General features: G+C 42.3%; 3 protein-coding genes and 2 long non-coding RNA genes across 5 annotated transcripts; 3 read left to right on the top strand and 2 right to left on the bottom strand.

Moving 5' to 3' along the window:
* Nucleotides 1-17,471: 17,471 nt before the first annotated feature.
* On the top strand, nucleotides 17,472-20,318 carry LOC136485430 (uncharacterized). The gene is made up of 3 exons (XR_010766445.1): nucleotides 17,472-17,736; nucleotides 18,357-19,357; nucleotides 19,690-20,318. It is a non-coding gene; the product is annotated as an uncharacterized lncRNA (long non-coding RNA).
* A 7,583-nt stretch (nucleotides 20,319-27,901) lies between these two features.
* LOC136485431 (agmatine coumaroyltransferase-2-like) lies at nucleotides 27,902-29,401 on the top strand. The gene has a single exon (XM_066482313.1). The coding sequence runs from the start codon at nucleotides 27,902-27,904 to the stop codon at nucleotides 29,264-29,266; it is 1,365 nt and encodes a 454-aa protein (XP_066338410.1). The 3' UTR covers nucleotides 29,267-29,401.
* A 5,528-nt stretch (nucleotides 29,402-34,929) lies between these two features.
* On the bottom strand, nucleotides 34,930-37,687 carry LOC136485432 (uncharacterized). The gene is made up of 3 exons (XR_010766446.1): nucleotides 37,561-37,687; nucleotides 35,836-35,932; nucleotides 34,930-35,175 (listed from the first exon to the last, which is right to left on the bottom strand). It is a non-coding gene; the product is annotated as an uncharacterized lncRNA (long non-coding RNA).
* Nucleotides 37,688-55,739: 18,052 nt separating this feature from the next.
* LOC136485433 (agmatine coumaroyltransferase-2-like) lies at nucleotides 55,740-57,307 on the bottom strand. Its single transcript, XM_066482315.1, has one exon. The coding sequence runs from the start codon at nucleotides 57,237-57,239 to the stop codon at nucleotides 55,875-55,877; it is 1,365 nt and encodes a 454-aa protein (XP_066338412.1). The 5' UTR covers nucleotides 57,240-57,307; the 3' UTR covers nucleotides 55,740-55,874.
* A 29-nt stretch (nucleotides 57,308-57,336) lies between these two features.
* On the top strand, nucleotides 57,337-58,214 carry LOC136489360 (agmatine coumaroyltransferase-1-like). Its single transcript, XM_066486021.1, has 2 exons — nucleotides 57,337-57,366; nucleotides 57,564-58,214. Exons 1-2 carry the CDS (start codon nucleotides 57,337-57,339, stop codon nucleotides 58,212-58,214), a joined length of 681 nt encoding a protein of 226 aa, XP_066342118.1.
* The last annotated feature ends 13,875 nt before the right edge of the window (nucleotides 58,215-72,089 follow it).

Below are 72,089 nucleotides of genomic sequence, written 5' to 3' on the forward strand. Positions count from 1 at the left end.
GTTGAAGGCCCCACGAGGCCACGAGCACAGCCGCAGAACGCTGAACACCGCCCTCTACTTTTAATTTAATTTATTAACTAGGTAGCAAATCTTTTGTACTAAAAATATACAGATCGCACGATAAGATAACAATATTGTTAAATTAAATACCGACGTCAAAGTGACGTTTAATTCAAAAATCAAAGTTCGTGAAATTAACACAGTCATGGAGAGCGCGACGTCACAGGCTCACCAACTCTACTGTACAGACTTTTTCGTGATACGGCTAAGATAATATTTTATATCGGCAGAAAGAATTCTATGATATCCATTTCTTTCATGCGCCAATAAATTCATAAATAAGTTCCACTGCATCTCCATATAATCATGTACACACAGGTTCGAGTATATGTGTAAATAGGTTCGTACCCGTGCGTTGCCACGAGACAACTAAACTTTTGTACTAAAAACACACGGATCGCACGATAAGATAACAATACTATAAAAGTATATGACCGACGTTAAAGTGACATTTAATCCAAAAAGCTAAGTTCGTGAAATTTACAGTCACAGAGAGTGTGGCGTCGCAGACTCACTAACTCTAGTGTGTAGATCTTTCCGTAATGCGTCTAAGATCATTTTTTATACCGGCGGGAAGAGATTTTTTATATCCATTTCTTTCGTGCGCCAACAAATCCTCGAATAAGTTCCACCACATCTCCATACCATCCTGTACACGGCGCTGGCAAGCGAATTAGCCACAACTTATGTAATTAGTTTTATAATTAGCTCATGTTTAGTCCTCCTAATTGATATCTAAAAATTCAATGTGACAGGGACTAAAGTTTAGTCCTGGGATCCAAACACCCCCTGACTCTCGACTCCTGCTGGTTGCTCACTTGCACCAACATGCTTATGTGTCTGCACGTATATACTCTAATGCCAGAACGTCTAAGATGGTCTTTATTATCTACCCTTTGAAAATATCATAACTTTAAGGCTGTCATTTGTGTATGCTGTAGGATTGGAATGCTTTATACTGATCCATGAGGGTGTCCATGAGAGTCGAAATTTTTAATGCCATTATGATGTCTAAGCTTACCAATCAGACAGAGACGAACTTGATTGTTAAAATATTTTCAACATTGCTTTTATATACTCCCGCTGTCCCAAAATAGAATTCATTCTCGCTTCCCGAGAAGTCAACTTTTTTTTTTAACTTCGACCAATTATATATAAAAGAATATTAATATTTATAATACATAATTAGTATCATTACATAAACAATTGAATATATTTTCATAATAAACTTATTTGGAGATATAAATGTTGCACGTATTTTTTACAAACCTAGTCAAAGTTGAGAAAGTTTGACCTGCACATATCCCATAACGACTTATATTTTAAGGCAGAGGAAGTATATGCTAATGGGAGTACTCAACTGGAAGTCGTGATGAACACAAATAAGTTGAGAAAGCAGTTGCAGTCGCTTTCTGTTAGCACGGCATCATCGAGGGCCTCTTCGTAGTCGTCCGACGGCGGTCGGCGTCGACGGCATGGCTGTCGGATGAGGAGGGGGCGTTCCGGCGGCATCTGAGGGCCGGATTGGTGTCGTGGCGTCCGGCCGACGAGTGCCTGGCGTGCGGCGGCGGCGGAGCGTTGTGGTGTCCAGCGTCTTCTACGGAGTGGCGTGGATTCGCGAGAGCCACATGCCGCCCCTCCGTTGATTCGTTGAAGGCCCCACGAGGCCACCAGCACAGCCGCAGAACGCTGATCGCCGCCCTCTACTTTTAATTTAATTTATTAATATTCCTATCTGCAACCAGTGCATCGCCTCTTGGTTTCCTCTTCTTCTCTCAAAGCTGAGCTCCACATCTAAAAAAAAAATCAAAATCCAGATCTCAGCCCTCCATCTGCGGATCCGCCGTCCAAGTTTGAGCGACGTTAGCTTCCCACCTTGCCCACAGCGACCTCAGCCGAGTTGGCGCAAGCCGGACCGTACACCATCTTCAAAGTCTGAGGCACATCGATGCAGATGTCATCCACACCTGTCTGTGGGAGATGCAGCAAGCGCCCTGTTCGTTTGATCGTATCAGCCATGCTTATCAGTCATGATAGAGTATTTTTCTCTCACAACAAAACAGCATGAGCCGATTTATAAGCCACAGAAATGAAAGCCGACAGGGTGGTTGAGTGCTTGAATCTGACTAGTGGATTCGAGCTTGGAATCGGAAGGTCCATGCACGAGATCCAGGCATCACGTGTTGATCCAGTCCTGCGAGGCGTGTTGATCCAAACTCCGGTCTCCGGCTCTGTACCGTTTCTTCGATGCAGGCTCCAAACTCTGGCTCTAGTTCAGGGCTTCAGGCTCCATCGAGTTCGAATCCGCGGAGAAGTAGAGGTATGCATGGTCCTACTTACCTCTCCGGGCACAGAATTGTTGTGGCCACCGCCGGTGAGCTTCGTCGTGCAGGTGCCCCTGCTTCCGTTCGCCGCGCAAGAGCCGAGACAGACACCGCCCGCATTGCCTCAGTCGCTCGTCCGTGAGAGGCTTGCCGCCATCACCAGTCCCATGAGTCTGCCGCAGCCGCCCGTCATGTCCCCCTCCGCCGTCTGCAACTGAGTCGGAGAAAAAAGAGAAAGCGGCGGGAGAAGTAACAGAGACGAACACGGAAAGAAAAAGGATACCGACACAACATCGGTGATTAAGTTGGACAAAAATTTAAGGGTGAGCAAAATAAAAAAAGGTAACTCTTATCCTTTTCTATTTGATTATTAAGGGTTCTATTTAGAGTACTCAGGATCTGACGAATCTATTTAGATTATGATTCATACTCTATATTTGTCTAGACGCAAGCTAACTCGTATGAAAATAAAAAAACGGAGTATCCTTTTCTATTTGATTATTAAGAGTTCTATTTGTAGTACTCAGATCTGAGGAATCTATTTATATTAAGATTCTTACTCCTTATTTGTCTAGACACGAGTTATTCTAACTCATATGTGCACGGGTTATATATATAAGTCCGGATAAAAGAAACTCTCCATTATAAGGTAGTTAGGGGAGACGGACAAAAAGAATGGATGGACGAAAAAAAAAAATAGCCGAAAATTTTATCTTTTTATTATTAGGCATAGAGGTATAGATATAGATATAGATATAGATACAAAAGACGCGGCAGCCCTGATAATTACATTCAATCAACCCCTCGGGCCTCAAGCAAGGTGGACAGATGCCGTGATGCCTACACATGCGATGCATTGTCAGTAAAGAAAGATTGGCCGGCTAAATAAATATTCTAAGAATGTCAAAAAACATAGCGCGACTAAAATTAGGGCAGCGTACACGATTGGCAGGTCGCGAGTTTGAAGAAAAGATAACAAGAAGAAAGAACGAATAGGCCATCAAGTACACAATCCTTCACATGCCGACGCGTGCCATGCGAAGATAATATTTCTACCTTTTCCTTTTTGCGAGGCGGAGGTGGTGAGGATTATTTTTGTCAGATGTAGGTGCTTTAATAGAACACCTCATCAGGAACGTGTGTCATCTGTGTCCAACATTGCACTCGTACCACGATATCTGTATCTACTAGTACAACGCCGCGCGGCCACGCGCACGTCGGTGGAACGGCAAAAAAGTTATCTTGTAGTGCATAATATGTCATGAAATAGGTTAAATTTGTCTACTGACTACCATCTGTTCATAAACATACACCACTGTTAAGTCTTTTAGAAGCTATCGACCATTAGCCTGTTCGGGAGGCCGTAAACGATCGTGGACTGCTGGCTGGTTTGGTGTGAGAGAAAAACACTGTTTCTGACTGGAAATTTATGATCATTTACGAGCAAGCGAACAGGTTGTATGGTAGGTAATGTAATACATGTAGGACTTTATTAGTAGTCCCTGGACTTTAGGCTGGAGCTATCATTGATACATTGCTCTTTTTCGACATTGTTAAGAAATTGAGCACCAAAAGCGATCACAAGGTGTGGACAAATGACTATAGAAACGGGTTTTTTTATGGATACCGTTACAATTTTTCAAGCACGGAGAAGTAGCATTACTCTTCACCTATTCTGAATCTCAACATTACAATTCTTCCTTTGTTTCAAATATGGTATGGTATACGCCCGGAGAGGTCTTGGACCCACCTGCAAGCGTACACGGTGTCATCGTATTTTGGTATGGACAAAGCTAACCCTCCACCTTTCTCTCTCTATGACACTGACGTGTGGACCCCACTAAACATCTTCTTCCTCCTCCCTTCCCTACTGCTTCACTTCTCCATGGCCATGGAGTCCACCATGTCCGCCTCCTCGCAGGCGCCGAGGGATTCGACGGCGGCCGCAGTCGAGGCCACTGCATCATTGGCGGCAGTGGCGTCCACCACACGACCAGGAGCCAGCGGCTAGGAGCTCCTCGATGGCGTCCACTTCAGTGATGATGGGGAGGAAGTCCAGCGCCGGGCCACTGCTGTCGCGGTCCGCAGCCGTGCCGTTGGTGTCGATGCTGCTGGGTCGAGGAAGACTAGGGCGAGGCCTCGAATTGGAGCACCGTTGCCATACGTCGGCCCGAGCAGGAGCGGCGGCAAGCGAGTAGCCGCGGGCCATGGCTTCCGACATCGGGTCGTGCTCGCGCCGCGCTGCCTCACCCCGCTCGTGGCCTCACCTGGATGCGACTTGCTGCGCTGCCACAACCCGCGTCTTGCTGCCCTATTACATGCCTCACGGGTGTCCGGCCACATCGTGCCACCCCGCCTAGCTTGCAGCCTCGCCCAAACGCACCTTGCTGCGCTGGCTCCATCCGGCCGTGGACTGAGGTCGTGGTCCAGGCGGCGCTCCACCTCGACGTGCTCCTCCACACGCCACGCCTCCTTGGCCATCTTCACCAGGACCTCCCGCGCCGGTGACAATGGCGGGGCGGAGCTCCCGCGTGGACATGGCGAGGTGGAGCTCCCACGGGGACATGGCGGGGCGGACCCTAGGAGCATGCGCTCGCCATCGCGCGCTTGGCCCTGCTCACTCCTCCCAGTGCCAGCGATGTTGCCGGCGTGGGCTGCGTCGGCGGCGGTGCCTACGATGGAGAGGTGGATTGGTGGCCATCGTGTGCGGAGAGAAAGAGGGAAAAGAGAAGATGACATGTGGGCCAGCAAGGCGGTGTCTTAGGGGCATTTTGGCCTATACGAAATTACTAAAGCCTTTTTGTGGGTCCAACGTCGTTGGATTCGTAGAATATGACATGGTTCAGGCAACACATGAGTTTTAATGGTATGGTTTCAAATAGATGAATGGTAAAGGTAGTTCTCAAAGGTTGCAAAATTATAATAGTATCAATAAAAAATCTAAAAACAAAGGGCATGATGGTACATACATTGGGAGATCTGCATAGACATAGGCTCTGTTTAGTATAGCTCAGCTTTATTAGTGAAGTCATTTGTTTGGATTTTAGCTTCAAAGCAGCTTTTTTTATGAAGCTGAGTTGTTTTGGTTATCCCGGCAAAGCAACTTCAAATGACGGACAAAAGAATAAAATGACCATACTACCTTTTTTTCTCCTTTTTTTTTGGTCAAATCTTCCTGACGGGCCCTTTCTTCCTCCTCGTTGCTTCGTCCCGATGGCCGCTCGACGCTCTTCCCGGAGAACCCCCGCGGCCGCGAGCCCCGGAGGCCGTGTGCCATAGCGGCTGGCGGCAGCGCCCGACGACCGCGCCCCAGCGGCAGAGCAAGCCCGTTGCGGCCGGGCATGCCCTTCCCGGCGGTGGCTGCGCCCTGGCTCCCCGCCCTCAGCATCGGCGCGGCCCTGCACACTGGCTCCGCACTGGGCATATGCGCTGCGCCTGGCCACCGGTGCTCCACGGTGGCCCCCTCGCGCCTCTCGGCGGCCGTGGCCGAGCCCGCACGCCGAACATCACAACCCGATCGACCTTTTCATCAATGGCATTGAACAAGATGATGTTCAAGAAGTTGATGATGAAGTGACAGAAAATGCAATTGCGACTTCGAGCAGAACCAATGCTGGAGCTGAAGGTGATGCTCAGGCAGTTGGTGAGGAGGCTACAGCTAGAGCAGCGGTTCAGTGTGAGATTACTGAAGCTGAATGTTGATCCAATTAGGCCGGGGGCTTAGCTCTACAAGGCATGGAAATCACTACTACTTTGTTGCTTGAAATTCTGCTTGTGGTCAACACCATTTTCTTTACGGTTTCCATATACTACACTCTGACAGTTTCTGTACACAGTTGTTGTACGAGGAATGATCAGTCGTCTCATCTCTGGACTGGAGGCAGCTCAATTGCCGAAGGGAGATGAGAGAACAAAGAGTTACAGCTTGGCAATCCACACCACAGGATGGTACATCGCTCCTCGCGTACGTCCCGTGACACGCTGTCGACCACAGCTTGTATCTGTATCTCAGGTCAGAATGTCTGATGATGTGCTCCCCCTTGTTGTTTGTCAAGTTACATGTAAATAAGACTGTTGTCATGTAGTAGCGTATTTGGTTGCTCCGTGTGTACTCTGTGACATTTTCGCTGCTGTTTGAGGAATCGTCGGGCAACTCACGGTCATCGGGGCCGTGGGCGATGCGCTTGACGGGGACGCCCTGCGCTTGATGCCGTGATCCTTGGAGTTGTCCGTGGACGGTGGCGACCACGGCGAGGTCATCTTGAACGGCGAATCCGACGGGCCTCGTGGCGGCGGAGGGAGTGGATCAGGTGGAACGGTCATGGACTCATGGTGATGGTCCGCGGCGGCGCAGGGGGAGGGGATGGGTCTGCAAGTGTGGGCCTTGAATTTTTTTTTTTTTTTCGATTGCGACGGGGGAGTGTTGAAACTGATTGTTAAGCCCGCCTGTTGGGCCTAGCGGTGGACTGGTGGTCTTGTTGGGCTTGCTTTTGAGTTGGGAACTTTCTCGAGGAGGCCCAAGGTTAATTTTCTAATTGCGTTGATCTAGCTCTAGCGTACACGTCGATTTGCTCAAACTCAAAAAAAAAAAAAAAGCTCTAGCACACGTCGTAGCGCCTAATCTGCTTAAAATTCAAGCTGAACAAACTTTTTTCATGTACTCTCTCCGTTCCAGAACTTTTAAGCACCTTAAGTTTGACCAATTATAGATAAAAAACTATCGATACTTATAATACCAAATAAATACCATTAGAATGATTACGAAATGTATTTTTACAATAAATTAATTTACAGCCATAAATGTGAAATATCATTGACTTGAAACTTGGTCAAACGTGAACCAAGCTACGTCTACGTGGCACGCAGCAGATAAGTTACATTCTTTTTGGGACGGTGATAGTACTCTTCTTGAGGAGAAGTGGACTTATCATCGTGAGGAGCAGACAATAGTGACGTGACAGCTGCTAGAGTCAAGGACTACGTAGTTTTTTTTTACTTCAAATAGATAGCATTTCATTTTTGGTAATGGTCAATAATCTAAAACCTATATAAGTCAAAACATTTTTTGTGTGCTTGTAATATTTGCAAACTGATGCTTCTCCCTTGCAAAAGAATATATCAAGCCAAAACTTTTCCGTTATCTCTTAGTCAATTCTCCATTACTCCCTTCGTCCCTGAATTAATCAATTCCTAGAGTTATTTTTAAGTTAAGATTTTTTATATTTGACTAAATTCATATAAAGGGTAATTATTTTCTACTCCTAGGGAGTAGTTACTCCCATGTGTATATTTCTATATTTAGGACGTATATGACCCGATGAAGTGTACGTAGACGGAGTATATCATCATACTAGACAATCTAGGGTACTTTGTATATCAAATATGCAAGTATACTTAGAGTATATGGTCATACTTATTTTGTATACTACTATAATAGCAGTATAATAATATATTAAAAATATGGGCTCTTTTGAAAAAAAATTGCGAAGTAAGATTTGGAGTATCTTAAAATGAGTATATAAACATACTCAAACTGATAAATGAGTATGTACACATACATAATATGGTTTATTAAAGACGGGAGTAACTGCTCTCGGGAGTAGGAAAAATGCACCATTCATATAAAAATATACAAATATTCACACACTAAATGGGCATATTATGAAAATATATTTATGGTTTATATGATGACACTAATTTGGTGTCATACATCTTAGCACTCTTTTATATAAATCTGTTAAACTTTAAAATGTTTGACTTAATCTAAAACTTAATTTATTCATGGACAAAGGGAGTAACATTTAGTAGTATATGTTATTTGTGAGGTGACTATGTGGGCTTTGATTTTGTCATGGGCACCCCTCGTCCACAGTACAGGCCTGTTGGGCCGTGGACGCGCCAACGCCAAGACCTCACAAAAAATTGAGAGCAATGGTCGAATCGTCTAGTTTTGGCGCCAGCAGAGCGCTGAAGCCTACAAGAAAACATCTGGTTTGTTTAAGTGGAGGAGGAAAGACCTTTATTTTTCATTTCTTTGGGATTATCTGGGATGATGGGTTATATTAGTAGTAGGGAACAGCAGTTACGTCCTTATATTAGCCATCAAATCAAATTAATAGTAGTGCACCAGCTGAGATAAAACCGAATGGAATTCGCGGCCACTCCAACTGAAGTGTGTATCTAGTACCACCTAAAAAACCTCAGAGGGTTACATAAGAAAGAGAGTTGCTTCTTAATTGTTCATGGAGAGACTATCCAAAGGCCTTCAAGGTCTGCCATGGCAATTGTGGCGTTAACTAAGAATTATAAAGCAACAATGAAGAACGGATCAAAACTACGTCAGGGTTGGAAGAAACCACCGGAAGGAAAGGTTATGGTCAATGTTGATGCAGCTTTCAATGAAGATGGGGAATGTGGCAGTGTGGGTGCTATTATTAGAGACTGCTCGGGAGGGGCGTTAGCAGCTGCTCACAGTTTCGTGCCTCATCTGATAGATGCACCTATGGTGGAGGCGTATGCCTTGAAGGAAGGTTTGATGCTTGCACAACAGATTAGATGTGATCGATTGATCGTCCAATCAGTGTATGGAGGTGGTAAAAACGATGAACAACGGAGGATTCTCAGCGACGTCGGCAGCTGCACTATATGACGAATGTAATATTATATGGGGCGGATTTCAAGATATATCAATTGAGCATTGCATTAGGGAGGTAAATCAGGTAGCTCATAACTTAGCAAAAAGAGCTATGCAACTTAAGCAAACTTGTACTTGGGTCGATGAACCCCCTAGCTTTATTCTAGATCTCCTGACAAATGATATAACAATCCTAAATGAATAAAGTCTACCAGTTTGATTTAAAAAAAAAGAGAGTTGCTTCTTCTTCTTCTTCCATCATGCATGTCCGTTTGTGTTGCATGTATCTGTTATTGGGAATAGAATATCTCTTTATTTGTCAACAGATTTTGAAAATGGTAAAATCCGTCGAATTTTATGATGTTGCACATGTTATTCTCCGATGTTGTATATGACTGAAACAATGCAATACTATGCAACATGCATGAGCAATTCTTGAAACATGATAAAATATCATCTGCTACATCTTATACAACTTGTCATATTTCCTCCTCGAACTTTGAACATGATGTGAGCCAGGACAGCAGGACATCAAAGAACAACATTCGCAACATCAAAAAATTCGACCTGTTATTATATATTCTGTGAATTTTTATTTTTTTTCCTCGAATACGCAAAAGATTTGTGTATCATTGTAATTAAGAACCAGGAGAGTTTAACCATACATACGACACGCTTCTAATGAGCGCCCTAGGAGATCTTACAGTTGTGACTGGACCATCCTAGTACGTTTCAAACTTCGATATTACATAAAAGTAACAACCGAACTACGAGCAGCGCAGTAACCTATGGAGCTGGGCGTCTCTGTTAGTGACCGCGCGACTCTGCTCCGCCATCCGAGAAGAGTCTTGTACCAGTCGTAGCATTGCTCGCCGGGAACAGCGCGTCCAGTGCTTCCACTTCGGTCGATGTCCAGTTCCTTGCGAAAAACTCGTCGTAAGCTCCCTTGGACGCGGATAAGATTGGACCTGTCGGCGGTGCAAAGCCCATCCTCCGCATGAGGAACACCTCGCCCCCCTTGGAGATCAGAATGTGCGCCAGCGGCATGGGCGGCAATCCGTCTGCTCCGTTTTGGCATGAGTTGCCTCATGGTCGCCACCTTCTGCCTGGGTGGGCTGGCGATTAATGGCGGCATTCGCTCGAGCTGCACCTTATGTGAATTTTTGTTGAAGCAGTATAATGCGTATGGACGATAGTGTGTATGTGTAGCTAGTTTGAAGGTTATTGTCGCGTCGTGATCGGGCACATATAGATGAAGTCGTAGTATTCGCAATGGCAATGTTCCACCTAACAGTTTTGCATTGTCAGGCACGCAGGGGCTCATGAGTGCTCCAATGACATGAAGGAATATTAGTACTTGTACTATCAGTTTTGTGGCATGTATGTGTATATATATATATACACGAGTGGAACCCCTCCGTCTTGTGTCGTTGTCGTCGGGCCTCACCCATCAGCTCGTCGTGGTGTGGTGAGTGGCGGCGTCGTGGGCTGGTGGGGCGTACGTCCCGGTCGTGACGAAAGCACACAGCCAAACCACCGGGTGGAAATGGCCGTCGCATCGCATCGCATGTCTGACTATCTCTCGCCAGCGACCCGACTGGCGGGCCGGGCATGGGAGCACAGCGCTGCTACCTACACCTACTCCTTCCGTTCCAAATTATGAGTACAAAAAAATTAAAATGACTTATAATTTAGAACAGATGGAGTAGTTAATTAGTCTATATTCTGCATTGCACGCCTGAACCTGAGGACGTGGTTGTCGTTTCATTAGTGTATCGATTATTCGATTCGATTCCTCGCTATAGTTCCATGGCTTGGATCAATTCAATGCATCGTCATGCATGCATGATGCCCTGATCAGGCGCGTCCCGGCAAAATATGAGGCCCGGTTCAAAACAATAAGTGGAGAGGCCTAATATCTAATGCCAATAGAAGAAAATGATTGCAAATATCAATATATTACTTAAATTGCTAAGTATAGCCGTGTAGACCAAGGATTATACCTGTTGTATAACAATCATTTGAAAAGCGATATTCTTTTAGCATCCTATGAAATGAAATCTTAAATGATATATTCATAATCAATCTTCTCTAGCATGCCACTCTTAAAGGGCTATTAACGCCAATGCATTAAGTCTTTCTTGTACTCCAGCAGACCACGTTTATGGGCCAAAGAAGACAGTTGTGGCTGATTAACTAATTAAAACAAAGCCCAAAATTATTATATATTCTTAGGATACTTAGTAAATCTTGGGGCCCATGATTTTTGGGGGGCCTGTTCGGTCGAACAGCCTGCACGGCCCCAGGGACGCCCCTGCCCTGATCGACCTTTCTTCTCCTCAGGTTGAAATATCGTCACCAAATAAGTCTTAGGTACATCATGAAATATATTTTTACACTGTTTCTATTTAAAACCATAATTGTTTATACTATTTCTGTAAATTTTGTAAAAAAATACAGAATACTTTGACATTAATTAATCAAATTTAAATGTGCACTCTTTTGAAAACAAAACAGAGGGCGTAGCATGCAGCGTTACATTTTCTGGCCTAGTCCGCTGGCACGCGCTCCTGAATCCTGATGGTGGTGGTCTCACCTGAATACTTGTTCGGTTCGGTCGGTCGAGATGCATGACAACGAGTTGACGACTAAGCTAGAAATTAAACTCGGTGATGCCGCCGCCCAGTGGCTAGATACACCTGAACCACCGTGTCGGTGATGGAGTCTCTAATATCTATCTTATTATTCGCTAACCGTGTCCGTGATGTCACGGACACGCCCTCGGCGCGCTGCCTCGAGCTCCACCGCGGCGCCGGCGCCCCGGAGAGGCACCCCGGCGCGCGACGACGCGGCCAACATGCGGAACTCCTCAGCACCCCATGGCAGGACGCTCCTGCCCGGGTCCGCCAGGCGGGCGCCATAATAGCGCCGGCCCATGAAGCGGAGCTCGGCCTCGAGCGGCGCGGCGAGCTCCACCCACATTGTCCAGTTGTGGTTGCGTTGGATGGTGACGGAGAGGTTATAGGTGACGGCCACGCACGGGGCATCGACTGCGGTGCCGGTGTCGTTGCTGGTGACGACGAGATCGAGGCTAGCCAACAAGGCGTTGGTGACGGTGCCGCAGACGGGAAGCGCGACACCGAAGGCGGCGACCGCCAGCGCGATGAAGAAGGGGTAGCAACAGCGGAGGTCGTCGTCGCCAGTGACGGATCTAGGATAAAAGTTCAGAGGGGCTCAAAGTTCATCTTCAACCTCATGCCTCTCCTCTATGGGATCAACGACAGTAGGGGGACCCCCCCGCTGGATCCACCCATGGTCGTCGTCCATGGGCATTGGCCGGTCCCCTCTCCCACCCCTACCGATCGCGCCCGCGCCCACGCCCATAAGAATGGATGTCCATGGTTCTTCGTTCTTACTCTTTGCTTTAACCCGGACGAAGGTGCAGAAAAGGCCCTACCCCTGCCATCTAAGGCATCAAGCGGCCCTAAAGAGATGGAGATGAATGACATGCAATCGTAAAATACGCGGCTCGCGTCTCGATCGAGGAACCGAGAATGGAAGAAGGTTTGCACGGCGAAGACGCATCGGATGTGTGCATCATCCAAGAACGGCAAGGCGTATCATGGAACGCAACCGCCTTTACGACGCATGCCGGTGAGTCAAGCGTGAGAAAGGACAGGTAGCGTCGTGCCGTTGTCATGCCGGCGGCATGGCGATCGGGTAGAGACGCGACGCGACGCGACTCGCGACTGGCGAGGGTCATCAACCGCCTTTGCAGGTGCCAAGAGGTGGGTTGGGGGCTGGGGCTGGCTGCCAGCCAGCTGTCGCCCGTGGCTGCACGGCCACTCCTGCCTCCCACGGTGGCGTGGTCCCACCCTGCACTCGCCGCTCGGCCTCCGCTCTGCTCTGCTCCTTCGCCGGCCAGCACCTCCGTCCGCTGCCGCCTCACGCCCTCTCCGGCACACCGCGCCGCTAACCCTAGTAGAGCAGCCTCCGCTCGCCCGCACGAGATCCAGTGCGCATGTCCCCGTGTGATGGTGTCAGGCCATGACCGAGAGAGAGGAAGGAAAAAGGTTGGTTCTATTTCTTAATGGGCTGGCAACTAGCTTCTACATGGGCCGTTGAAACACAAATAATGGAATAGGAAGGAAACTCGTCCTCAACCTCCATTCACTGTCGGGAGAACTCCAGCCCCTCCTTCCCTAGCGTTAATGGTCATTTTTTTATGTGGGGCAGGCCTGAGGGGCTCCAATGTCGCGGCTAGGGTAGGGGGGCTCAAACCCCCCTCTCCCGCCTCGATCAGGCCCCTGGCCCGATGGCAGATCCGACACTATGCGCACATGCGGAGAAAGCGGTAGGGGTGACGAACCGGTTGTCGACGAAGGATATTCGGTTGATCATTGTCATCGAGGACATTGATTGCTCGGTCGACCTCACCAGCAAGCGCAGGGACAAGAAGGCCGACAAGAAGTCCGACGACCAGAGCAACGTGAACACCATGCTACAGAAGGAGGATGACAAGGGCGACCAAGCCAGCAAGCTGACCCTTTCTGGGGTGCTCAACTTCATTGACGGGCTATGGTCGTCGTGCGGCGAAGAGCGCATCTTCGTCTTCACCACCAACTACAAGGACAAGCTCACTACCGAAGACCGGCTCTTTTCCGAGTGTCAGGTGGTTTGCCGAGTGTTGTTTTTTGGGCACTCGGTAAAGACGCTTTTGCCGAGTGTTTTTTTTTTGACATTTGGCAAAGAGGCTCTTTGCCGAGTGTTTTTTTTTGACACTTGGCAAAGAGCTTCTTTGCCGGGGAGTGTTATTTTTTTACACTCGGCAAAGAAAATTTCAAAGCACATTTTGAAGCAGTAAATTAATTCAAATGAAAAAGTTTTCAACTACAAAGTTGTATAACTCATCAAGATGTACAATGTTTGTTTTGGTCTTTTCTTCATACGACAAAGTGAAAATAAATTTGTTCACAAATCTAACATATCTCTCTTGTAGTTTATGAAACTACAAGAGAGATATATAAGATTTGTGAACAATGTTAGAACGACCATGTCGGATGAACAGATGATCAAACAACCAAAATAAACTTTGTAGATCTCGAAAAGTTATGAAACTTTGTAATTGGCAACTTTTTGATTTGAAAATATCTTGTCATGCAAAACTGCGTTTGAATTTCAAAATTTTAAAATTCAAACTTTTCAAACGACCTCGGATGAAAAAACAACCAAAATAAACTCTGTAGATCTCGAAAAGTTATGAAACATTGTAGTTGACAATTTTTTGATTTGAAAACATCTTGTCATGCAAAACTGTGTTTGAATTTCAAAATTTTAAAATTCAAATTTTGTAAACGACCTCGGATGGAAAAACTTCCTAAACTAAAAGTGTAAATCTCGAAATGTTATGAAACTTTGTAATTTACAACTTTTTTATTTGAATTCATTTAGGGCCTCAAATATGCAATTTACACTTGGTTTAGTATAATATATTGGAAACTAAAACGGAATCCAGACACAAGTGAGAGTGTGGTGTAGTAGTAGAGGAGGTACGTGCACAGCGGGAGGTCTCGGGTTCGAATCGCGTCGGCTGCGTAGCCATGAAATTCACGCGAAAAATGTCAGAGATGGAATTCACGCGAAAAATGTCAGAGATGGGTGGGCACTGGCCGGTGGGGGCCTCCATCGATAAAAAAAAATTCCATTTTTTTTTGGTAAAAATTCCCATTTTTTTCGGGTTCAACTTTGCCGAGTGTCGGGCACTCAGCAAAGGCTTTGCCGAGTGTCCGATAAAAAACACTCGGCAAAGTTGACTTTGCCGTCGCTGTTTATGGCGAGTGCTGTTCGCCGAGTGTTACACTCGGCGAACCATTTGCCGAGTGTTTCGAGCACTCGGCAAACTCAAGAAGTCCGGTAGTGGCTGGACCCAGCGCTCATCCGGCGAGGCATATGGCCCAAACGTCCAAGCCCATGTACTGATGTACGTATGTACAGCCAGGCTAATTAAACTATTATTTTTTAATTGAAGGATAATCATCATGAAACTTAAAAGAACGACAATTGACTCTTTTTACAAGGAGACACTGCTGCTGCTAATGTTTCGATAGATCAAGAGCAAGATGACTACTATTTGATCGGCAGGTATGCATTATACAATATTTAGTTGATTATTTAGTCTTTAAATAATCATAGTCATGATGATTTGCTGATAATATTTTCCTTGGCAGGTTGATTCGACTTGTGCTAAATCTACCAGTTTCCATAGCAACCGATGAACCTATTGATGACTTCGATGCGATTTAGATGTGCAGAGCAAAATTTAAATGAAACATGTTGGTTCCTTTAACCATTTATGCTTATCGTTATATTTTTCATCGTAAATTTGTCACAACATGCATAATTAATTATTACTTAATAGAGATTTTGGTGTTTCAATATATGATCAAACTCATATACATATATAGATATATATTGAAATTTATGCTTATATTATATGTATTTGATTGTCCGCCCCGCTATATACAATTCCTAGCTCCGCCACTAATCGAGATGTCCTACTTACGAGGCATTCAAGGTGCTGGCCCATAACTACCTGGACATCGACGAGTACCAGTATTTCGAGCTGTTCGGTGAGATACACCGGCTGCTGGATCAGGTTGATATGTCTCCGGCGGACGTTGCCGAGCACCTGATACGAACGGAGAAGAGGGATGCCGGCGCGTGCTTTCAAGGTCTCGTCGGAGCTCTGAAAAATTTAAATGCCCAAAAGAAGTATCCAATTCCGGCAGAGAAGTCGGATTTAAACCCGACAGTGATCAGTGTACTTGACGTAGTGGGGGACAGCACATTGGAATCATAAAGAACCCCCATTTGTTTAAGTGGCTAAGCTATGCTTGCCCCCATTTGTTTAATTATTTTGTAATATCTGTATTTTCCTTTTTGTACTTCGTTCACTTCTTAATAAATTCACATTATTAGGGGCTGCCCATCCTATTTTCTTTTTTGTACTTCGTTCTCTTCTTAATATTTTTTTAGAATTATTCTAAGTTTAACCTTTTTTTTAAAAAAAAATTAACCAAATTTATATAAAAGCGCACTTGATATCAAATTTATACCACTAGATACACCAAATATATTTTCATAGTATATTTACTTGTACCATAGATATGTTGGTATTGTTGTCTTCAAAGTTGGTTATTTTTAAAATAGTTTGACTTAGCAGAATCATACAAATCGATGTATTATGAGACCAGGAGATTATATAGTTTTAAATGACCACAATTAAAATAGAAGCAACAATTCTCTTGAAACATCTAGCAAAAGACTGGTCATCATATTGCTATTTGCGGAAAGATGAGGCCGGCATTCGATACGTGCTATACTCGATCGTGTGTGAAGCATGTGAGTGTTGAGTGCTTATCCCGTCATCCGGCGACTTGGACACCATTAAAGCAAAACATTCTTTGCTTCAGCGTCCATATATATGCTCCTCTGTTCGTGAGCTTTCTTGGTCCGCTTCTTTGTGCACACCATGAAAAATTCCTAGACTTAGGTCCAGTTTCGATCCACCGGCTAAACTTGAGCTAGCTAAATTTAGCTGTGGTAGATCTAAACAGCCCAGCTAAGATATCAACTAAAGGCCTCGTAGCTAATGGGAAACCCATTATGTCATTAGTTGTTCTATCCGAGCTAAAGCCAACTAAAGTTGTTCAATGACCAAATTAACCTCCTCTTTTTTCCACATCCTCTTTTTTACACTAATGATTCGGTATCCATAAAAAAATGCAAGGGATGAATCAAGGAAGCATTTGGTTGGAGAGCGAATAGGAGCGGAGCAGTTTCATCCCAATTTCTAGTGTTTGGTTCCTGGACATCGGGAATGGAACAAGCTCCACCAGAGAATATTCACTCAGTATCTTTCACCAGCTCACTCCTCTTTTTGTAAAAGGCAATTGCCATCTTGTTTGGGTGCATAGGTGTAGATTTGAAAGATCTGTGCCCAAAAGTATATTTAAAAAGAATAAAATATAAATATTAAAAAAAATCTGCTATGCAGCCCGTGCCAATTGTCTATGCAGCCGAATTGCACAACTTTTTTTTTTAGATTAGAAAAAAACCTCTTCTCTACCGTGGGCCTTGGCACTGCAACTTGAACGGCTGCTGCGAGCCGGCCATTTCTTGCTACCCCAACATGTCACTTTTTTTTTTCTTTTGAGATGAAAACAACCCAACAACCAACATGCTGTGGGCGCTCAGCGCAAGATACGGCTCCCAAATATTGGACCAACCAACTAGCAAAGTTTAAACGGGCGGGGCCAAATCATAGCAACGTTTGGGCCGTGGGAGTCGCTTTTGAAACAAACCATCATAAACAGACAAATGACGAGTACGTGATAACGGCCATGTTCAAGGTCGACCCCAGCGCTGACGCCGGAGTGGGAGGCCACCAGAGGGCGGTCTTGAAGCCGAACGAACGAGTCACGGGACCTCCGCTCCGTCGCTAGGCCCGCGGCAGCGGAGCCTCCCATCCTCTGCCTCAACCGCCACGGCGCGCCTGGGCCACATCCTCCACGACCTCGCGGGAGCGCGCCGGTGGCGTGACGCGCCCATCGTCGTCTCAACGCTCCTCAGCGGCAACCCGCCCGACTCCTACGACGAGACCCGCATAATGTTCGTGGTATGCAACCATGCCTGATAAGCAACCATGCCCGACCCCAGGTTTGCGCCTTCTTCTTTATTGGGTTCTTCCTTTATTTGTTGATTATTTTGGTTCTATTACAAATCTGAATATCATGTGCCAACCGGCCTTAGTTTAGCCTGCCCTGTGTATCATCAGTATGGTGATCTTGGGCACTTCTTTAATCGTCTTGCTTTAGCCTACTTTTAGACTCTACAATGAGCAGAGCAGGAACTTAATGGTTCCAGCTTAGTTTGACCGTCATGCTCTTGAGTTTTCCCTACACACTTTTATTATGTCTTTGTTTCATTTCTTTACTACAATTACCTGTGTCTTCTCAGCCACTTACATATACAGGCTATACTCAAGTTAATCCTACCTGACCTGTAAGCATGGTAATTTATGAAGCCACTCAATTGTTCCCTGTCAGTTGTGCTTAGTAAATTGACCCCCACTCAGTTATCAAATTATGAACTAAACCTATTTGTAGCAGTATACATGTCTACACAATTATATACAGAGTCTTATTATAGTGCGTGCTCCTCCTTTGCTGAATTGTAGATTAAATTTGTTTGTACCACCAAATCGGCAATGCATGTCTTCAAAACTGGATAAAAATGGTGTTATACTGACCTTCAGCATCTCCTTCAATTGTGTGCAGGTGCAACAAAATACTTCCTTTGGCTTTGCAATTTTCGATCTTTGTCAACCTTACTTCAAAGCAGACAATACAATTGAGCTACTGTGCTTGCTTGCCGTTTGTCGTAAGCATGGTCCGTTGTCAGTTGGCATATTGATGGTCACTATTTTTTTTATGGTCCTTTGTCTGCCACTCTTTACTACGTTCAATCCTATATTTCTTTTAGTTTTTAATTCCAACATGGAAAGCAGTTTACCCATTTTCAGCAAGGAGTTACTTTGTGCCTTCTGTCAGCCCTACGACCTGATCAACAGCTGCAGCAGCCTGAACCTTGGTTCTTCACGAAATCTTAGCCCTCATGGTTGAATACCAATAGGTAAATGCATTTTGGATTCCTACATGTTGACTAATGGTTCATCATGCATCAGTACTGAGGGCATTTTTAGCTAAACCTTTTATAATTAACTAAACCTGAATTTAGTTAGTTTAGATGCCGGTCCTTTATGTTTGTTGATTCTTGAATTTCAGATGTCCTATAAATGTAGTGTTACATGACATCTGAACTCTGATGTCGTTTGTTAGTTTATACATACTTAGTATTTTACTTAACACCCATAGGTTTTTGGCTATCTTGGATCACACTTTCTTATTTTTACACGCTAATAATATTGACACTAAGCCTCTTGCTCTTCACTGTGGCCTCCCATTTCCTTGCTAATTTTGTTCTCTGAAACTGCATGGACCTCACAATTCCATAAATATATTGTTCATTCAGATATAAATAAAGCCATTGAACATCTGAGGAGGTATTTTGGCATATGTGGAAATAACTGAGTAAACAAAGCATCCAAGTTTTCCTGTTTTTTAAACGCTTATTGATCTGGGTACGCTGCTTCTCTTATATGCTTCATTCAGGTATAGAATCAAGGGGAGAAGCTGAAAAATATATATGTTTCCCATCCAAAACTTGCAGTCCTTAATTTTAATTTAGTGCTAAATCTGCCTTCGATGATCCGAACCAGGTCTGGCATTCTTCAGATTCTGTTATGCATTGCAATCTCTATGTGCACACCGTATTCAGTTAGTAAGGCATACATTCAACTGTATAATATTATAATATTCAGTTATTGTATACGGTTCACACTGCATACTACTATGTTATTATTTTGGCCCATTATTATCACAAAGAGTACAGTCATATTGGCCATACATACAAAAACCTTTCTTGACTTCACTAAGAAAGTTTTCAATTCTGCATAGCGTAGTCAATATGTCTATGCATTAGGTGACTTCATCTATTCTTCCCATCCTTCGTGACTAATAAATTATTTAATCTTGAAAAATTATTATTCAGATGCTTATTTACGCATGGGCATGGCGTAACATGAAGTACAAAGTGAGTTGTTATTGTTCATTACACCAAAGGTAAACAAATATACCTGTCGGTGGTCTTGTCTGACTTTTGTTGCTGTCGTGCAGTGTTTCTTTTTTGACATTAAAATTATTATTCGTAATTGTCTATTCAACCACTTGAAAAAGCATAGTGTACTACTTTATATCCTATTTTTGCCTATATATGGTTTGAACGATACGCTTCTACCATTATAGCTTTATATCCTACTTGATATTCCCTTTACACTTTTATTTAATTGTTTTCAGCTTTCAGGAGAAAGTAGTGTGTTTGGCAGCATCAAAGTCTGCAAATTTGGTGTTTCAAGTTAAAAAATGCTTTTATTAGTGTGTATGAACATTTTTTTTTGCGAGAGCGTGTACGAGCCTTGTGTTCCTGGAAGAAGGTACTTCTCAAATTGGTTTTTTGATGATGCATGAATGATGAATGTATCCTTCTACCAGACATTTCTTCACGGCCGGCGATCATGCCAATGTCTTTAGTATAGTAATTTAGATCAATGTTCAGAGTAGATCTGTATCCAATTTGTCAGTTGTACTTTCTCTACCTGTACACACAACTTCTGCATCAAAGTGAAATGATCATACATGCCATCGAGATAAATCCTCTCTTTACCATGCATGATGCATGCTGTTTACGTCTATACTCTCTTCCTGTTGAAGCCTAAACATTTGTGTCGCAATGCATGATCATGTAACTAATGTATATTTTACTCAGTGGCGCTTCACTCTGTTATACATATATAGATTAATGAATCTGTGAACGTTTGCCATCTACTTCACTCCACTGAATATTTTGCTGTTTCCAAGCTAGCCTTAACCCTACTGAACGTATTGCCTTTTCCAAAGCTATGTGCAGTCACCAGGGGCGGATCCAGCAGTGGGGCGGGGGGGGCTCAAGCCCCCCCTACCCAAACCGAATCAGTGCAAATTACTGTAGAGCCCTTATAAATTTTTAGGCAAAGTTCTATAGTGTAGGGGGGGCTGAGACTTAAGATCGAGCAGCAGTGTTGTTCAGTCCCCCCTAAAATATTTCCTGGATCCGCCGCTGGCAGTCACTACGGGCGTGGCGAAGCGCGCCAGCCTACCTAGTTGTCTCAAATGTCCATTAGCAGATAAGCAACTGCACAATACTGTACATGACAGCGTTACACGCTACAGATCACCATGCCGCTGGGCGAGACCGCTCAAGTCGGCGGCGGCCACCGGCGGCGAACGGCGTGCACAAGGGAAAGGCGGAAAGCACGGCAACTCCATGCCGAGATGCTCTCTCGCCATCGCCATGGCCGCCGCATCCTTCCCAAGCTCCGCCATTCCCCACCTTCCGCTCCCTCTTCCTGGAACCGTGAAATCAAATAACCAAAGTACTTACTACGAAGTATGTTTCAACATGTATACCAAGTAAACATGTATTAGATAATTATTTATTTTAATACTTATGAAGCATGGAGAAATGTTCACCTAACAAACCACACAGCAATAACACTGACAATTCACTTTAATTTATATTAATAGATAGTCAACTTCGTAAGTTGTTATTTGAAATAAGTTTATGTATTTTAACTTAAACATTATGTTATATCAATAATGGTGATTTATTTTTAACCATTGTATGATATATAAAACTACTACATATAATATGAGATGACAAATTCAACATGTTTAGTTCCACAGTGCAAGCTAAATTTTAACTTAGCATGTGGAAAATAATACTACTAGGACCTAAACTCTTTTTAATGAAGACATTTAATAAAAAAATAAAAACACTTGAGTTTCTGCTTAACATGTGGAAAAAATTGCAACAACTTGATTTAAATTTGAAAGCTATGAAGTCAAAGAAAGAGATGCAAGAAGAGCTTATATATCTGAACATTAGGTTTCAACTAAATACATATCACGATAGAAAAAAGATAAATACTAGAAAATCTAACTTGAGATCACGAATGGAGTCGGTCCATGTTAATCCTCACAAGTATTGACAGAAAAACAAAATATAGATTATAGAAATTCTCATAAAAATCAGAAACATCTGACCATCAATTCAGTATAACCTAATCACCAAAGATAATAGCAGCTATTGGATGTGTTCTATTTTCTAAATAATTACTCACCTCTACGATTGCGCAAAATAATATAAAGTAACTCACGGCTCTATATTTAAACTACCCAACCATGCAGTTAAGAAACATAATCTAAAGTAGACCTAAATTTGCATCTAATTACCCATGTCCTTCTATTACGATAGATAATTTATGTAACTCAATTTTCATCTCAATATTAGAAAACATATAAATCCTCTCAAAATTACATCTAAATTATCAACATCTTCTATTACAAAAATGCTTAAATAACCATAGAACATATATATGCGCCAACACTACCCACTTCTAAAAACATTAATATATTAAGATTTGATTAAAGTAAACATATGCGTCGTGCCAGCATGCATGAACGATAAATATATATGTTTATTTAATGACATAAAAATATTTCATTAATAACTCATATACTAATGATGCTAATAAATTGTTTAAAACCGTATTTGTAGCCATGACATATAATTTATATAGATTGTTACTTTAGATATATTTCTATATTTTAATTAAAATGTTTGATATGTCTATATTTGTAGTATTACCATAGATGCACATATATTTTCTTGGTATAAAAATTCAATCATCTTGAGAAGTGTGGAAGACCACTAGTGGCTATATTTTCCGACCTTTAATATTACTTTAAAGTAAAAAGTCGATCACTATTAGACTTAACTTAAGGATTAAAATTCTCTTTAGTTTGGCACTGCTACCCCATCCGAGGTCTCACTTCAAGCTCTACCACTTATCTTAAGTGCCATGGTGCATATTTCAAATGATCATTTATACTACTGTAGTATTTAATAATATAGTCTGTGACCTAAAATCCTTACTTTAAAAAAGTGCATAGAGTTAATAAAAGATACAATAAGCACAAGTGCTTTAACTAACTTGAGGACAAAAAACTCTGTAGTGGTCAATAAGAATAAAATTTGAAAAATTAAAATTTAGATTCATGACTTCATAAAATATATGATGCAATAAGGGCCACCATAGTTAATGGCAAGGTTTTAGACTAATTGCATGTTTAAAATTTATAGAGGTGCCATATAACAAAAAAGATAATATATGGATAAAAAACATATGGATTTGTCCCATGCACAAAACAGTAACTTATAAGTTTATGATAACGAGATATAAACTACAGAGTATTTATTATGTCTATGTTTTGAGAAAATAAACAAAAAGACATAAAATTTATATAAATATTTTTTGATTAGTTAGATGTATTATACAGTAATATTTATTAAAATTCTAGCTAGTACGAGAGCATAGGTTGATGGACTAGTTGTCATTGGTTATAAGCACGCTAGCGCTTGATGTAAACTACAATAATTTTCATGCATGCACCTTGCAGTGGCGTCGTCTCTATCAATATTTTCCTCCACATCAAAATATATCAAAATTGAGTAGCGTGGAAACTGCACCGTGGTGTCATAATAGTTGCGTGCAGCTTAGGTTTTATATGGGCACCGCCGCCGGCGGCTAGCGCGTCGTTTTGAATTTGGGTCCAGCGAAGCGCCATTGGCCACGCCCTGTGCATCATTTTGCGTTTTGAATTTGGGCCCAGAGAAGCCATTGGCCTCGATCGACTTCTGCTTCATTTTTATGGAAAAAAAAATCCAATTTTTCTCTCTCATCTATCGATCGTCCAATTTTACACATTGTGTGGTTTTATGGCGGTTCTGCTGATTTGAGCCACGTGGACTGTAAATCGAACCAAGTTAAAAGTTCAGAGGTAAATCAGCTAGAAATATTTTTTAGAAAATATCCTAAAATCATAAAAATATTTTTTTCATAAATTTATCCAAACATGTTGCATGGAAAAATTATGCAATTAAAAATTCTAAAATCTTGCTTAATCTTAAAAAATTCATAGAAAATTTGTTTTACCTCGGAAAATTATGAAACTTGTTTCACAAACTGTGTAGAAACCAAAGATTGTAAATTGGCCGATAAAATTTTGGATGGATCCCATATTTCGTTGTGGATGCATTGATAGGATAAAGAAAACTCCATCTGCTAGGGTATGACCATTCTCATGGTAATGTTATTAAGGTACAAGAAGATCTCAACCTTGCAAGCTCAATAAAATCCTTGAATCCAGGATCTGGAGGTGCTACTAAACACTTGGAACCACTAGACTACAACCTCTTTCGCCACGTCCAAATCAATAATATGGCGACAACGGCCACATGAGAAATCTGCCTACATAGATTTAAATTGTTTAGAGATTGTTGATTTTAAATTACCGATTTCTTAAATGATCGACACTCTGAGATCATACATTAATTCAACAAAAATGATATATTAAATCATCATCCATATTTGGTGTTTATGGAGTTAATTGCATGCTAATTTATCTTACCCAATCATTTCTTCAATTTGAAACATGAAGGGCACAGCTAGGAACAATCTCTTATCATTAATACAAACATCATACATATAGGTGCTTGTGGCTAGCACCAAACGGTTTGCTACCCCACGGAGATCAGCGGTACAAAACTTCTTTGTCCCCAACGAGGTCAACACGAAGACACTCATCCTCTGAAGGCCCTTGCTCAGCCCCCCAAATGCACACATTAATAAAGGAGCGGGGAAATTCAATTAAACATCGATGGATAAGAGGAGATGTTTAGTCAAAGTTGTATTTTTAGAGGTGGCTTACCTCTAAAAATTGATTTTTAGAAGCGTCTATATTTTTAGAGGTGGCTGGAAAGCTGAACTGCCTCTAAAAATGGCATTTCTAGAGGCAGTTCGGCTTGCAGCCTCTTTTAGAAATTGAGGCATTTCTAGATGTGGCTGCAATTCTAGCTATCTCTAGAAATAGATTTTCAGAGACGGTTGTCAAATTGGCCCTCCTCGAAAAAATAGTTGGAGCACAGTAAATTCATAACTTTTGCATGTAAGGTTGGATATGAAGACAAACTTTATAGTACTTCAAAAGATAAACAATTTTGTAGTTGACTTTTTTATTCGAATTCATTTGTCGATGAAAAAACTGTTTAAAGTTTTCTGATTTGGAAATTCAATTGTTTTGAATTCTTCAAATGACCTAGGGTGGAGAAAAGATCTACAAAATAGTGGTAGCATTAGATGGGATCTCTACAACTTTGTAGTGAACTATTTTTTATTTTTTATGTAAAATTATTTAGTGGATGAAATTTTATTTTAAGTTTTTATAATTTGAAATTTATTTTTTTGTTTTTTCAATGAACCTTGGGTGGAGAAATGACCAAAACCAGCGTTGCAGCACTGGAAGAGATATGAAACTTTGTAGCAGTCCATTTTTTCATTTCAAATTATTTAAGGCCAATAAAGTTTCAAATTATTTGTAGTACTCTAAAGGATCTAAAACTTTCTAGTTTAAAGTTTCTTAATTTGAAATCATTTACGGTCTTAAACATGCATTACAATATTTGCTAAAATGAATATAATACCAATTTTCCTCTTAGCACTACTACAAAAAAACTTATGCGAGGCATTTGGAAAATGGCCTCCGAGGTGGGCATGCATTCGAACCACCTCGGTTAATGCCTGATATTAACCGAGGCGGTCACTTTTATTAACAGAGGAGGTTACAAGTAACCACCTCGCAAAATTGATTTACCGAGTCGGCATTTATAAGGCAACCGCCTCCGTTAATTAGGCCCAGCCCGCTAGCCAACCCAAGCCCACTACCATCTCTGACTATATATAACAACACTCAAACCCAAGCTCACTTTTATCCACACTCAGAAGCCCCTCACCCCATGCGGCGCCCTCAGCCCCGAGCCGCGTGGCGCTCGCGTCTCCCACTCTCCACTGCGCTCGTGCTTCCCTCTCCCCGTAGTGCCTCCATCTCCTCTCCGTGGTGCGGCGCTTGCGCCACCCTCTCCCTCTCTGTCTCTATCGCGCGCGACGGCTAGCTCTCTCATGCCTCTCCCTCTCTATCTCTCTCTCATGCTGGAGCATGGCGTATCTCGACAGCCAAAGGAGCATGGAGGTGGATCTCGATGGCCACCACCTGGTCCTGCGAGGAGGAGCCCAGATCCAGCAGCGGCACGGCCGCAACGGTCGGATCCGGCGGCGGCACGGCCCCTACGGCCAGATCTGGCGGCGATGTGGCCCCTACGGCTCCTCCCCCAAACGCCGGTGCTCCTCCCTCAGCGGCATCCAGATCCGGCGGCGCCCCTCCCATAAGCGTAGGCAATGACATCCTGATCCAGCAGTGGCGGGAGGGGCCTCTCCAGTGGTGGATCCAGAAGGTGTGGGGCGGATCCAGAGGGCTTCCCCAGCGGCTGCGGCGCGCAGGGGCGGCGGCGGCCACGACGTGCAGGGGTGGCGATGCGAGGCCCAGATCCAGGCCCAGTTAGGGATGCGCTGCAGGCTTTTTATTTTTTTGTTTTTTTATTTGATTTACCGAGACGGGCATTTTAACTGCCTCGGTAAAGATTTATTTACCGTGACCTTTTGGCCGAGGCGGTTGTGATGCCCGCCTCGGTTAATCCATTATGCCCATGTCGGTTAAGTTTAGTGTAGTTTCCTCGTAGCTCTCTTCTTGGCAACAAGTTCCTAGTTTCGATGGTTACAACAGTAGGATCGGACTAAAATTGGAACCGGAAGCTGCTGGTTTCAGATTGAAAGGTCAGACGTATTGAAAATATCCGCATTACCTAGAGACAACTGACCCTGATCTCCATGGATGAACATTGCAGGACCTAGTGGCCTAAGAATTTTCCTCCATGTCTTTCCCACCATATCAACAGCAACTATGTGGGACACCTCCAGCATGTGCATAAAACCATTAAGAAACACGGTTCCTAAAAATTTGCATACTAGGATATCATCTCCCCATTCAGATTCTTTACACATCCATGCTCTAGTATTCACCGGTGAAGCTGGCGAATCGACATTTGCCTTTCCAGTTGCCATATATGAATTCGGCGACAAACTGGGGCAGCTCCTCATGGTGCTCGGATTCAGAGATGAGGCGGTACTAGTAGCGACACACACACACACACAGCTGCACAAGGTGCGGGCGGTGGGGCAGCGGAGGATAAGGACCAGGACATCGTCTATGAGGATGTCTACTTCGTATCTCTTGTTGGTGGCCTCCTCCTCCATCTTGACTAGGATGTGGTGGAGCAGGGCTGGCGATGGAAGCGGCAGCGCTGTCGCCTGAATCAGAGTAGGAGCACCTGCGGGGATGTGCTCGTGAGCTCCTTAATGATTAGATGGAAGCTTGATTTGTACTCAGATGAGATAAAAGAGGAATAAGAATAAAAAGCCAAGAAACATGGATAAGAAAAGTGCGAGACAACATTATCTTTGCCTTTGGATCTTGCGGCAGTGAGCTTGAGAGGCCACGGCGATGATGAGTACTAGCCTGGTCATCGGTGGATCCATGCGGGCGTGCCGGTAAGGCGTACCGGGGCGGAGGACTAGCTTTGTCGGCGGTGAGTGGCGGCTTGCACGCCGATAGCAGCACTTGAGGAGGAGACGGACATGGGTGGTAGCTGGGTGGGTAGCGGTCTTTGTAAGCTTACTACAAACGCGCCAAAATTTCTAAAAATGCGCCCGACTTCTTTTTCCTCCCTTCCTATAGTACCATACTAGATGAATTGAACAGCATAAATAGCTGGATTAGGCGAACAAGAAACATAATTAAATAGTACTGGATCGGATCACATAATCTCTGCTGTTGCGATCACAAACCTATATTTATTTACCTCGTGTTGCTTCTCCTAATTAGACTATTACAGAAAATCTCCATTACTGTACCTTACATCCATAACTTACTAGTGACTGCTGCGCGGCCAAGCAAACCATCGTGGCTACACAGTGTTTGAAAACTCCGGCTAAGACATTTTAGCGCATGACCTCAAAAACAGCTATAGCGGAGCTAAATGGAGATATAGCAGGCTATAGCGGCTAAGTTGTACATAGACATAGATAGCTTGATCTTTCTCAAACAGCTATAGCGGGTTATAGCGGCAGCTATAGCCGGAGATTTAAAACCTTCCTACATATGCGTGCCCGTGCGTTGCTATAGTTGAAGGCATATCAATAATAATCCTTCCGATGAAGATCACCGTGCAGTCGTCGAAGGTCGTCACGCCCAGCTGCAGCGGCGGTCGTCCTTCCGGCGATCCCGAGGCTGTTCCGCTCACGGTATTCGACAAGGTGAACTACGACCTTTACGCCTATGGCTTATACTTCTTCCGCCCGCCAGCGCCGCGGAGCTCTGTTCTTGAGGCCGGGCTCGGCGCAGCGCTGGCCGAGTACCCAGAGTGGGCCGGGCGGCTCGGCTTCGACGCACGTGGCAACCGCGCCATCCTGCTCAACGGCGCAGGCGCGTGCTTCGTCGAGGCCACGGCCGACGTCCCGCTCGACAGCGTCATGCCGCTGCAGCCAGCGACTTCCGAGACGCTGAGCCTGCACCCGAGCGGTGAGGACGACGACGCCGTCGACGTCGACGGAGAGCTCATGCTTGTGCAGGTCACGCGGTTCACCTGCGGCTCCTTCGTCGTGGGCACGGCCGCGCAGCATCTCGTGGCCGACGGCCTCGCCTTCCGCAGCTTCGTGAACGCCTGGGGCCAGGCCACGCGCGGCGCCGCCATCGACCCCGTGCCCGTGCACGACCGCGTGTCCTTCTTCGTGCGACGGGACCCGCCCCGCGTCGAGTTCGAGCACCGCGGCGCCGAGTACAAGCAGCCTCGCACGGAGACGCAGGCCGGCAGCAGGAAGTCAAGGAGCAATGTCGACGACAAGGTGGTGATGCATAGCGTGAACTTCAGCCGAGAGTTCGTCGCCGAGCTCAAGAAACGGGCGTCCGCGGGGGCGCCGGGGCCGTACAGCACCCTGCAGTGCGTGGCCGCGCACCTGTGGCGGTGCGTCACGAAGGCGCGCAGGTTAGACGGGTGCACGGGTACCGAGCTCCGCATCTCCGTGAACGGGCGCGCGCGGATGCATCATCCGCGAGTGCCCGAAGGGTACACCGGCAACGTCGTGCTCTGGGCGCGGACGACCACGACCGCGGGCTACCTGGTTAGGAGACCCCTCCGGGAAGTCGTGGAGGTCGTGTCCAAGGCGGTGGCCGCCATGGACGACGCCTATTTCAGGTCCTTCATAGACTTCGCAAGCTCCGGGGTAGTGGAGGAGGAAGGGCTGGTGCCGACGGCAGAGGTAGACCCGTCGGAGACGATGCTGAGCCCGAACGTCCAGGTGCAAAGCCTGCCGGGGCTCCCGTTCCAGGACTTTGACTTCGGCTGTGGGCCGCCATTCTTCTTCATGCCAAGTTACCCGCCGGTGGAGGGCGTTATTTTCATCGTGTCGTCTTTCTCCGGCGATGGCAGTGTCGACGCCTACGTCCCTCTCTTCAGCCAAGCAATGGACATCTTCAAGAACAGCTGCCACTCCCTGTCTGCAGCAGACGCGCGACTTTAGGCACGTTCACTTTCGTGTTACAAAATCGAGTCAGAAAACAATCGAGTAGTTACTATTACTCGATCGTTTTTTTTATATGTTGTATTACCTTTGTCTTATGTCATATATTTTGTCGGATTGTTTTGCTCCGGTAATATCCAGCAATGTGATCGTGTAGACGGAATCAGAGGGTAGCACACGAGACACAGAAATTTATACTAGTTAGGGCTGCGGTGTGCGCTAAACCCTACTCCAGTGGTGCGACTGCTCTTATATTCGTATGCTCAATTACAGGGGCTGTTACTCCTAGCTAACATGGAATTTGTGGAAGATTGGATCCCGTGCCCGTGGTCCCTATCCTCCTTTATATAGGCAGGAGACGTAGGCTTACAGAGAGGGCGATCGGGATAACAGCTTGCGTTCCTAGTTTGTTATACGATATGCGCAACAGATTGATTCTAACTATCGTCCAGATACACCCGCCTTGTTTGCCTTGATCTCCACGTTGGTTGATCACGTTAGCCCTTGCGGGCCTCCTCCTTGACGGCTGCTGGGCCGATAGCTCGGTGGTAGTTATATATACGGGCAGTGCAGGTACCTCTGACCCATATCTCTGACACATTTGTTTCTTTGACTATTGATTTTAAAATGTTGTTGAGATTCTTGACATAAAATTTATATCTAGATAAAGCAGAAGTAATCTCCTAAGTTTGCATTCAACCTATGTATATATATGTTGTTGTGAAAGATAATATGAGTTTTGCTCCGGTGGTCCTTCTAAAACACTTTGCACTGCTCTTAAAGCGCCCTGGTAATTAATAATTATTTTTTCTGGTATGGATCTGGATTCGGGCTGGCCCTACCCACAACCAAGCCCAGTACTGTTTGAGTCCGATCGGTTTTGTCGATCCGCCCGAGCCGCACAACGCGAACTGGAACATCGAGTGCGTCAGTGCATGGCCGACGACGGCGGCGGCATCAGCAGCCATCCGCTACCGATACGGAGGCTACATTCGCCGCGGCTTTAGACTGGACGGCACAGTAACTCACAACAGAGAGCTTGACTGCTGCGCCGCCTCCGACGTCCGTCACCATTGCTGAGCCTTTTGTCGAGCCGGACCACGGCGAGATAAGTTCCTTCCTTTCACTTTTCATCTCCAAGTCAGAGTTTTCCCCGTTATTTCCCATCCTTCCGCTGACCCGATACCGAGGAGATCTACAACTGCTGCCGAGCTCTCGAACAGGCAACAATGGCCGTTGTCCTAGTCAAGTAATCCGAGATCCGGCCTCTTTGCTTGATTATTCTAGAGATGCAATAAATTGATTTTCAGTAGTAGTATGTTTTCGACACCTGGATTTTGAGAATATGACGGAGATACTTAATTCTTGTTGACATAATTAAAAATATAGAAAAATGCCCAAAACTCAGCGTTCGACGTTGAAAGGAAAAAGTCAACTTAAGCCCCGACCTTTCATACTTGGTCTACTTCAACCTCCAAACTATGAAACCGTCTGTTTTACCCCCTGAACTTTCCAAAACCGTCAATTTTACCCCCTGGGCTGTTTTCAGCGGCGGTCTTGCTACAGTACTGGTGGGTTCGAATTTTCTCTTTTTTTATTTATTTTCGACGAATTTTTAAAAAATCATAGTAAATCATAGAAAAATCATAAAATGAAAAATCTAATTTTATTGGACTCCACATGAGTAGATCTACACAGTGAATATATAATACGGTATGCTTTAGTACAAATTTTTTTTTAGCTTTAGATTAATTAGAAAATCCAATTTTGTCTGTAATTAATTAGAATTTATCTATATCTAAGTTATATATAGTCCAATGAGTACGGAGGCTACATTCGCCGCGGCTTTAGACTGGACGGCACAGTAACTCACAACAGAGAGCTTGACTGCTGCGCCGCCTCCGACGTCCGTCACCATTGCTGACCCTTTTGTCGAGCCGGACCACGGCGAGATAAGTTCCTTCCTTTCACTTTTCATCTCCAGACGGAGATACTTGATTCTTGTTGACATAATTAAAAATATAGAAAAATGCCCAAAACTCAGTGTTCGACGTTGAAACGATGCGCAGCTCGATGAAGAATCGGACTCAAAAAGAATGGAGTGGACTCAATATATAGGCACTAGGGCTTGGTTTGAACTTGGGTAGGGCTAGCCCAAATCCAGATCCATACCAAAAAATAATTATTAATTACCAGAGTGCTTTAAGATTCGTGCAAAGTATTTTAGAAGGACCACCGGAGCATAACTCTATAAATATTACTGTTACACATTTACATATATCTACCTCAGGCATTATAAAAAATAAGCAAAACTATCTCTTAAAATCTATATGTTAATACTAATATACTTCAATAAAAATAAATTAATATCCAAAAGTAAGAGACATATATATTTCTATTTACAAACTTCTAGAACCGTGAAATCAAATAACCAAAGTACTTACTACGAAGTATGTTTTAACATGTATACCAAGTAAACATGTATTAGATAATTATTTATTTTAATACTTATGAAGCATGGAAAAATGTTCACCTAACAAACCACATAGCAATAGCACTGACAATTCACTTTAATTTATATTAATAGATAATCAACTTCATAAGTTGTTATTTGAAATAAGTTTATGTATTTTAACTTAAACATTATGTTATATAAATAATGGTGATTTATTTTTAACCATTGTATGATATATAAAACTACTACATATAATATGAGATGACAAATTCAACATGTTTAGTTCCACAGTGCAAGCTAAATTTTAACTTAGCATGTGGAAAATAATACTACTAGGACCTAAACTCTTTTTAATGAAGACATTTAATAAAAAATAAAAACACTTGAGTTTCTGCTTAACATGTGGAAAAAATTGCAACAACTTGATTTAAATTTGAAAGCTATGAAGTCAAAGAAAGGGATGCAAGAAGAGCTTATATATCTTAACATTAGGTTTCAACAAAATACATATCACGCTAGAAAAAAGATAAATACTAGAAAATCTAACTTGAGATCACGAATGGAGCCGGTCCATGTTAATCCTCACAAGTATTGACAGAAAAATAAAATATAGATTATAGAAATTCTCATAAAAATCAGAAACATCTGACCATCAATTCAGTATAACCTAATCACCAAAGATAATAGCAGCTATTGGATGTGTTCTATTTTCTAAATAATTACTCACCTCTACGATTGCGCAAAATAATATAAAGTAACTCACGGCTCTATATTTAAACTACCCAACCATGCCGTTAAGAAACATAATCTAAAGTAGACCTAAATTTGCATCTAATTACCCATGTCCTTCTATTACGATAGATAATTTATGTAACTCAATTTTCATCTCAATATTAGAAAACATATAAATCCTCTCAAAATTACATCTAAATTATCAACATCTTCTATTACAAAAAATGCTTAAATAACCATAGAACATATATATGCGCCTACACTACCCACTTCTAAAAACATTAATATATTAAGATTTGATTAAAGTAAACATATGCGTCGTGCCAGCATGCATGAACGATAAATATATGTATATTTAATGACATAAAAATATTTCATTAATAACTCATATACTAATGATGCTAATAAATTGTTTAAAACCATACTTGTAGCCATGACATATAATTTATATAGATTGTTACTTTAGATATATTTATATATTTTAATTAAAATGTTTGATATGTCTATATTTCTAGTATTACCATAGATGCACATATATTTTCTTGGTATAAAAATTCAATCATCTTGAGAAGTGTGGAAGACCACTAGTGGCTATATTTTCCGACCTTTAATATTACTTTAAAGTAAAAAGTCGATCACTATTAGACTTAACTTAAGGATTAAAATTCTCTTTAGTTTGGCATTGCTACCCTATCCGAGGTCTCACTTCAAGCTCTACCACTTATCATAAGTGGCATGGTGCATATTTCAAATGATCATTTATACTACTGTCGCATTTAATAATATAGTCTGTGACCTAAAATCCTTACTTTAAAAAAGTGCATAGAGTTAATAAAAGATACAATAAGCACAAGTGCTTTAACTAACTTGGGGACAAAAAAGTCTGTAGTGGTCAATAAGAATAAAATTTTAAAAAATAAATTTTGATTCATGACTTCATAAAATATATGATGCAATAAGGGCCACCATAGTTAATGGCAAGGCTTTAGACTAATTGCATGTTTAAAATTTATAGAGGTGCCATATAACAAAAAAATATAAATATGGATAAAAAACATATGGATTTGTCCAATGCACAAAACGGTAACTTATAAGTTTATGATAACGAGATATAGACTACAGAGTATTTATTATGTCTATGTTTTAAGAAAATAAACAAAAAGACATAAAATTTTATATAAATATTTTTTGATTAGTTAGATGTATTATACAGTAACTAATTCTTATATTTCTTAAAATTCTAGCCCGTACGACAGCATGGGTTGATGGACTAGTTGTCACTGGTTATAAGCACGCTAGCGGTTGATGTAAACTACAATAATTTTCATGCATGCACCTTGCAGTGGCGTCGTCTCTATCAATATTTTCCTCCTCATCAAAATATATCAAAATTGAGTAGCGTGGAAACTGCACCGTGGTGTCGTAATAGTTGCGTGCAGCTTAGGTTTTACATGGGCACCGCCGGCGGCGGCTAGCGCGTCGTTTTGAATTTGGGTCCAGCGAAGCGCCAATTGCCACGCCCTGTTGCATCATTTTGCGTTTTGAATTTGGGGCCACTTCTGCATCATTTTTATGGAAAAAAAATCAAATTTATCTCTCTCATCTATCGATCGTCCAATTTTACACATTGTGTGGTTTTATGGCGGTTCTGCTGATTTGAGCCACGTACGTGGACCGTAAATCGAACCAAGTAAAAAGTTCAGAGGTAAATCAGCTAGAAATATTTTTTAGAAAATATCCGAAAATCATAAAAATATTTTTTTCATAAATTTATCCAAACATGTTACATGGAAAAATTATGCAATTAAAAATTCTAAAATCTGGCTTAATCTTAGAAAATTCATAAAAAATTTGTTTTACCTCAGAAAATTATGAAACTTGTTTCACAAACGGTGTAGAAACTGTAGATCGTAAATTGGCTGATAAAATTTTGGATGGATCCCATATTTCATTTTGGATGCATTGATAGGATAAAGAAAACTCCATCTGCTAGGGTATGACCATTCTCATGGTAATGTTAGTAAGGTAGAAGAAGATCTCAACCTTGAAAGCTCAATAAAATCCTTGAATCCAGGATCTGGAGGTGCTACTAAGCACTTGGAACCACTAGGCTACAAGCTCTTTCGCCACGTCCAAATCAATAATCTGGCGACAGTGGCCACATGAGAATCTGCCTACATAGATTTAAATTGTTTAGAGATTGTTGATTTTAAATTACCGATTTCTTAAATGATCGACACTCTGAGATCATACATTAATTCAACAAAAATGATATATTAAATCATCATCCATATTTGGTGTTTATGCAGTTAATTGCATGCTAATTTATCTTACCCAATCATTTCTTCAATTTGAAACATGAAGGGCACAGCTAGGAACAATCTCTTATGATTAATACAAACATCATACATATATGTGCTTGTGGCTAGCACCACGGAGATCACCGGTACAAAACTTCTTTGTCCCCACCTGTAACACCCGGTTTTAAGGACAAAGCCGAATGCACACCATATGTGAGCCCTGGTAATCAAACCTCACATATAGCTACAAATGAAGGGGCAGTATCAATTCACAATGCTTAATATATAGCGAACTTAGCAAAAGAGATAACCTTAGAAAGCAATCAACGGATAGACAACTCTGATCTCCGGGTGCAGACTTCACTCCCCTGGATCCAACTGACTGGTTGATCACAAGCCTAACTCCTTCAGACTCCAGCAGCCTGAGGTGTGGGGGAAATTGCAAGGGTGAGTCCATGTCGAACTTAGCAAATATAGCAACAAGGTAGTGCATTCCATAGCCACGTGATCAAGTATAATTGAATAATAAATAGCTCAAAATAACTCAGTTAAGCATGATTTAACAAGTGCTCATCTTTGGCGTAAGAATCCCTTGGCCGCTCGTGACCGTGAGCACGGCTGATATATCAGTTTATTAAACTCTGCGCAGAGGTGTACACTTTCACTGTGAGTCATGATTTCCAAATGTACGGGTTTGCAAGGTCCAAACACCGGAAATCATATAAAGCTGCTCAGAGGTTCGTCTAACCGGGAAGGGCCGCAGGGTCATCGGATATAGGAACCCCCCTTCCATTAAAAGGCCGCTTCCATAGCAAGGCACAACAGGACAGAGGCTGTCCTATACCCAACTCGTAGTGTCCTCTAAGCCTGCTAGAAAAGGTCTCCCAAGCAACTAGAGCCAGAGCCATATAGCCCTCACAGCTGTACTGTAAGTCCCGGATGATCACTTACAAATGAGACCTTGTGGAGAGGGAATTTAACCCTCCTGTTGTTGCTAACAAGTCATCTTTTATGTTTGTAGCATATTCATTAATCAAGTTTCAAGATCATGGTCACAGAAAGAAAACCCAAACTATACTTGCCTTAAACACCGATCCTTCGGTAAGCTTTAATCTTCAACGTTTTCTTCTTCTTCTTGATCTCCAACTTCTTATAGATCACCAACGCAAAACTCACCGACTGGACAAGACCGAAAAGCACCACACAAGCATCCGAACAAGCATGTATAGCAAACATACTAGATTAGAACAATACACCAATCAATGAAAAGATTCGAAATCTAATCTACGCATTGCTATGATCACACACACGCGAAAGGCACACTAATCGGAGCTACGGTAAAACAGAAACATCTATCGAAGGATTTGCGTTGGAAAGAAAACTATATGCTTTATCTATTTTAATGATCATAAAACATGTATAAGATATCTCAGGTGAATATCTAAAATTGAGTTAAGTCATTTTATACTTGAGTTATTAGATTTAGAAAACTAAGATAAACTATTCATATCTTAATTATAGTTATTTTGATATCATTTATGCAAATTAAATTTTTGACTTACAAAGATATAATAACAAGTGAGAGTATATATTCAAAACATATATAGCACGTATAAGCCCTAGCATTTATTATTTTTAAAAGGAAAACCAAAATGATGTAAGCATTACATCAGTTTAGGATTTATCAATGGAATAATTAATAATGTATTAAGGAGCGGATGTGCATGTATTATTTAATCAAAATAAACTTTAACTTTTCAAATTAAAAGAACATGTAAGAGCATCTACACTATAACTGAATATGACGTGAGTTCAGCTAAACCAATTATAATCAAAACATATATTTAAATCGATATAACCAGTTTAATATTCATTTATTAAGGCCGACGTGGAAAACCTATATTGCTTTTAATTAATTTAGAAAGCTAGTTGCACATTAATTAGATTTACAATCATTTATAAAAGGCCGAAGTATATGCCTATGTTACTTTTAATTAGAAACTCAATTGCATAAGCACAAATCAAATTAATATTTAACTTATAAATTTCCAAGATGTGAAACATGATAAATTTTCCTACTAATGTGTACCTCATGATCAGCACAGTCGTAAAAGAACAAGAACGAAATTAAACTGATTGTTTTTAATTGGGAAACCATTAACTAATTATTAATGTAACTAGTATTAGGTTAATAAATTTATAATTAACTGACATGATAAACTTTACTACTACTGCGTAGAGCACGAAATTACGAAACTAACGCAACTAGAATCGCTCAAAACGGAGTTAAGACGATGAAACGGTAAAGGATTAACGATCGGTGGCAAAACTGTAAATACATCATCTTGTACCTCTGGCCTCCTCCATCTGGACGTACGTGGGCATGGCAAAGAGATTGCCTGCTGCTGCTGTGTTCGTGCAGGCAGGGCCGAGGACGGCTGGCCTGGCCGGCCAGCAGCGGGGCCGCTCAGCGGCGCTGGGGCCCACGGCAGCGCGCGCTGGACCTGAGCCGGCTCAGCCGGTGGCTGCCGGCCACTGCACGCTCGGCACAGGGCGGCAGCGGTCATCCTGCTTGGCTCGCTCACGAGCAGGGGCGCGGGACGGGGCGGCACAGGGCCACAGCCCAGGTGCGGCGGCGTGGGAACAGGGCCAGGACACGGGAGGGTACCGTGGTGGCCGGAGACGAAGGAGAAGACCGCGTCATGGTGTTCCTCGCCGGAGAAGAAGAAGAAAGGTTAGGGAAACGACGAACGGGCATGGATTCGCGAAAAGGATGACAAGACGTCGTATAGAACGACGAGATCTACCTCGTGGTGGTGACGGTTTTCGCCGGAGACGTCCGAGGTGGCCGGAAAAGCTCGCCGAAGGTTCGCCGGAAACCTAGCTGTGGAGAACTTCGGCGTCCGATCTGCGGGGCTACGAGTGGCGGCTCGAAAAACGGGCTGTACTTCTGGAATCCTCGCATCGAGGGCTACGCCGGCATATATATATACGTAGGGTTTGGATATTTTGGAAATCTGAGATATTTTAGTAAATATTGATTTTCGGAATTAAAATAATTATAGAAAATCGGGAATTACTATTTAGGCTCCGAAAAATATCTCTGAGCTCCGAAAAATACTAGAAAAATTCCTGGGAATAGATGAAAGGATAAGGAACACAACTAAAGTGGTTTAGCTCCCGAAAAAGACTTTTGCATTGATCAAGGAAAAAGATAAAACTCCAAGAAATATGAATTTAATCCCGAAAAAGGTCGGAAAGATTCCCGAAAAGTGAGGCATCGTCCTAACGTGTCTTAAAACCTTTTCCAAGCCTTTAGATTTTAAAAACAAGGCATCTTATCTAACTTTTGTTTTTGCAAATTTTCAATTTTTTTTAAACCACTACTTAAAAGCAATATTTTAAAGATTGAGATTTGAATTTATTTTCCAAACCACTCATCACAAAAGTATCAATGCAACGGTATGTATGCGCAAACATGTTGTTACCCTTACGTTGGATTTTAATTTAAAGAAAAATTTCTTTTACCTATATTTTTATGAGCACAAAACAATTAACAGAAATCATTTTACTCTTTTTAGAAAGTAGCTAATTTTAGGGTGTTACAATTCGAGGTCAACATGAAGACACTCATCCTCAGAAGGCCCTTGCTCAGCACCCCAAATGCACACATTGATATAGGAGCAGGGAAATTCAATTAAACATCAATGGATAAGAGGAGATGTTTAGTCAAAGTTGTATTTTTAGAGATGGCTTACCTCTAAAAATTGATTTTTAGAAGCGTTTATATTTTTAGAGGTGGCTGGAAAGTTGAACTGCCCCTAAAAATGGCATTTCTAGAGGCAGTTCGGCTTGCAACCTCTTTTAGAATCTGAGGCATTTCTAGATGTGGATGCAATTCTAGCTATCTCTAGAAATAGATTTTCAGAGACGGTTGTCAAATTGGCCCTCATAGAAAAAATAGTTGGAGCACAGTAAATTCATAACTTTTGCATGTAAGGTTGGATATGAAGACAAACTTTATAGTACTTCAAAAGATAAACAATTTTGTAGTTGACTTTTTCATTTGAATTCATTTGTCCATGAAAAATCTGTTTAAAGTTTTCTGATTTGGAAATTCAATTGTTTTGAATTTTTCAAATGACCTGGGGTGGAGAAAAGATCTACAAAAAAGTGGTAGCATTAGATGGGATCTCTACAACTTTGTAGTGGACTATTTTTTATGTAAAATTATTTAGTGGATGAAATTTTATTTTAAGTTTTTATAATTTGAATTTTATGTAAAATATATAGCAAATATTATATATCGCAAACACAAAATAACTTTTAATTTAAGATAAAAGAAGTACAAATTATTAAGTATGCGAGTACATTTTGCAGGGCCCTGAAATGGACAGCTACCATTGTAAAATTTCAACACAGTACGCCATGCATATTCTTTTCTAACGGATCCATAGTGCTGGATTCTCATATTCTCGGTGACCACACGGTACAGCTGGTTACTGATTTGAGTATATACAACCCATAGACAGCTTGTTGTCGGAACCAGACTCTTGCAATCCAGTTGTCCATCATCATTTTGTTTGGACGGTTAACTAAATAAAAGTTAAGCTCAGTCTCCAGCGCTAGATCTGCGTTCACAACAATATATACTCCATCCGTTCTAATTTATAAACTGTTTCACTTTTTCTAGATACATAATTTTTGTACTCCCTCCATACTGGTAAAGAAAGTCATTTAAGACAGCATTTAGCATATCAAGGAGTAATTAATTAGGGTAGAGTTTTCACTGTCTACCCCTATTAAATACGGTTGTGGGTCCTTCGTAGACAACAACCTCACGCAGCTTGATTGGTTAGCGCAGCAACTCCCGAGACTTAGGTTCCAGGTTCGATTCTTCGCAGGCGCAATTTTTTGCCATGCGCGATTTTAGTGTTTGCCTCTGTCTATTGCGCTTGTGCGTTTGCATGGCTGTGGTTGCATGGTGCGCGCTGGCCGAGTGTTTTTTGCGTTTGCCTTCGTCTGTTGCGCGATCGCGCTTGCCTCTGTCTGTTGCGCGTGTGCGTTTGCATGGCACTGTGTGGTTGCATGGCGCGTGCTGGCCGAGCGTTTTTTGCGTTTGCCTTCATCTGTTGCACGCACGTGGGTGTGTTTTCGTTGCATTGTGCGATAAACGGGCGATGCGGCGTGCGAAGCGGTAGGGGCAAAGCCGTCCCAAATCATGCATGCAAGCGCTCGGAGACATCATTTACGCAAACGAGCAGAAGTCCCAGAACGCCTTCATTTTCCTGTACGGAGGGAGTATATATTTAGACATAGTGCATGCCTAAATGTATAACAAATATTATATATCGGAAAACCAAAATAACTTATAATGTAGGATAAAGGAAGTACAAATTATTAAGTCCACGAGTACAATTTGCAGGGAGCAGAAATGGACAGCAACCATTGTGAATTTCAACACACAGGACGCCATGCACATACTTTTCTAACGGATCCAAGGTGCTGGATTCTCATATTCTCAGTGACCACATTGTATAGCTGGTTACTGATTAGGGCATGTACAACCCATGAACAACTTGTTTTATGTAAGTTTTTTTCACCTAACATAATGAGGTGACTATTTGACTCTCACCAAACTATTTAATGCTCACATGCAGCCAAGATCAAACATGGATATGATACTTTGGGCATGTTTGGCACAGCTTCACCAACAACTCATGAGCTATTGTGAGTTGTTTTTTGTGAAACACCCTTTTTTCAAAACAGCTTCATGGGTCAAGCTATTTTTTCTCCTCTCAGAAAGGGATGAGACGTGATGAAGCTGAAAAAAAGTAGCTTATTCCAGCTTCACCTGACGCATGTGGGGCCCAGCATACACAAAAGACAAGTTTTGCACACACATAGGAGAGCGCGCATGTGTGTGGCCCACAAGGGGCGCCGTGCCAAGGCGTGGCCTGCCGGGGCACGGCCACCGAGGACGTGGCTCTGGGAGCGCAGCTCGCTGGGACGCGGCCACGGAGAGCGCGGACCGCTGAGGGCATGGCTCGGCGGGGCGCCGCCCACCGGGGGTGCCGCTCGCCAGGGGCATGGCCGCTGGGGGCTAGGCTCACCGGGGCGCAGCCCACGGGGGTGTGGCTGCTGGGGCGCTCAGCCATCGGGGTGAGCGCCAAGCAAACAGGCATTGGACGAGCCAGCCAGAAGAGGAAGAAAGAGATTGGCCGTGAGGAAGATTGAGAAAAAAAGGAGAAAAGAAAAAAGAAAGGGCAATATAGTGATTTGATTCTTTTGGTCTATCACGTGAAGCCGTTTTACTAAACGGGGTGACCAAAGCAGCTCAGCTTCACTGTGAAAGCTGCTCATTTAAGGTAAAACCCCAAAAAATGACTTCACTGGTAAAGCTGAGCTATGCCAAACGAAGCCTTATATATCATTGTGTTGCTTTCTAATATAAAACAGATGAGGCTGGGCTTTGATAGTCAAGAGTCGAGGCACTACCACTAAGAAAATTAATGTGACTGATGAGGTACAACAATTATTAGGAAATAAGCTTGGTCAACCTCTAGATTCAAATATCAAGAGAGGCACCCCTGCTGGACATATCACATGCTGCTGCATGCACATCCACCATTGAAGTATTATAAGCAACTGATGCCTCACCACTTTCCGTAATTTGTTTTTTTCCTACACTATATCTAAATTGGGCGAGAGGGAGCGGGATCGGGTCCCCGTCCACTAATCAGCACGTGATCCACTGCCTAGTGCATGCTTCCATGTGGCTCTAGCGGCAGTCACTACGTCCGAATAGCAATTCATTACCGGTTCAAAATACCCCATCACTGTCGGATTTTGAATGGACACAACCATACCGGCAGTAATGAGGGTAAGTTATCACTGTCGGTTCCTATAAACCGGCAGTGTTCTTCAACTTCATTGTCGGTTCTTTACACAACCGACAGTGTCCATTTCCACCAACACTGCCGGTTCATAAGACCACCCTGTAGAGTTCAGTTCCAACAACACTGTCGGTTTGTGTTTCAACCGGCAGTGTTATAGTAAGAATCACTACCGGTTTGTGACGAGAACCGGCAGTGATGGCTAAGTCAACGCTGCCGGTTTGTGGCTCGAGCCGGCAGTGCCATCACTGCCTGTTTTGTTGATAACCGACAATGATGTTTACGACAACACTGCCGGTTTTCTGATAACCGGCAGTGATGTCACGTTCGCATTTTATTATTTTATAATTGATTTTAATTTATATTTTTTCGTGGAATCGGGTTTCGCTTTATATACGCTACGTAGACGACAGGTCCAACAATATTAAATATTACAAATGTTACGGCTACCATTCAAATGTTCTTATCCAGATCTCGATCCATTAAAATAAAAAGAAATATTCTCGGACTTTATAGATTGTGCAATGCTTCTCGGACTTCTTACAATAATCTGGCGAGCCGCTCTGGGCCATACTGGTCCTTGTACTTCACGGATTGTGCAATGGAAAATACTCCATCTTTTTTCAATACCTCGGCTAAGATGAATTTTGCCAGCTCCGATTGCAGTGCGACGATCTTCATGTCTAATAGACTTTCGTGGTTATATTTCTTACGCAGTCGTTCAAAAAAGATGATACCCAAAGAGGAACCGTAAATCATTTTGTGGAATTATTAACAGACATAAATGAAATGGGGATTATACACACCAACTTATCGGCTTCTTCCAATTTCCCGCCGATGTAGCGAAGCATTGCCCACATTACATAAAACCCGTATTTATTATTTCCCGCCGGCTGTGATAGATACTTCCCCTCCATTTCGAACACTGAGCAACATTAAAGGGAGAAACATTAGAAAACGGTATGTGTGATTAGAAAATAATATGTTATTAGGATCGCTTACTAATTCAGCACTGCCACCGGTGCATCCAGATGATGAAATGGTTTTTTCTTCGAGTCCCACACCTCGATCAGATTTTTTGCAAGATTGACACAAATAAAGACGAAATGGTTGCTGCAATCATAGAATCCTAATTATCGAATAATCTTAACGAAAAAAGAAGCATAAAATTAAAAGCCGAGAACACATACTCATAGTTGTAGGCTAGAAGTATGTGGGTTTTGTTCTTCATCGTGAATTCATCGAAAACAGCGATCAATCTCTGTTTTAGGTCATCCACGTCACATCCATGGAGGCCTACACATGTCCTCTCATTGACTCACAAGGGGTCCAAGAAGCCTATGTAATCCCATTTGCTTTTTAAAATGCAAAATTTTGCTATACACCTACATAAAATCATGAGAAGTGCTCAAAAGTTAACAATTTGTGTTTCGAGAGAGTAGTTAATTATAATATCATGCGTGTAGGGTACTTACATAGTCCACAGCGTCAACATTTGAACATCAAGAGAGCGTTTCTGGTATAGCTAGAACAAGCACTCCCACTCGACATCGAACTTCTCTTCTTCAGGATAATGGAAAACATGTGGCGAACGGATAATAACCTCAAAACCAAAGTCGTCCGTCTCTATAGCTTGAGCCATGTAATATTCATGTAACTGGCGCATATATATTGTCAGATTTTTATACTCATGATGGGAAACCAAAAGATTGCCCCTTTCATACTTCATAGCTAGTGTTCCCATCCCTTGTACATCATAATAGATGTTCACGGCCTCTTCCATGGTTAATCCTGGGTTGTCTTTGACGTACTTCTGTATGTTCCTTAAATCTTTATTGTGTATTTCTTCGTCTCTTGTTGTAGCGTATTTCTTCTGTGTTTGCCTTTCGAATTCGGACTTCAACAAAAACGAAGGCAATGAGGCACAGAGATTGAAGAAACTAACACAATCTTCCTTCGAGATGTGTGCTGTAAATTTTTCTTTCATCAAGGTGGTAACACTGCCACTGAATGGCCTTTTTCTTTGTTGTTGGTCCACTTTGGGAGCATTAGCGACTGAATCCAAGGACCTTTTCTGCGACTGCGAGGATGTCCTTGATCTTGTTTTGGGCTAAGGTGGAGGAGAAGGAGGAGGATGACGACGAGAATTCTATTTTCCCGGCGCTGATGAAGATGGAGGAGGAGGAGTCTCTTTTCTCGGAGCTGATGAAGATGGAGTCAGACGAGGAGGAATAGAAGGAGACCTCTGTCTTCTCGGGGGTGATGGCTCTAGATGAGGAGGGGAGTGATCTCTGTTGGGAGTTGGTGAGTGATCATCGTGGGTGGGCGAAGACTCGCAGTCGTCCTCATCATCAGAGGACAATTGATGGTCAAGCTTAATGAAGCGCTTGCGCCAGGTCACTTGTGAGCCCTTGTGTTGACCAAGTTTTGGCCTGTCTTCCGCTACGGGGTACTCAATGGGTATCTTGTTATACTTCTTATAAAGTATTCTATCAATGGTGACACGAGCGTACCCCTGTGGAATTGGGCGGCCATTAATTGTCCCATCTCCTGCAGGCCAGGCCTAGCCATGCGCCACCTTGTCCTTTGTCCATTCCTGATGGATGTACAACTTGACATTGACGGGTTCAGTGATATCGTCCACCAGATGAGGCACATTCGTCTCTTCTTCGTCGAGCGGGGTCGATCCGCAACTGCTGCGACCCCTAAATTGTGGGCTAAAGGCAGTAGGAGTAGGGTTTTGTGGTACTCCTGAGCCCTTGGACAGTAAAATTTGCTCGACTTGCACTTCAATAGTCGCCTCAATCGGTGCTTCCATTCTGTCTTCCATCTCTTTTTGTCGCCTCAAATACTATGCCTCCTGTTCCGCTCTACACCTCGAGCTGCTTTGGGAAGTGTTAGATTCTTGGGGGAATGCTAGTTTCCAAGGAACAACACCAGTTCCTCTAGAGCGACTAGGGTGCTCCTTAGTTCCGATTGCTTGGGTGAGCACGTCTTTTCTCTATTAGAAGTGCGAGTCCCTTGCCTCACCTCCTCAGTTAACTGGTAGATCCTCTAGATGTGTTCGCTCATAGGTTGATTTGTGGAGCTAAAGCTCCTGTCCTCAACGTGCCATACATTCCACCCCATACAGTATATTACCGATCTAGGCTCCCAATCGGCGGTCTCAACCTGAACGCCTTCTTCAGCAAGGCGATCCATCTTTTAAAGTTCTGCTTCAAATTCTGGAATCTTTTTGGCGTAGCCACAAGAGCCGAGATGATGAGGATTCGTCGCTTTCTGTGAGTTCTCCTTATTCTTCCCGCTCAGTTTTAAGTACTCCTCGGATAACATGTATTCCTTGAAATCCTGCCAGAAGTCCTTCTGCTTGCTAAACTGTCCACCATCGAAATCTGGCTCTTTATTTTGGAGGACAAAATTCTTGTCCAATGTCCCCTTGAAATTCTTGAAGCATGTTCCCATGATTTGTTTTGCTTTTTTCTTGACTAACTCCTTGTCATACTCCATTGGGAAAGTGAAATACTCTAGGATCTTGACATCCCATATGTAATCCTTCTCACTTTCGGGAACCCTCCACGGGTCATCATCTTTCCCAATCCACTTCCTGTACCTAATCGGGATGAAGTCCCTAGCAAGTAACCCGAGGATAGTCTTGTATTTGGTCAAAGCTATAGGCGGTGAGAGTGGATCCCCGAATTCATCGAACTCAGTAATGTGCTAGTGTGCATTCCTACCAACAGGAATCTTTGACACGCCTCGCTTGGATCTGGCCTTCCTGCTACCCGAACCCTCTGGCTTCTCGGCCAGTGGAGGCTCCTTCTAGAGACACCAAGTAAGCTATGACTCTCTCAATTGATTAGCGTGTGTGGCTACATAGTCACATGATACCAAAGTTACCTGACCATCTTGGTCATTTTGACCCAGATCGAGCAGGCCAGACGAGATCCATGGCTGCTCGTTCTCACCATCCTGATTGACACCGTCACTGTTTGTCGGATCATGCGGCTCTCCCGTCCCAGCGATATCAGCCGCTTCTTGTTGCCGATCTGTTCTTCGGCGATAGGGTAACAGGCGACGATGAGTCATGGCCGTGACACGATCGTGGTTAGTTTTGGCTACGGACAACTACTAATAGCATATGTTCATATATATATACACATATATATATAATATGTTTAATGCAAAGTCTAATAATAAGTCTACATACAACAAAGTCAAATAATAGCATATGCTCACCTAGAACAAATTCATTGTTTGATTGACCACATACAACAAAGTCCACCTACTGTTCTACGAAACTAAGCCTACATCAACTTTCAAATAAGAAAAGCAATGACCATAGCCATAAATAAAAGCATGACATCTTTCTAAGACCAAGTAGCAATTCTCCTAATCTTCACATCTTCGGCGGCTGGCTTCTCTTCAATCTCCAGTGCCAGCGGATGACCATGGTTTGTATTCATTAGACCATAGTAGGCCGGATAACTATAGTAGGCCCTCAAAGCTTCAGCTCTGTGTTGTCTTTTTGTGCAAATTATCAGGGTAGCGATTGACTTGAGCATAGCAATCTTCCTAGGTTCGATAAATCCCATGCATGTGACCAACATGCACTACATACCATGCCATGGTTGCCTATACATTTAAGTAAATTAGGCATGTGGTAAGTGGTAATAGTAACTCACTGAACTGGGGAAGCTTAAGAGTAAGAACATTGTTTGGCAATACATTGTCAGTATTGCTCATGTGCAAGATGAGTAACCAAATTCTTCATTGCTCCCAATAGTCATATTATACCGATTGGTTTATGAATTTTGGAGGAAGCTGAAATTGACTTATATAGTCATATCTTAATAAAATCCACTTATTCAGGTGTCACCTATGTATGTCATGTTTTACATTGCCATTAGTATCTAAAAAACCTCTCATTGACGCATTGGTGATCCACACACTGTTATATCGAAATCTACATGAAACATGAGGCTATGGATACCACTACTCTAATGAACAATATTTGTAGGTATGTCAATGGGGCTTTTGTTGTAAAAGGGTTGATGAACAAATAATAGAAAACCACATCTTCCAGGAAATTAAAAAATCAACTAGATGTATTTTTGGGATGCTGGTGCATGTCTGTGCCATTGAAATGTATCATTTCTTCTCCTGACTGACAGAGAGGCGAGAGCACACAAATTTGTACTTGAACATCAAATACGTAGCTACAGTGATTGTATCAAGATCACACAATACGTCATCATCAGTAATCATCTAAAATCTGCTAGAAAAGACTATCTTAGTAAGGATGCTAGAAAGCTCATAAAAAACAAGCAAATGCTCTCCGAAGTCACAAGGTAGTTCTTTATTTTTCGTTCTAGACATTTAAAAATCGGATGCCTAGGATTCTTGCCTGAACAAACAAACATACCCTAACAGCATCATCAATGTGCGCATACACTATCAACTGTCTTAAAAAACTATAATACACATAGGAGTGGATGTATTAGAACTAATTTTTCCTAACACAATGTATATTTGTCACTTTCTTCTTGTCCCAACCACTCCATGTTATGCCATCTTATGACTCGGTCACTTTACTCATCCCATGCTCTCGAGAAAATGCATGCTAAGACACAACATATAGCTCCATATGTGTTTCTATGATTTGTCAGGTGAGGCGCTGACTTCTTCTGCAAGCTACTCTATCTAGCAATCCACGAAGCCAGCGAGGTCCCTGCTTTTTTTCTTTATCTGGCATCCGAACCTACGTGGTCTAAGGGGACCACTAATACTCATAGAAGATGGAGTTGAGATGACCATGATTATACTTGTGATGTGGGTGATACAAAAAAATCAGCAATGTTACTAGCCATAGGTGGTGGAAGGTAGGAACCAGGAGGGAGAAGCGCTACCATGAGGCACTAACACCGTGGGGAATTTCAACAAACACACAGCGAGCAGTGAGCCATGCACTCACTGTGGGGGAGGGAAAGCAGCTGTCCGCGCCCTCCTGAAGGCCTCGGCGATGGGAGTGCTCCTGAACGCACTCACCAGGAAGGAGGAGGGGCACGGCCGGCGTCGTGGACAACGAACGAGGGCACAGACGGCGTAGTGCTCCGGCTTGGGGCGGTGGACAGCGTGGGGCGGAGCTCCGGCGTGGGGCGGTGGATGGCATGGGGTGGTGCTCCGGTGCGGGGTGGTGCTCCAGCGGCGCGGGGGGGGGGGGGGGGGGGGTTAGCGCGGGGCTGAAATGAATTTGGATAATTTCAACCTGTGCCTCTTTTATACTAGTATCTCATCACTGCCGGTTGTAAGTCGAAAGTGACAGTGATGGGGTACATCACTGCCGGGTCACTCCCCAAATCGACAGTGATGGTGTACATCACGGCCAGGTCATTCCCAAACCAGTAGTGATGTGGTTTAGCAGTTAGGTGTTAAGTAGGATAACTTTTCATTTTCTTTCGAACTCCTCCGACTGTCTCAACGGTTAAGACCCTTCAACCAAGCCCCCGAGACCCGTGTTCGAGTCCCAGGCAGCCCAAATTTTTTTGTTTTTTTATAAATTATTTAATTAGTTCAGGAAATAGCTCATCACTGTCGGTTCTCATTATAAACCAACAGTGATGAGGGTACATCACTACTAGTTCAAGCCCCAAACCGGTAGTGATGTGGTGTAGCAGTTTTTTTTTTCAAAAAATGTAGCAGTTAGGTGTTAAGAAGGATAACTTTTCATTTTTTTTGAACTTCTCCGTCTGGCTCAACGGTTAACACCCCTCAACGTAGCCCCCGAGACCCGTGTTCGAGTCCCAAACGGGCCATATTTTTTTGTTCAATTTTATAAATTATTTAATTAATTCAGGAAATAGCTCATCACTGCCGATTCTCATTATAAATCGATAGTGATGAGGGTACATCACTGTCGGTTTATTCCCAAAACCGACAGTGATGTTGTGTAGCAGTTTTTTTTTGAAAAATGTAGTATTGTACTATGTTTTTTATATACTAAATAAATAGAAGCATATGTATTTCTATGTCGAAATGACTTGACATTTTTTTGGCAAACTTATACACCCAAATTAAGACCCCACACAGGATCTGAGGTTTTTCTGATAATTTTATTTATTTATTATATTTTTCTCTATGCCGAATGAGACAAAAGAGGGTGAATTTCATCTTGGACCCAATAGATTTTGTCATCCACCGCCACAAAATTCTTATCCCTAGGGCACATTAAAGCCTGTGTAAAAGTTTGGCACCATTCCGGATCTTTTCATGTATAGACTCAGTTCAACCTATAATTAAATGGTGTCATCGCGCTGAAATTCAATTGAACCTTAGAAAGTAGCAAACCATCTCCGAAAAATCCCAAACTTGGTGTTTCCTTCACACGTGGCACGTGCAAGCCTAAGAAAAAATTTGAGACAAATACGATACCGGAATGCCTATGAACCACAGAAACCTTGATAACCTATGTGTATAGTCATGTTTCGATGAAAAGGCACATATACCTCTATGAAGCATGTATACTTCGCCTACGTCGAAATGGCTTGAATTTTTTTTGGCAAGCATGTACACCCAAATTAAGACCCTACACAGGATATGAGGTTTTTCTGATCATTTTTTTTATTTATTATATTTTTCTCTGTGCTGAATGAGACAAAAGAGGGTGAATTTCATCTTGGACCCAATAGATTTTGTCATCCACCTCCATAAAATTCTTATCCCTAGGGCACATTAGAGCATGTGTAAAAGTTTGGCACCATTTCGGATCTTTTCGTGGGTAGACTCAGTTCAACCTATAATTAAACGGTGTCGTCGCGCGGAAATTCAATTAAACCTCAGAAAGTAGCAAACCATCTCCAAAAAATCCCAAACTTGGTGTTTCCTTCACACGTGGCACGTGCAAGCCTAAGAAAAAGTTTGAGACGAATACGACATCGGAACGTATATTTCCAGTTGCCAACAAATGTTACACGAATTACATGCATGACAATAATTAAACACACAAAGCCATACAAATTAAAATTAGAACCCAATTAAACTATGACCTTGAAAACAACCTAATAAACATTAATTACTATCGGAATCACTATCGGGTTCGATCGGGCCACGCACACTAACATGCCTCTGTAGCCAATATGGTAATTGATGTCACGGATTATGTATCCGCTTGTATCGATGAAGTCCAATGCCCGTATGAGTGCACTCTCTCGTGCCTCATAATATCGAAAGAATGGTCGGCCATAGATGTAACCTACTGAATGACCACTGCCCCTGTTAGTAATCCTTATGTAGTAGTGGCGTCCTTCTACAGTGAGCTGGCCGAGGTTACCATTGCAGAAGTCCTAATCGTACCCGAGTTGCTCCGTAGCTTGGTCTAGAACGGCCCACAAGCCATATGCAGCATAGGTAAGGTCCTGGAGTGCGATCTGCATGCGGAGAAAAAGAAAAAAAATAGAGAATGTTATAACAATAATAAACAATAAATAACCACAACTCAGGTATAAGTGACCATTTTACCATATCCGCACAGTTGTAGCTCGCAAACCATTCGCTTGCTTGCGGGACGGGGATATCACCAGCATTCAAAGCAAGTGCCTTGAAGTGTGAGAAATTAGGCATATCATAACAAACACATCAAAGTGCCTCTAAACTGATGCGCATGGCACTAAATTGGGCGCTTATCATGTCCGGGCTCTGTCTTCCCGTCTCATGGATATGGTTCCAATAATTTGCACCCCTCAAAGGGATGGAAAAACTGAGTTCACATGTCCATAGCCGACCACTTACATTAGATGACGTGTTCTCGACGATGTCCGAGATAAAGAACCAGCTAAGTGCTGTTCGTAGCCGATCTATTGGTGATATAGTCTGCGACATATATGTATGCAACAATGATATTAAACTAATTACACTTATTTGTTAGCATCAAAAAACAAAAGATGTTGGAAAATATTTCATACAATAGCTGGAACAGGGAACCATAGAACGGCCACATTAGGAGCGAGTGGCTCATCGCCAGGGTGGAAACCTAGTTCTTGTGGTGGGGGAGGTCCGTTGTTCATACCACCTGATCGATAAAATGCCAAAAAATATGAACATAAAATATATGCACAAAAAATTCTTCCAAGTAAAATATGGCAACATAATTAAATATAGATCGAATGCAAGGAATAAGAATATATATATAAATGTAGAATGCAAAGAAACATGAATATAAATATAGATCAAATGAATATAGATAGAATATTGAAGAAGACAACATATCAATACCATTGAAAAATGCAGGAGCCATGACCAAATCACGTAGAGAGAGAGAGAGTGGATTTCTAGAGAAGTGAGAGTGAAACGTGATAAATAAGACTGTGAGAGTTCGTGGGTGGGTGGGATCGATGTATGTGGCCGGCGGTTTGTTTAATATAGGGGGGCATGGACATCACTGTCGGTTTTTAAGTAGAACCGGCATTGAAAGTTAATATCACTGCCGGTTTGTAAGTAGAACCGACAGTGAAGGTGCATATATGTAAATGATATATTTATTTAGATAGTACAGTGGGAAAATTTTAACAACAACGATATATTTATTTAGATAGCAATGAAATACATCAAAAAATAATAAAAATATTAGAAATAAATTACATATACGATAACAAAGACCTTACACTAAAATTCCATATACGATAACAAAGACCTATTTACGTACAGGTCAATGTTACAATCAATGTGTATCAACACATTATAATGTAACCACCTCAATAGCATTCTTCTAGCACCACAACTAGGGTCAAACAGCAGCACCGAGGTGGTCTACGAGCTATACCGGTTGGAGATGATAAGGTGGCATCGATAAATCCGCCTTGTCTGTACATGGCCTTTTTCCAGATGCGCACCGCAGCGGATGGCTCTGTGAACCTCGTGGCATCTCCAATCTTCGGCGTTGCTCTATCTTCAGTAGCATTCTTCTAGTACCTATTGTGTGCACCATTTTGGTGGACTACGACGCATAACGATATATGTGGTTTGTTATGAGAGAAAAACATTGTATCATGACTGATAAGACCTAGCTGAAACAGGGCGTGGCAATTGGCGCTTCGCTGGACCCAAATTCAAAACGACGCGCTAGCCGCCGCCGGCGGTGCCCATGTAAAACCTAAGCTGCACGCAACTATTACGACACCACGGTGCAGTTTCCACGCTACTCAATTTTGATATATTTTGATGAGGAGGAAAATATTGATAGAGACGACGCCACTGCAAGGTGCATGCATGAAAATTATTGTAGTTTACATCAACCGCTAGCGTGCTTATAACCAGTGACAACTAGTCCATCAACCCATGCTGTCGTACGGGCTAGAATTTTAAGAAATATAAGAATTAGTTACTGTATAATACATCTAACTAATCAAAAAATATTTATATAAAATTTTATGTCTTTTTGTTTATTTTCTTAAAACATAGACATAATAAATACTCTGTAGTCTATATCTCGTTATCATAAACTTATAAGTTACCGTTTTGTGCATGGGACAAATCCATATGTTTTTTTATCCATATTTATATTTTTTTGTTATATGGCACCTCTATAAATTTTAAACATGCAATTAGTCTAAAGCCTTGCCATTAACTATGGTGGCCCTTATTGCATCATATATTTTATGAAGTCATGAATCAAAATTTATTTTTTAAAATTTTATTCTTATTGACCACTACAGACTTTTTTGTCCTCAAGTTAGTTAAAGCACTTGTGCTTATTGTATCTTTTATTAACTCTATGCACTTTTTTAAAGTAAGGATTTTAGGTCACAGACTATATTATTGAATACTACAGTAGTATAAATGATCATTTGAAATATGCACCATGGCACTTAAGATAAGTGGTAGAGCTTGAAGTGAGACCTCGGATGGGGTAGCAGTGCCAAACTAAAGAGAATTTTAATCCTTAAGTTAAGTCTAATAGTGATCGACTTTTTACTTTAAAGTAATATTAAAGGTCGGAAAATATAGCCATTAGTGTTCTTCCACACTTCTCAAGATGATTGAATTTTTATACCAAGAAAATATATGTGCATCTATGGTAATACTACAAATATAGACATATCAAACATTTTAATTAAAATATATAAATATATCTAAAGTAACAATCTATATAAATTATATCTCATGGCTACAAATATGGTTTTAAACAATTTATTAGCATCATTACTATATGAGTTATTAATGAAATATTTTTATGTCATTAAATAAACATATATATTTATCATTCATGCATGCTGGCACGGCGCATATGTTTACTTTAATCAAATCTTAATATATTAATGTTTTTAGAAGTGGGTAGTGTAGGCGCATATATATGTTCTATGGTTATTTAAGCATTTTTTGTAATGGAAGATGTTGATAATTTAGATGTAATTTTGAGAGGATTTATATGTTTTCTAATATTGAGATGAAAATTGAGTTACATAAATTATCTATCATAATAGAAGGACATGTGTAATTCGATGCAAATTTAGGTCAACTTTAGATTATGTTTCTTAACGGCATGATTGGGTAGTTTAAATATAGAGCCGTGAGTTACTTTATATTTTTTTGCGCAATCGTAGAGGTGAGTAATTATTTAGAAAATAGAACACATCCAATTGCTGCTATTATCTTTGGTGATTAGGTTATACTGAATTGATGGTCGGATGTTTCTAATTTTAGGACAATTTCTATAATCTATATTTTGTTTTTTCTGTCAATACTTGTGATGATTAACATGGACCGGCTCCATTCGTGATCTCAAGTTAGATTTTCTAGTATTTATCTTTTTTCTAGCGTGATATGTATTTAGTTGAAACCTAATGTTAAGATATATAAGCTCTTCTTGCGTCCCTTTCTTTGACTTCATAGCTTTCAAATTTAAATCAAGTTGTTGCAATTTTTTCCACATGTTAAGCAGAAACTCAAGTGTTTTTATTTTTTATTAAATGTTTTCATTAAAAAGAGTTTAGGTCCTAGTAGTATTATTTTCCACATGCTAAGTTAAAATTTAGCTTGCACTGTGGAACTAAACATGTTGAATTTGTCATCTCATATTATATGTTGTAGTTTTATATATCATACAATGGTTAAAAATAAATCACCAATATTGATATAACATAATGTTTAAGTTAAAATACATAAACTTATTTCAAATAACAACTTATGAAGTTGATTATCTATTAATATAAATTAAAGTGAATTGTCAGTGTTATTGCTATGTGGTTTGTTAGGTGAACATTTTTCCATGCTTCATAAGTATTAAAATAAATAATTATCTAATACATGTTTACTTGGTATACATGTTAATACATACTTCGTAGTAAAAATAATTATTGTATGCTTGTTAAAATAATTATTATATGCTTGAACTATAGTAAAAATTCCGTACTCATTGGACTATATATAACTTAGTTATAGATAAATTCTAATTAATTACAGACAAAATTGGATTTTCTAATTAATCTAAAGCTACAAAAAAAATTTGTACTAAAGCATACCGTATTATATATTCACTGTGTAGATCTACTCATGTGGAGTCCAATAAAATTAGATTTTTCATTTTATGATTTTTCTATGATTTACTATGATTTTTTAAAAATTCGTCGAAAATAAATAAAAAAAGAGAAAATTCGAACCCACCAGTACTGTAGCAAGACCGCCGCTGAAAACAGCCCAGGGGGTAAAATTGACGGTTTTGGAAAGTTCAGGGGGTAAAACAGACGGTTTCATAGTTTGGAGGTTGAAGTAGACCAAGTATGAAAGGTCGGGGCTTAAGTTGACTTTTTCCTTTCAACGTCGAACGCTGAGTTTTGGGCATTTTTCTATATTTTTAATTATGTCAACAAGAATTAAGTATCTCCGTCATATTCTCAAAATCCAGGTGTCGAAAACATACTACTACTGAAAATCAATTTATTGCATCTCTAGAATAATCAAGCAAAGAGGCCGGATCTCGGATTACTTGACTAGGACAACGGCCATTGTTGCCTGTTCGAGAGCTCGGCAGCAGTTGTAGATCTCCTCGGTATCGGGTCAGCGGAAGGATGGGAAATAACGGGGAAAACTCTGACTTGGAGATGAAAAGTGAAAGGAAGGAACTTATCTCGCCGTGGTCCGGCTCGACAAAAGGCTCAGCAATGGTGACGGACGTCGGAGGCGGCGCAGCAGTCAAGCTCTCTGTTGTGAGTTACTGTGCCGTCCAGTCTAAAGCCGCGGCGAATGTAGCCTCCGTATCGGTAGCGGATGGCTGCTGATGCCGCCGCCGTCGTCGGCCATGCACTGACGCACTCGATGTTCCAGTTCGCGTTGTGCGGCTCGGGCGGATCGACAAAACCGATCGGACTCAAACAGTACTGGGCTTGGTTGTGGGTAGGGCCAGCCCGAATCCAGATCCATACCAGAAAAAATAATTATTAATTACCAGGGCGCTTTAAGAGCAGTGCAAAGTGTTTTAGAAGGACCACCGGAGCAAAACTCATATTATCTTTCACAACAACATATATATACATAGGTTGAATGCAAACTTAGGAGATTACTTCTGCTTTATCTAGATATAAATTTTATGTCAAGAATCTCAACAACATTTTAAAATCAATAGTCAAAGAAACAAATGTGTCAGAGATATGGGTCAGAGGTACCTGCACTGCCCGTATATATAACTACCACCGAGCTATCGGCCCAGCAGCCGTCAAGGAGGAGGCCCGCAAGGGCTAACGTGATCAACCAACGTGGAGATCAAGGCAAACAAGGCGGGTGTATCTGGACGATAGTTAGAATCAATCTGTTGCGCATATCGTATAACAAACTAGGAACGCAAGCTGTTATCCCGATCGCCCTCTCTGTAAGCCTACGTCTCCTGCCTATATAAAGGAGGATAGGGACCACGGGCACGGGATCCAATCTTCCACAAATTCCATGTTAGCTAGGAGTAACAGCCCCTGTAATTGAGCATACGAATATAAGAGCAGTCGCACCACTGGAGTAGGGTTTAGCGCACACCGCAGCCCTAACTAGTATAAATTTCTGTGTCTCGTGTGCTACCCTCTGATTCCGTCTACACGATCACATTGCTGGATATTACCGGAGCAAAACAATCCGACAAAATATATGACATAAGACAAAGGTAATACAACATATAAAAAAAACGATCGAGTAATAGTAACTACTCGATTGTTTTCTGACTCGATTTTGTAACACGAAAGTGAACGTGCCTAAAGTCGCGCGTCTGCTGCAGACAGGGAGTGGCAGCTGTTCTTGAAGATGTCCATTGCTTGGCTGAAGAGAGGGACGTAGGCGTCGACACTGCCATCGCCGGAGAAAGACGACACGATGAAAATAACGCCCTCCACCGGCGGGTAACTTGGCATGAAGAAGAATGGCGGCCCACAGCCGAAGTCAAAGTCCTGGAACGGGAGCCCCGGCAGGCTTTGCACCTGGACGTTCGGGCTCAGCATCGTCTCCGACGGGTCTACCTCTGCCGTCGGCACCAGCCCTTCCTCCTCCACTACCCCGGAGCTTGCGAAGTCTATGAAGGACCTGAAATAGGCGTCGTCCATGGCGGCCACCGCCTTGGACACGACCTCCACGACTTCCCGGAGGGGTCTCCTAACCAGGTAGCCCGCGGTCGTGGTCGTCCGCGCCCAGAGCACGACGTTGCCGGTGTACCCTTCGGGCACTCGCGGATGATGCATCCGCGCGCGCCCGTTCACGGAGATGCGGAGCTCGGTACCCGTGCACCCGTCTAACCTGCGCGCCTTCGTGACGCACCGCCACAGGTGCGCGGCCACGCACTGCAGGGTGCTGTACGGCCCCGGCGCCCCCGCGGACGCCCGTTTCTTGAGCTCGGCGACGAACTCTCGGCTGAAGTTCACGCTATGCATCACCACCTTGTCGTCGACATTGCTCCTTGACTTCCTGCTGCCGGCCTGCGTCTCCGTGCGAGGCTGCTTGTACTCGGCGCCGCGGTGCTCGAACTCGACGCGGGGCGGGTCCCGTCGCACGAAGAAGGACACGCGGTCGTGCACGGGCACGGGGTCGATGGCGGCGCCGCGCGTGGCCTGGCCCCAGGCGTTCACGAAGCTGCGGAAGGCGAGGCCGTCGGCCACGAGATGCTGCGCGGCCGTGCCCACGACGAAGGAGCCGCAGGTGAACCGCGTGACCTGCACAAGCATGAGCTCTCCGTCGACGTCGACGGCGTCGTCGTCCTCACCGCTCGGGTGCAGGCTCAGCGTCTCGGAAGTCGCTGGCTGCAGCGGCATGACGCTGTCGAGCGGGACGTCGGCCGTGGCCTCGACGAAGCACGCGCCTGCGCCGTTGAGCAGGATGGCGCGGTTGCCACGTGCGTCGAAGCCGAGCCGCCCGGCCCACTCTGGGCACTCGGCCAGCGCTGCGGCGAGCCCGGCCTCAAGAACAGAGCTCGGCGGCGCTGGCGGGCGGAAGAAGTATAAGCCATAGGCGTAAAGGTCGTAGTTCACCTTGTCGAATACCGTGAGCGGAACAGCCTCGGGATCGCCGGAAGGACGACCGCCGCTGCAGCTGGGCGTGACGACCTTCGACGACTGCACGGTGATCTTCATAGGAAGGATTATTATTGATATGCCTTCAACGATAGCACGGTGATTTCTCCACGGTGGATGAACTTCCAATATATATATATTCGCATATGTAGCCACGATGGTTTGCTTGGCCGCGCAGCTGTCACTAGTAAGTTATGGATGTAAAGTACAATAATGGAGATTTTCTGTAATAGTGTCTAATTAGGAGAAGCAACACGAGGTAAATAAATATAGGTTTGTGATCGCAAGTTCGCAACAGCAGAGATTATGTGATCCGATCAAGTACTATTTAATTATGTTTCTTGTTCGCCTAATCCAGCTATTTATGCTGTTCAATTCATCTAGTATGGTACTATAGGAAGGGAGGAAAAAGAAGTCGGCCGATCCTCCTGGCGTGGCTCTCCATACGCGCTGCAGTGCGTGGCCGCGCACCTGTGGCGGTGCGTCACGAAGGCGCGCAGGCTAGACGGGTGCACGGGTACCGAGCTCCGCATCTCCGTGAACGGGCGCGCGCGGATGCATCATCCGCGAGTGCCCGAAGGGTACACCGGCAACGTCGTGCTCTGGGCGCGGACGACCACGACCGCGGGCTACCTGGTTAGGAGACCTCTCCGGGAAGTCGTGGAGGTCGTGTCCAAGGCGGTGGCCGCCATGGACGACGCCTATTTCAGGTCCTTCATAGACTTCGGAAGCTCCGGGGTAGTGGAGGAGGAAGGGCTGGTGCCGACGGCAGAGGTAGACCCGTCGGAGACGATGCTGAGCCCGAACGTCGAGGTGCAAAGCCTGCCGGGGCTCCCGTTCCAGGACTTTGACTTCGGCTGTGGGCCGCCATTCTTCTTCATGCCAAGTTACCCGCCGGTGGAGGGCTGTATTTTCATCGTGTCGTCTTTCTCCGGCGATGGCAGTATGGACGCCTACGTCCCTCTCTTCAGCCAAGCAATGGACATCTTCAAGAACTGCTGCCACTCTCTCTCTGCAGCAGACGCGCGACTTTAGGCAGTTCGCTATCGTGTTGCAAAATCGAGTCAGAAAACAATCGAGTAGTTACTATTACTCGATCGGTTTTTTTTATACGTTGTATTACCTTTGTCTTATGTCAAATATTTTGTCAGATTGTTTTGCTCCGGTAATATTCAGCAATGTGATCGTGTAGACGGAATCATAGTGCAGTGCGCGCTAAACCCTACTCCGGTGGTGCGGCTGCCCTTATATTCGAATGTTCAATTACAAGGGTTGTTGCTCCTATCTACGAGGTACATGGAATTTGTGGAAGATTGGATCCCGTGCCCGTGGTCCCTATCCACCTTTATATAGGCAAGAGAGGTAGGGTTACAGAGAGAGCGATCGGGATAACAACCTGCGTTCCTAGTTTGTTATACGATATGCGCAACAGATTGATCCTATATATCGTCCAGATACACCTGCCTTGGTTTGCCTTGATCTCCATGTTGGTTGATCCCGTTAGCCCTTGCGGGCCTCCTCCTTGATGGCTGCTGGGTCGATAGCTCGGTGGTATTCATATATACGGACGGTGCAGGTACCCCTGGCCCATATCTCTAACACATTTGTATCTTTGACTATTGATTTTAAAATGTTGTTGAGATTCTTGACATAAAATTTATATCTAGATAAAGCAAAAGTAATCTCCTAAGTTTGCATTCAACCTATGTATATATATGTTGTTGTGAAAGATAATATGAGTTTTGCTCCGGTGGTCCTTCTAAAACACTTTGCACTGCTCTTAAAGCGCCCTGGTAATTAATAATTATTTTTTCTGGTATGGATCTGGATTCGGGCTGGCCCTACCCACAACCAAGCCCAGTACTGTTTGAGTCCGATCGGTTTTGTCGATCCGCCCGAGCCGCACAACGCGAACTGGAACATCGAGTGCGTCAGTGCATGGCCGACGACGGCGGCGGCATCAGCAGCCATCCGCTACCATACGGAGGCTACATTCGCCGCGGCTTTAGACTGGACGGCACAGTAACTCACAACAGAGAGCTTGACTGCTGCGCCGCCTCCGACGTCCGTCACCATTGCTGAGCCGGACCACGGCGAGATAAGTTCCTTCCTTTCACTTTTCATCTCCAGACGGAGATACTTGATTCTTGTTGACATAATTAAAAATATAGAAAAATGCCCAAAACTCAGTGTTCGACGTTGAAACGATGCGCAGCTCGATGAAGAATCGGACTCAAAAAGAATGGAGTGGACTCAATATATAGGCACTAGGGCTTGGTTTGAACTTGGGTAGGGCTAGCCCAAATCCAGATCCATACCAAAAAATAATTATTAATTACCAGAGTGCTTTAAGATTCGTGCAAAGTATTTTAGAAGGACCACCGGAGCATAACTCTATAAATATTACTGTTACACATTTACATATATCTACCTCAGGCATTATAAAAAATAAGCAAAACTATCTCTTAAAATCTATATGTTAATACTAATATACTTCAATAAAAATAAATTAATATCCAAAAGTAAGAGAACTATATATTTCTATTTACAAACTTCTAGAACCGTGAAATCAAATAACCAAAGTACTTACTACGAAGTATGTTTTAACATGTATACCAAGTAAACATGTATTAGATAATTATTTATTTTAATACTTATGAAGCATGGAAAAATGTTCACCTAACAAACCACATAGCAATAACACTGACAATTCACTTTAATTTATATTAATAGATAATCAACTTCATAAGTTGTTATTTGAAATAAGTTTATGTATTTTAACTTAAACATTATGTTATATCAATATTGGTGATTTATTTTTAACCATTGTATGATATATAAAACTACTACATATAATATGAGATGACAAATTCAACATGTTTAGTTCCACAGTGCAAGCTAAATTTTAACTTAGCATGTGGAAAATAATACTACTAGGACCTAAACTCTTTTTAATGAAAACATTTAATAAAAAATAAAAACACTTGAGTTTCTGCTTAACATGTGGAAAAAATTGCAACAACTTGATTTAAATTTGAAAGCTATGAAGTCAAAGAAAGGGATGCAAGAAGAGCTTATATATCTTAACATTAGGTTTCAACGAAATACATATCACGCTAGAAAAAAGATAAATACTAGAAAATCTAACTTGAGATCACGAATGGAGCCGGTCCATGTTAATCCTCACAAGTATTGACAGAAAAATAAAATATAGATTATAGAAATTCTCATAAAAATCAGAAACATCTGACCATCAATTCAGTATAACCTAATCACCAAAGATAATAGCAGCTATTGGATGTGTTCTATTTTCTAAATAATTACTCACCTCTACGATTGCGCAAAATAATATAAAGTAACTCACGGCTCTATATTTAAACTACCCAACCATGCCGTTAAGAAACATAATCTAAAGTAGACCTAAATTTGCATCTAATTACCCATGTCCTTCTATTATGATAGATAATTTATGTAACTCAATTTTCATCTCAATATTAGAAAACATATAAATCCTCTCAAAATTACATCTAAATTATCAACATCTTCTATTACAAAAAATGCTTAAATAACCATAGAACATATATATGCGCCTACACTACCCACTTCTAAAAACATTAATATATTAAGATTTGATTAAAGTAAACATATGCGTCGTGCCAGCATGCATGAACGATAAATATATGTATATTTAATGACATAAAAATATTTCATTAATAACTCATATACTAATGATGCTAATAAATTGTTTAAAACCATACTTGTAGCCATGACATATAATTTATATAGATTGTTACTTTAGATATATTTATATATTTTAATTAAAATGTTTGGTTTGTCTATATTTCTAGTATTACCATAGATGCACATATATTTTCTTGGTATAAAAATTCAATCATCTTGAGAAGTGTGGAAGACCACTAGTGGCTATATTTTCCGACCTTTAATATTACTTTAAAGTAAAAAGTCGATCACTATTAGACTTAACTTAAGGATTAAAATTCTCTTTAGTTTGGCATTGCTACCCCATCCGAGGTCTCACTTCAAGCTCTACCACTTATCATAAGTGGCATGGTGCATATTTCAAATGATCATTTATACTACTATCGCATTTAATAATATAGTCTGTGACCTAAAATCCTCACTTTAAAAAAGTGCATAGAGTTAATAAAAGATACAATAAGCACAAGTGCTTTAACTAACTTGAGGACAAAAAAGTCTGTAGTGGTCAATAAGAATAGAATTTTAAAAAATAAATTTTGATTCATGACTTCATAAAATATATGATGCAATAAGGGCCACCATAGTTAATGGCAAGGCTTTAGACTAATTGCATGTTTAAAATTTATAGAGGTGCCATATAACAAAAAAATATAAATATGGATAAAAAACATATGGATTTGTCCCATGCACAAAACGGTAACTTATAAGTTTATGATAACGAGATATAGACTACAGAGTATTTATTATGTCTATGTTTTAAGAAAATAAACAAAAAGACATAAAATTTTATATAAATATTTTTTGATTAGTTAGATGTATTATACAGTAACTAATTCTTATATTTCTTAAAATTCTAGCCCGTACGACAGCATGGGTTGATGGACTAGTTGTCACTGGTTATAAGCACGCTAGCGGTTGATGTAAACTACAATAATTTTCATGCATGCACCTTGCAGTGGCGTCGTCTCTATCAATATTTTCCTCCTCATCAAAATATATCAAAATTGAGTAGCGTGGAAACTGCACCGTGGTGTCGTAATAGTTGCGTGCTACTTAGGTTTTACATGGGCACCGCCGGCGGCGGCTAGCGCGTCGTTTTGAATTTGGGTCCAGCGAAGCGCCAATTGCCACGCCCTGTTGCATCATTTTGCGTTTTGAATTTGGGGCCACTTCTGCATCATTTTTATGGAAAAAAATCAAATTTATCTCTCTCATCTATCGATCGTCCAATTTTACACATTGTGTGGTTTTATGGCGGTTCTGCTGATTTGAGCCACGTACGTGGACCGTAAATCGAACCAAGTAAAAAGTTCAGAGGTAAATCAGCTAGAAATATTTTTTAGAAAATATCTAAAAATCATAAAAATATTTTTTTCATAAATTTATCCAAACATGTTACATGGAAAAATTATGCAATTAAAAATTCTAAAATCTGGCTTAATCTTAGAAAATTCATAGAAAATTTGTTTTACCTCAGAAAATTATGAAACTTGTTTCACAAACGGTGTAGAAACTGTAGATCGTAAATTGGCTGATAAAATTTTGGATGGATCCCATATTTCATTTTGGATGCATTGATAGGATAAAGAAAACTCCATCTGCTAGGGTATGACCATTCTCATGGTAATGTTAGTAAGGTAGAAGAAGATCTCAACCTTGAAAGCTCAATAAAATCCTTGAATCCAGGATCTGGAGGTGCTACTAAGCACTTGGAACCACTAGGCTACAAGCTCTTTCGCCACGTCCAAATCAATAATCTGGCGACAGTGGCCACATGAGAATCTGCCTACATAGATTTAAATTGTTTAGAGATTGTTGATTTTAAATTACCGATTTCTTAAATGATCGACACTCTGAGATCATACATTAATTCAACAAATATGATATATTAAATCATCATCCATATTTGGTGTTTATGCAGTTAATTGCATGCTAATTTATCTTACCCAATCATTTCTTCAATTTGAAACATGAAGGGCACAGCTAGGAACAATCTCTTATGATTAATACAAACATCATACATATATGTGCTTGTGGCTAGCACCACGGAGATCACCGGTACAAAACTTCTTTGTCCCCACCGAGGTCAACATGAAGACACTCATCCTCAGAAGGCCCTTGCTCAGCACCCCAAATGCACACATTGATATAGGAGCAGGGAAATTCAATTAAACATCAATGGATAAGAGGAGATGTTTAGTCAAAGTTGTATTTTTAGAGATGGCTTACCTCTAAAAATTGATTTTTAGAAGCGTTTATATTTTTAGAGGTGGCTGGAAAGTTGAACTGCCCCTAAAAATGGCATTTCTAGAGGCAGTTCGGCTTGCAGCCTCTTTTAGAATCTGAGGCATTTCTAGATGTGGATGCAATTCTAGCTATCTCTAGAAATAGATTTTCAGAGACGGTTGTCAAAGTGGCCCTCATAGAAAAAATAGTTGGAGCACAGTAAATTCATAACTTTTGCATGTAAGGTTGGATATGAAGACAAACTTTATAGTACTTCAAAAGATAAACAATTTTGTAGTTGACTTTTTCATTTGAATTCATTTGTCCATGAAAAATCTGTTTAAAGTTTTCTGATTTGGAAATTCAATTGTTTTGAATTTTTCAAATGACCTGGGGTGGAGAAAAGATCTACAAAAAAGTGGTAGCATTAGATGGGATCTCTACAACTTTGTAGTGGACTATTTTTTATGTAAAATTATTTAGTGGATGAAATTTTATTTTAAGTTTTTATAATTTGAATTTTATGTAAAATATATAGCAAATATTATATATCGCAAACACAAAATAACTTTTAATTTAAGATAAAAGAAGTACAAATTATTAAGTATGCGAGTACATTTTGCAGGGCCCTGAAATGGACAGCTACCATTGTAAAATTTCAACACAGTACGCCATGCATATTCTTTTCTAACGGATCCATAGTGCTGGATTCTCATATTCTCGGTGACCACACGGTACAGCTGGTTACTGATTTGAGTATATACAACCCATAGACAGCTTGTTGTCGGAACCAGACTCTTGCAATCCAGTTGTCCATCATCATTTTGTTTGGACGGTTAACTAAATAAAAGTTAAGCTCAGTCTCCAGCGCTAGATCTGCGTTCACAACAATATATACTCCATCCGTTCTAATTTATAAACTGTTTCACTTTTTCTAGATACATAATTTTTGTACTCCCTCCATACTGGTAAAGAAAGTCATTTAAGACAGCATTTAGCATATCAAGGAGTAATTAATTAGGGTAGAGTTTTCACTGTCTACCCCTATTAAATACGGTTGTGGGTCCTTCGTAGACAACAACCTCACGCAGCTTGATTGGTTAGCGCAGCAACTCCTGAGACTTAGGTTCCAGGTTCGATTCTTCGCAGGCGCAATTTTTTGCCATGCGCGATTTTAGTGTTTGCCTCTGTCTATTGCGCTTGTGCGTTTGCATGGCTGTGGTTGCATGGCGCGCGCTGGCCGAGTGTTTTTTGCGTTTGCCTTCGTCTGTTGCGGGATCGCACTTGCCTCTGTCTGTTGCGCGTGTGCGTTTGCATGGCACTGTGTGGTTGCATGGCGCGCGCTGGCCGAGCGTTTTTTGCGTTTGCCTTCATCTGTTGCACGCACGTGGGTGTGTTTTCGTTGCATTGTACGATAAACGGGCGATGCGGCGTGCGAAGCGGCAGGGGCAAAGCCGTCCCAAATCATGCATGCAAGCGCTCGGAGACATCATTTACGCAAACGAGCAGAAGTCCCAGAACGCCTTCATTTTCCTGTACGGAGGGAGTATATATTTAGACATAGTGCATGCCTAAATGTATAACAAATATTATATATCGGAAAACCAAAATAACTTATAATGTAGGATAAAGGAAGTACAAATTATTAAGTCCACGAGTACAATTTGCAGGGAGCAGAAATGGACAGCAACCATTGTGAATTTCAACACACAGGACGCCATGCACATACTTTTCTAACGGATCCAAGGTGCTGGATTCTCATATTCTCAGTGACCACATTGTATAGCTGGTTACTGATTAGGGCATGTACAACCCATGAACAACTTGTTTTATGTAAGTTTTTTTCACCTAACATAATGAGGTGACTATTTGACTCTCACCAAACTATTTAATGCTCACATGCAGCCAAGATCAAACATGGATATGATACTTTGGGCATGTTTGGCACAGCTTCACCAACAACTCATGAGCTATTGTGAGTTGTTTTTTGTGAAACACCCTTTTTTCAAAACAGCTTCATGGGTCAAGCTATTTTTTCTCCTCTCAGAAAGGGATGAGACGTGATGAAGCTGAAAAAAAGTAGCTTATTCCAGCTTCACCTGATGCATGTGGGGCCCAGCATACACAAAAGACAAGTTTTGCACACACATAGGAGAGCGCGCATGTGTGTGGCCCACAAGGGGCGCCGTGCCAAGGCGTGGCCTGCCGGGGCACGGCCACCGAGGACGTGGCTCTGGGAGCGCAGCTCGCCGGGACGCGGCCACGGAGAGCGCGGACCGCCGAGGGCATGGCTCGCCGGGGCGCCGCCCACCGGGGGTGCCGCTCGCCAGGGGCATGGCCGCTGGGGGCTTGGCTCACCGGGGCGCAGCCCACGGGGGCGTGGCTGCTGGGGCGCTCAGCCATCGGGGTGAGCGCCAAGCAAACAGGCATTGGACGAGCCAGCCAGAAGAGGAAGAAAGAGATTGGCCGTGAGGAAGATTGAGAAAAAAAGGAGAAAAGAAAAAAGAAAGGGCAATATAGTGATTTGATTCTTTTGGTCTATCACGTGAAGCCGTTTTACTAAACGGGGTGACCAAAGCAGCTCAGCTTCACTGAGAAAGCTGCTCATTTAAGGTAAAACCCCAAAAAATGACTTCATTGGTAAAGCTGAGCTATGCCAAACGAAGCCTTATATATCATTGTGTTGCTTTCTAATATAAAACAGATGAGGCTGGGCTTTGATAGTCAAGAGTCGAGGCACTACCACTAAGAAAATTAATGTGACTGATGAGGTACAACAATTATTAGGAAATAAGCTTGGTCAACCTCTAGATTCAAATATCAAGAGAGGCACCCCTGCTGGACATATCACATGCTGCTGCATGCACATCCACCATTGAAGTATTATAAGCAACTGATGCCTCACCACTTTCCGTAATTTGTTTTTTTCCTACACTACATCTAAATTGGGCGAGAGGGAGCGGGATCGGGTCCCCGTCCACTAATCAGCACGTGATCCACTGCCTAGTGCATGCTTCCATGTGGCTCTAGCGGCAGTCACTACGTCCGAATAGCAATTCACTGTCGGTTCAAAATACCCCATCACTGCCGGATTTTGAATGGACACAACCATACCGTCAGTGATGATGGTAAGTTATCACTGTCGGTTCCTATAAACCGGCAGTGTTCTTCAACTTCATTGCCGGTTCTTTACACAACCGACAGTGTTCATTTCCACCAACACTGCCGGTTCATAAGACCACCCGGTAGAGTTCAGTTCCAACAACACTGTCGGTTTGTGTTTCAACCGGCAGTGTTATAGTAAGAATCACTACCGGTTTGTGACGAGAACCGGCAGTGATGGCTAAGTCAACGCTGCCGGTTTGTGGCTCGAGCCGGCAGTGCCATCACTGCCTGTTTTGTTGATAACCGACAATGATGTTTACGACAACACTGCCGGTTTTCTGATAACCGGCAGTGATGTCACGTTCGCATTTTATTATTTTATAATTGATTTTAATTTATATTTTTTCGTGGAATCGGGTTTCGCTTTATATACGCTACGTAGACGACAGGTCCAACAATATTAAATATTACAAATGTTACGGCTACCATTCAAATGTTCTTATCCAGATCTCGATCCATTAAAATAAAAAGAAATATTCTCGGACTTTATAGATTGTGCAATGCTTCTCGGACTTCTTACAATAATCTGGCGAGCCGCTCTGGGCCATACTGGTCCTTGTACTTCACGGATTGTGCAATGGAAAATACTCCATCTTTTTTCAATACCTCGGCTAAGATGAATTTTGCCAGCTCCGATTGCAGTGCGACGATCTCCATGTCTAATAGCCTTTCGTGGTTATATTTCTTACGCAGTCGTTCAAAAAAGATGATACCCAAAGAGGAACCGTAAATCATTTTGTGGAATTATTAACAGACATAAATGAAATGGGGATTATACACACCAACTTATCGGCTTCTTCCAATTTCCCGCTGATGTAGCGAAGCATTGCCCACATTACATAAAACCCGCATTCATTGTTTCCCGCCGGCTGTGATAGATACTTCCCCTCCATTTTGAACACTGAGCAACATTAAAGGGAGAAACATTAGAAAACGGTATGTGTGATTAGAAAATAATATGTTATTAGGATCGCTTACTAATTCAGCACTGCCACCGGTGCATCCAGATGATGAAATGGTTTTTTCTTCGAGTCCCACACCTCGATCAGATTTTTTGCAAGATTGACACAAATAAAGACGAAATGGTTGCTGCAATCATAGAATTCTAATTATCGAATAATCTTAACGAAAAAAGAAGCATAAAATTAAAAGCCGAGAACACATACTCATAGTTGTAGGCTAGAAGTATGTGGGTTTTGTTCTTCATCGTGAATTCGTCGAAAACAGCGATCAATCTCTGTTTTAGGTCTTCCACGTCACATCCATGGAGGCCTAGACATGTCCTCTCATTGACTCGCAAGGGGTCCAAGAAGCCTATGTAATCCCATTTGCTTTTTAAAATGCAAAATTTTGCTATACACCTACATAAAATCATGAGAAGTGCTCAAAAGTTAACAATTTGTGTTTCGAGAGAGTAGTTAATTATAATATCGTGCGTGTAGGGTACTTACATAGTCCACAGCGTCAACATTTGAACATCAAGAGAGCGTTTCTGGTATAGCTAGAACAAGCACTCCCACTCGACATCGAACTTCTCTTCTTCAGGATAATGGAAAACATGTGGCGAACGGATAATAACCTCAAAACCAAAGTCGTCCGTCTCTATAGCTTGAGCCATGTAATATTTATGTAACTGGCGCATATATGTTGTCAGATTTTTATACTCATGATGGGAAACCAAAAGATTGCCCCTTTCATACTTCATTGCTGGTGTTCCCATCCCTTGTACATCATAATAGATGTTCACGGCCTCTTCCATGGTTAATCCTGGGTTGTCTTCGACGTACTTCTGTATGTTCCTTAAATCTTTATTGTGTATTTCTTCGTCTCTTGTTGTAGCGTATTTCTTCTGTGTTTGCCTTTCGAATTCGGACTTCAACAAAAACGAAGGCAGTGAGGCACAGAGATTGAAGAAACTAACACAATCTTCCTTCGAGATGTGTGCTGTAAATTTTTCTTTCATCAAGGTGGTAACACTGCCACTGAATGGCCTTTTTCTTTGTTGTTGGTCCACTTTGGGAGCATTAGCGACCGAATCCAAGGACCTTTTCTACGACTGCGAGGATGTCCTTGATCTTGTTTTGGGCTAAGGTGGAGGAGAAGGAGGAGGATGACGACGAGAATTCTATTTTCCCGGCGCTGATGAAGATGGAGGAGGAGGAGTCTCTTTTCTCGGAGCTGATGAAGATGGAGTCAGACGAGGAGGAATAGAAGGAGACCTCTGTCTTCTCGGGGGTGATGGCTCTAGATGAGGAGGGGAGTGATCTCTATTGGGACTTGGTGAGTGATCATCGCGGGTGGGCGAAGACTCGCAGTCGTCCTCATCATCAGAGGACAATTGATGGTCAAGCTTAATGAAGCGCTTGCGCTAGGTCACTTGTGAGCCCTTGTGTTGACCAAGTTTTGGCCTATCTTCCGCTACGGGGTACTCAATGGGTATCTTGTTATACTTCTTATAAAGTATTCTATCAATGGTGACACGAGTGTACCCCTGTGGAATTGGGCGGCCATTAATTGTCCCATCTCCTGCAGGCCAGGCCTAGCCATGCGCCACCTTGTCCTTTGTCCATTCCTGATGGATGTACAACTTGACATTGACGGGTTCAGTGATGTCGTCCACCAGATGAGGCACATTCGTCTCTTCTTCGTCGAGCAGGGTCGATCCGCAACTGCTGCGACCCCTAAATTGTGGGCTAAAGGCAGTAGGAGTAGGGTTTTGTGGTACTCCTGAGCCCTTGGATAGTAAAATTTGCTCGACTTGCACTTCAACAGTCGCCTCAATCGGTGCTTCCATTCTGTCTTCCATCTCTTTTTGTCGCCTCAAATACTATGCCTCCTGTTCTGCTCTACACCTCGAGCTGCTTCGGTAAGTGTTAGATTCTTGGGGGAATGCTAGTTTCCAAGGAACAACACCAGTTCCTCTAGAGCGACTAGGGTGCTCCTTAGTTCCGAGTGCTTGGGTGAGCACGTCTTTTTCCCTATTAGAAGTGCGAGTCCCTTGCCTCACCTCCTCAGTTAACTGGTAGATGCTCTAGATGTGTTCGCTCATAGGTTGATTTGTGGAGCTAAAGCTCCCGTCCTCGACGTGCCATACATTCCACCCCATACAGTATATTACCGATCTGGGCTCCCAATCGGCGGTCTCAACCTGAACGCCTTCCTCAGCAAGGCGATCCATCTTTTAAAGTTCTGCTTCAAATTCTGGAATCTTTTTGGCGTAGCCACAAGAGCCGAGATGATGAGGATTCGTCGCTTTCTGTGAGTTCTCCATATTCTTCCCGCTCAGTTTTAAGTACTCCTCGGATAACATGTATTCCTTGAAATCCTACCAGAAGTCCTTCTGCTTGCTAAACTGTCCACCATCGAAATCTGGCTCTTTATTTTGGAGGACAAAATTCTTGTCCAATGTCCCCTTGAAATTCTTGAAGCATGTTCCCATGATTTGTTTTGCTTTTTTCTTGACTAACTCCCTGTCATACTCCGTTGGGAAAGTGAAATACTCTGGGATCTTGACATCCCATATGTAATCCTTCTCACTTTTGGGAACCCTCCATGAGTCATCATCTTTCCCAATCCACTTCCTGTACCTAATCGGGATGAAGTCCCTAGCAAGTAACCCGAGGATAGTCTTGTATTTGGTCAAAGCTATAGGCGGTGAGAGTGGATCCTCGAATTCATCGAACTCAGTAATGTGCTAGTGTGCATTCCTACCAACAGGAATCTTTGACACGCCTCGCTTGGATCTGGCCTTCCTGCTACCCGAACCCTCTGGCTTCTCGGCCAGTGGAGGCTCCTGCTAGAGACACCAAGTAAGCTATGACTCTCTCAATTGATTAGCGTGTGTGGCTACATAGTCACATGATACCAAAGTTACCTGACCATCTTGGTCATTTTGACCCAGATCGAGCAGGCCGGACGAGGTCCATGGCTGCTCGTTCTCACCATCCTGATTGACACCGTCACCGTTTGTCGGATCATGCGGCTCTCCCGTCCCAGCGATATCAGCCGCTTCTTGTTGCCGATCTGTTCTTCGGCGATAGGGTAACAGGCGACGATGAGTCATGGCTGTGACACGATCGTGGTTAGTTTTGGCTGCGGACAGCTACTAATAGCATATGTTCATATATATATACACACACACATATATATATATATATATATATATATATAATATGTTTAATGCAAAGTCTAATAATAAGTCCACATACAACAAAGTCAAATAATAGCATATGCTCACCTAGAACAAATTCATTGTTTGATTGACCACATACAATAAAGTCCACCTACTGTTCTACGAAACTAAGCCTACATCAACTTTCAAATAAGAAAAGCAATGACCATAGCCATAAATAAAAGCATGACATCTTTCTAAGACCAAGTAGCAATTCTCCTAATCTTCACATCTTCGGCGGCTGGCTTCTCTTCAATCTCCAGTGCCAGCGGATGACCATGGTTTGTATTCATTAGACCATAGTAGGCCAGATGACTATAGTAGGCCCTCAAAGCTTCAGCTCTGTGTTGTACTTTTTGTGCAAATTATCAGGGTAGCGATTGACTTGAGCATAGCAATCTTCCTAGGTTCGATAAATCCCAGGCATGTGACCAACATGCACTACATACCATGCCATGGTTGCCTATACATTTAAGTAAATTAGGCATGTGGTAAGTGGTAATAGTAACTCACTGAACTGGGGAAGCTTAAGAGTAAGAACATTGTTTGGCAATACATTGTCAGTATTGCTCATGTGCAAGATGAGTAACCAAATTCTTCATTGCTCCCAATAGTCATATTATACCGATTGGTTTATGAATTTTTGAGGAAGCTGAAATTGACTTATATAGTCATATCTTAATAAAATCCACTTATTCAGGTGTCACCTATCTATGTCATGTTTTACATTGCCATTAGTATCTAAAAAAACCTCTCATTGATGCATTGGTGATCCACACACTGTTATATCAAAATCTACATGAAACATGAGGCTATGGATACCACTGCTCTAATGAACAATATTTGTAGGTATGTCAATGGGGCTTTTGTTGTAAAAGGGTTGATGAACAAATAATAGAAAACCACATCTTCCAGGAAATTAAAAAATCAACTAGATGTATTTTTGGGATGCTGGTGCATGTCTGTGCCATTGAAATGTATCATTTCTTCTCCTGATTGTCAGAGAGGCGAGAGCACACAAATTTGTACTTGAACATCAAATACGTAGCTACAGTGATTGTATCAAGATCACACAATACATCATTATCAGTAATCATCTAAAATCTGCTAGAAAAGACTATCTTAGTAAGGATGCTAGAAAGCTCATAAAAAACTAGCAAATGCTCTCCGAAGTCACAAGGTAGTTCTTTATTTTTCGTTCTAGACATTTAAAAATCGGATGCCTAGGATTCTTGCCTGAACAAACAAACATACCCTAACAGCATCATCAATGTGCGCATACACTATCAACTGTCTTAAAAAACTATAATACACATAGGAGTGGATGTATTAGAACTAATTTTTCCTAACACAATGTATATTTGTCACTTTCTTCTTGCCCCAACCACTCCATGTTATGCCATCTTGTGACTCGGTCACTTTACTCATCCCATGCTCTCGAGAAAATGCATGCGAAGCCACAACATATAGCTCCATATGTGTTTCTACGATTTGTCAGGTGAGGCGCTGACTTCTTCTGCAAGCTACTCTATCTAGCAATCCACGAAGCCACCGAGGTCCCTGCTTTTTTCCTTTACTTGGCATCCGAACCTACGTGGTCTAAGGAGACCACTAATACTCACAGAAGA

This window comes from Miscanthus floridulus, chromosome 10 (genome assembly GCF_019320115.1).
Source record: "Miscanthus floridulus cultivar M001 chromosome 10, ASM1932011v1, whole genome shotgun sequence".
NCBI lineage: Eukaryota > Viridiplantae > Streptophyta > Magnoliopsida > Poales > Poaceae > Miscanthus > Miscanthus floridulus.

Coding starts and splice junctions, on each gene's coding strand:
- LOC136485431 (XM_066482313.1), top strand. CDS start 27,902: ATGAAGATCACCGTGCAGTCGTCGAAGGTCGTCACGCCCAGCTGCAGC.
- LOC136485433 (XM_066482315.1), bottom strand. CDS start 57,239: ATGAAGATCACCGTGCAGTCGTCGAAGGTCGTCACGCCCAGCTGCAGC.
- LOC136489360 (XM_066486021.1), top strand. CDS start 57,337: ATGGTTTGCTTGGCCGCGCAGCTGTCACTA. Junction 57,367..57,563: donor TGGCCGCGCAGCTGTCACTA/GTAAGTTATGGA, acceptor CAATTCATCTAG/TATGGTACTATAGGAAGGGA.